General features: G+C 37.5%; 1 protein-coding gene and 1 long non-coding RNA gene across 5 annotated transcripts; one reads left to right on the top strand and one right to left on the bottom strand.

The window, feature by feature from the left end:
* Positions 1–11,461: 11,461 nt before the first annotated feature.
* Positions 11,462–25,696, bottom strand: LOC117655066 (uncharacterized). Its single transcript, XR_009620374.2, has 2 exons — positions 25,504–25,696; positions 11,462–11,742 (listed from the first exon to the last, which is right to left on the bottom strand). It is a non-coding gene; the product is annotated as an uncharacterized LOC117655066 (long non-coding RNA).
* A 19,315-nt stretch (positions 25,697–45,011) lies between these two features.
* Positions 45,012–58,881, top strand: STEAP1 (STEAP family member 1). Of its 4 annotated transcripts, none has more exons than XM_060684489.2 (6): positions 45,072–45,315; positions 46,942–47,246; positions 49,865–49,972; positions 52,671–53,183; positions 56,446–56,610; positions 57,369–58,881. In XM_060684489.2, exons 2-6 carry the CDS (start codon positions 47,043–47,045, stop codon positions 57,618–57,620), a joined length of 1,242 nt encoding a protein of 413 aa, XP_060540472.2. In that variant the 5' UTR covers positions 45,072–45,315; positions 46,942–47,042; the 3' UTR covers positions 57,621–58,881. The 4 variants fall into 4 exon arrangements, with proteins under 4 accessions (XP_087748983.1, XP_034257764.2, XP_060540472.2 ...); XM_060684484.2 differs by having other exon boundaries at positions 45,095–45,165; XM_087892857.1 differs by lacking the exon at positions 46,942–47,246 and having other exon boundaries at positions 45,012–45,165.
* The last annotated feature ends 2,390 nt before the right edge of the window (positions 58,882–61,271 follow it).

The following is a 61,271-nucleotide window of genomic DNA, read 5'->3' on the forward strand; positions in this document are numbered from 1 at the left end:
ACAAGTCTGGGTTGGCTGTCACTCACCTGGCTTTGAAAAAATCTGTTCTGTTCCACTTTCCTCCTGCTCATTACTTGATCTGGTTGTCCCAGCTTCGTGGCAGCCGCCATCGCTGCCACCTCCCACCGCCGAGTCACAGAGAGTTCCCTACAACCTTTGAGAAGGTCCTCTTGGTCATCCTAGATGCCTCTCTTTCTTCCCCATCCCTACAGGACGGTTCTGGTCCAAAGACACATCGGCGGCGGTTCGTCAGCCGGGGTTTTCGTGGGGCTTGTCGGAGCCCGGTAATTCTCTGACTGTCTCACCTCAAGGTCAAACCGGAAGTCAAATATTATTATTATTTCTTTTTTTTTAAAATTAAAAAGTTTTACAGAAGGTTTACATATTTTACCCCCCTTCCCTACCACCCCCACCCCCTCCCCTCTCTTACCCCCACCACCCCTCCCCCCCACCTCTTCCTTTTCCCATCCGCCCACCTCCCCCCCCCTCTTCCCAGAACAAATTACAGGGTATAACATTCAACAATCATAATCCATCCTAATCTAAATAATTATAACATTCAGCATCTTTTATTCCTGCAATTCCCTAATTACCCTGCTAACTTAATTACCTAAAAACACCCCAAATATCTACATATTTATTCATAACCTATCTGCAACTTCTTATTCCGGTATTATTATTATTTCTTGTTTTTGCCCATTTTGTAACATTTTATTCAAGTAAAGTAGTTGGAGCACTTCATTTGGTGCACAATGCACACTCTTAGTACTACATTATTGGACTATTGCAACACCCTCAACATAAGAGACTTGGAACTTGAAACTGATACAAAATGGTTTGACCAAGATATCAGCAGGTTAAAAAACACTCTGTAGATCAGGGGTGTCAAACACAATCACATTGCAGGCCATATTGTCACATATCAGGATGTTGTTTGTCTTTGCGGAGCCGGGGTGGGTGTGGCCCACACTGGCCATATCCGGCCCGCAGGCTGCAGTTTCACAGGCCTGTTCTAGATGTTTCTTTTTTTTTTTTTTTAAATTTTTATTAATTTAAGAAACCACATAATACATTTATAAATGCAAGTAAAACAATTTACAACAAACATCATCTTTATAACATCTACCTATAATATCTGAATTGTTACAATATCAATATCCTATATTCTTCAATATCCAATATTTCTCTCACCTTATATAATGATATTATTTTATTGATATCTCGTGTCTCTTTCTTAAATTTCATTTGATTTAAAACTTTATTTTACTCTATTGATATCTTTTCTTTTATTCAATTTCTCTTTCTTTTTTCTTCTCTTCTTTTTTCACTTCCCTCTAACCATTTATACCATTTTTGCCAGACTAAATAATATTCAGATTCTTCTTTTCCTTGGATCTCCTTGGTAAGTTTATCCATCTCAGCGCATTCCATAATTTTGGATATTAATTTCTCTTGAGTCGGGACCTCTTCTTGTTTCCAATTTTGTGCGTATATAATTCTTGCTGCAGTCAAAATGTGTGTTATTAAATATATTATTTCTTTTTCATATTTGCTTGTAGGTATTCCTAATAAATAAGTTTCTGGCTTTAATGGCACCTTTTGAGTTATTATTTGTTCTAGTTGCATTTTTATATTGTTCCAGAATTTTTTAGCTTTGGAACATGACCACCATATATGATAATATGTCCCTTTATGCGCTTTACATTTCCAACAGAGTGGAGATGTGCCAGGAAACATTTTAGAAATTCGCGCCGGTGGTAGATGCCACCTATAGAACAATTTATAAGCATTTTCTTTGTATGGTACAGATAATGTTAATTTATTAATATTTTTCCACAAATTTTCCCACTTATTTAATTCTATTGCATATCCAAAATTCGTCGCCCATGTGATCATATTCTCTTTAACTACTTCCTCTGCTAGTTTATATTCCAATAGAAAATTATAAATTTTGGTTATTAATTTCTCATTGGGGCCTAATAAAATTTTATCCAACTGATTTGGTTCCATTTGAATTCCAGTTTTTTCCATATCAGATTTATATCTGGATTTTAATTGCAAATATGACCACCACTCTATTTCCACATTTTGCATTCTCAATTCTTCTCTTGTTTTTAGTTTTCCTTCTTCATTTAAGATGTCCTTATATGTTTTTAATTTATTTGTATCTATTGTATTTGGATAAATATGTGCTTCCATTATGGAAGTCCACCTAGGAATCCTATCATAGTGATATTTTCTGATTTCATTCCATATTTTAAGCAAATTATCTCTTACAATATGTTTGCGAAATTGTTCTTGTTTTGTAATTTTCTCTCCCCAAAGATATGCATGCCGACCTCTTGTTAAGTCAAAACCTTCCAATATTAATGTTCTTATGTTTTTGAGTTCGATCCAATCTTTTATCCATATTAACGCTGAGGCTTTGTAATAACTCTGCCAATCAGGGAGTCCCATTCCCCCTCTCTCTCTTTTGTCTTGTAGATGTTTTAATTTGATTCTTGCTTTTTTCCCCTGCCAAATAAATTTTAATATCATTCTGTCTAAATCTTTAAAATATGTTCTTCCTGGGTTTACTGGTATTACCCTAAATAAGTATAACACTCTTGGCAGAATATTCATTTTAATGGTAGCAATTTTGCCTAAAAGAGACAATTGGAGTTTTGCCCATTTTTCCAAATCCTTTTCTATTTGTTTAGCCAATTTAATATAATTGTCTTCCTTCAAAGTTGATATTTTGTTTGTAATCCATATTCCTAAGTATTTAACTTTCTTTGCTATTTGTATCCCTAATATATTTTCCAATTCTTCTTTTTGATACTTGTTAAGATTCTTTGTTATAATTTTAGTTTTTTGTTTATTAATTTTCAATCCCGCTACTTCTCCATATTGTTGTACTTTTATCATTAATTTTGGTCCAGATTGTATGGGTTTATCTAAAATGAATACTATATCATCTGCAAAGGCTTGCAGTTTATATTCTTGATTTTTTATTTTTAGTCCAGTTATTTCTGTATCTTTCCTGATTTCTTCTAGTAATATTTCCAATGTTAATATAAACAGTATAGGAGATAATGGGCATCCTTGTCTCACTCCTTTCTTTATATCAAATTGTTCAGTTGTATCGCCATTAATTTGTATTTTTGCTGTTTGGGTGTTGTATATCTTTTTAATCATTTTTATAAATCTTTCTCCAAATTTCATTTTTTCTAATTGTGCTAATAGAAATGTCCAGTTGAGATTATCAAACGCTTTTTGCGCATCTAGGAAAATTAGAGCTAACTGGTTTTCCGATCTTTGCTCATAGAATTCCAGAGTGTCAATAATTGTTCTTGTATTGTTATGAATTTGTCTTCCAGGAATAAAACCATTTTGATCAGGATGTATATAGTATTTGACTAGGTTTTTCAATCTCTGTGTTATAATTGATGTGAATAGTTTATAATCTACATTGAGAAGAGAAATTGGTCTATAATTTTTAATTTCCGTGGGATCCGAATCTTGTTTTGGTATTAATGTGATTATTGTTTCATTCCATGACTTCGGAATTTCAGCTTCCATTAATGCATCATTGAAAACTTGTATTAATATATCATCTAATGGTTGTTGGAATGTCTTATAAAACTCTGCCGGTATACCGTCTGTTCCCGGTGTCTTGTTATTTTTTTGTTTCTTTCTCGCTTCTATTAATTCTAACATTGAGATTGGTCTGTTCAATAATTCTATATGTTCTTCTTCTAATTCTTGAATCTTTATTTTATTTAAATATTCTATGATATTTTCTTCTCTAATCTCTTCCTTTGCGTATAAATTTTTGAAAAATTCCTTTGCAATTCGTTTTTTGTCTTCAATATTCTGGTATAAACAACCATCTACATCTTTTAACTGTATTATAATATTCCTCTGTTTTTCTATTTTCAATTTATATGCTAACCACCGTCCAGTTTTGTTTGCATGTTCAAATTGGTTTTGTTTAGCGATTTTTATTTTTCTTGCTATTTCTGTTGTTGTGATCAAATTTAATTTATGCCTTGTTAAATTTATTTTCTCCTTAATTTCTTGATTATATGGCTGTTTCTGTAGATCTAATTCATATTGATGTAATATTGTCTGTAAATTTTGTTTTATTTGTTGTTTGTTTTTATTTTTTTGTGCAGTATAGGCAATTGTTAAGCCTCTGATATATGCCTTGGTTGTGTCCCATAGATTTTGTAGACTGGTGTGCTCTTTCACATTAATTTGTAGAAATATTTTCAATTCTTTTTGGATCATATCCACATATTGTTTGTCATTTATAATATCTCTATCCATCATCCATCTTTTACGCTTTTGGTGTCCCTTCCATGTTATTTCAATGGGGCTAGATGTTCTAGATGTTTCTTGTGTACTTGCTATATTGGCTGCACCAATTCAGAAAACAGGTTATCAGAAACTCTAGATGGCATGACTCTGGATAAATTACACTTTTAGTACTATAGTAAAAACTTCACATTGAAATGGGCAGTTAATACCAGTCAATGGGGTGGGGGAAAATTTTGGTAATGTGCCTTATAAGTTATGAATTTTGTGCTTTTTTATGATACTAAAAGATGGCTTTTCTTTTATTATTATTTTATAGTTTTATAGTTTTATACGTTTCCCTGGCTATTGTGGGATGGTGGTGTAGAATCAATCCATTCAATGTGCATCTGCTTTTTTTCTGATAGTTTAGCTGATCCCTAAAAAAGATAAATCCAATTTCCTACTGTAGAAGGAGTAGCAGAATTAAAAGAGGGATCAGCCTAGAAAATACCCACATAGCACAAGTAAAATAATTCCAATCTTCCTTGTATTCCATGGGCCTTTATCTAAATCCAAGCAGGTACTAACCATCAGTTGAAAAGATTCCTGTATACAGGCATCATTACAATAAATCAATTTAGGTGGATCATCTGATCTTTTATGTCTGACACCAAGATAGACCAATGCAACTTTACAAAGACATGGGGAAAAACAATCAAGATGGTGGGTATTAAAGGTAAAGGTTCCCCTCGCACATATGTGCTAGTCGTTTCTGACTCTAGGGGCGGTGCTCATCTCCGTTTCAAAGCTGAAGAGCCAGCACTGTCTGAAGACATCTCCATGGTCATGTGGCTGGCATGACTAAACGCCAAAGGTGCATGGAACGCTGTTACCTTCCCACCAAAGGTGGTCCCTATTTTTCTACTTGCCTTTTTTAGTGTGCTTTCAAACTGCTAGGTTGACAGAAGCAACAAGCTCAGCATCTTAGCCACTGAGCCACCGCATCCCTTGGTGGGTATTGGTACATGCTAAAAAGGAGACAGTACTTTGATCATCCAGTTGCCATCCTGACTTTTTGTGATGAACCCCTGCAAATGCTTCTGTATCTTTTATATCCCCAACAGCCTATGCCTTTGTTCCTGTGATAGGCTTCACTGAGTTATTTGGGGAGCTTAGTCAATTTAGTGTGTGATTAAACTCAAAAAATGCTAATTAACCTAGAGAACAATCTTTGAGGTATTTAGCCTTACAGAAAGTTAGTAACAATACTAATGGAATTTCTCCCATCATTTATATATATGTTATAATTATAATATAATTATTCTTCTAATGTAATTTACAATGTAAATTATAATAATCATGATATAAAGCTAACATAATTATAATATAAGGTAATTATAATTAAAGATGACATCTTTTCTGTATAGAGCTGAAATGTATTCTAGCCAGGACATTAAAAAAAACTGAGGCAAACAACTAAAATTGTTCACTACATATATAATTTTTAAAAATATTAGTAATAATTAAATGTCCATTCTGCATTTCCTCAGGTTATAAAGTTCCAGCATTGTGTAAATTTTCCTACCATGATCACTTAAAGTAGAAATAATAAAATTGAAGCATAAATATTACATTTCAGGTGATAATAGCATTTCAAAAATATGAATAAAGATCTACTTAATGAGATTAGCTCCATATTCTGCAGTGGTGGGATTCAGCCAGTTCGCACCACTTCAGGAGAACCGGTTGTTAACCTGCTGAGCAGTTTGGCAAACTGGTTGTTGGAAGAAATCAGTAGGACAGAAAACCGGTTGTTAAATTACTTGAATCCCATCACTGATATTATGTATAATTTCTTTAAATGCTAGGAATTTTTTATTTAAAAAAAAATCTATTAGCATTTAAAGAACTCTATTATCAATTATTATAGCCCTGGCTCCTTAAAGGATTCCAAGTTTATTATTATTTATAAAAGAAGATATTGGCAAAATTCTTTTAATGCAAAACTTTCTTAAAATATGAATGTTTCATCTGATTATCTCAAGGATAGTGAGAAGAGTGGACTAATTTTTAGAGATATTATAAAGATGGTAGATGAAACTTTATAAATTCATTAATAATGATTAGTATAAATTGTTTAATAATGATGATTTATCATTTTGAGATACATGTTCTGGAGGATTTATAATCTGTCATATATTATTCATGATGCTATAAAAATAAAAATATTATATTTTTCCATCAAGATGTTTTGTATCATATCAAAATATTAGCAGATTGCAAGAAACTATAAGCATTTTATAATTCGGGTAATTACTAAAACATTGACTCATCATGTACTAGCTATATTACAAAATAGATGTTTCCACTTGTTACTAATTCCTGAATTTTTCCATATTTTTAAGAGCCTCATATTTTTTTATGTTGATAATGTTTTTTGTCTATGAAGATTCTCAGTCATTCAGGTTATAGTTGTTCCAAAGGTGCTTTTTCAAAAGGCAACTGGACTTGACTTTGTTTTTTTCCTTGAAGACATTTTGCTTCTCATCCAAGAAGCTTCTTCAGTTCTGAATGAAGGGAGGTGGGAATGGAAGGATTTATATTCCTTGCAGTCATCTGGTCATTAGAAGTCTCTCTGAGAGTCAGTGAAATTTAGGAATGAGAGGCACTAGGCTTAGGAAGGTTCTTCTAATTCTATCCCAGAAGATAGTTTTAGAAGCAAAAGTGAGCAGAAGTGGGACAACTTTGTCTCTTCTTTGTTTTATAGCCAACCTTTTCTCTTTGTCTTAGTCTTTATCCAGAAGTTTATTCAAGGGCAGAAATAGGGTTCACTTTGATTCCCTATTTTTCTCCTTGTCCCATTTTCTCTGCCTGGGCTCCTCATTCTTTTCTGAAATTAGGTCAAATACTACAAGTTTCACACCTCTGATCTAAGGTATAGAAACATGGAAACTATCTTATAGCAAGTTAGGAAATTAATTCAAGACTACCTAGTCCAATTGCTTCTGCCAATCTTCCCATTCCATGATATTTCATCCTTTCAAGTAGAGGTGCCAAGGATTGAACACAAATCTTCTGCATGCAAGCAAAGTACATACTTTAATATTGAACAATTTTTGTGTGTAATGTAGCTGATGGGAGAAAATTAATAGAACAGAAGCAAAATATTATATCCTACAGAAGATCTCTCTGAAGGCAAACTATTATTTCTCTCTTATAATAAATTGTATGATTCATTGCCTATTTTTCTTCTTCATCTTCTACAAGGAATATTCTGGAAAGCTACCAGGTTTATATTCAAGGTGGACAATCAAACCCCACTGACACATGTGCCCTTTTTGTTTCATAGCAATGAAGGCTACATTAAAAATTAAAATAAAACGTCTTTCAGTTCTTAATACTTCCTTCTTAATTCTTGGTAATTCCAGTTTAATGCCAAACCTCCTGACTTTAGGTACTTGAGTAGTACCTAAGCATCCATTTTTTCTTTCTCTAACTATCTTAATTGAGGAAGAAAAGGTCATTTGGTTCATTTCTGTTCTATTATCTCTTCTGCACAATCTGTGCCTGTACAGGGCTTTTGACTGCCATTTCTCATGCTGAAAAGCTTCATTATGTGTGCACAGCTCCACTTAATTTCTTCTCTTATCCATTTGGGACTTTAAAATAATCTTGTGTTCTTCCTGCACCCATAAAATGTTGTACGCCTCGTCCCATTTGTCTCCCTCAATAGAATCCCATTCTTGCCCTCCTGAGAACTAGCTTGAGATCCAGAACATTTGCACAGAAAAAGTGCAATTATTTAAAGGAAGGAGAAAAAAATAATAGCAGAACTTGTGCTACTAATAGGAGCATAGAGACAAAGTTCAGTGTATTGTATCTAATGTTAATGCATTCCTAAGGGGACTCCGTAGTGACAAAGAAAAGTTTTCTTGCACTTTGTAAATGAGGTAAAAGATAAATAAGAATTGCTTACAAGCACAGAGACTAAAGCAGACCCTATTTGTGCATTCTGGCTGTTCAATCTGACCTTTAATATTTTGCCATCTACTGTCAGTGGGGAAATGGCTATTGGAACTGTGATTTAAAGAATGTTTTTTTTCTCACAATAACTGCTTTGATCTTGAAGTTTTATTTATAAAGGCATTAAAAAACCCCTTATGTTGTACATTTAGGCTAGATATAGCTGAAAACATGCTTTGATAAACCATGTTGCTTTATGCATGATTTTAATTAAGGTCAAAACATGGGTGGATCAGAATCTCAGCATATTGGAGCACTGATCAGGAGCCCTAGAACTGCCTCCCCGATGTTCTTCTGCCCCATGTAGCATCCATCACTCCTTCCTCTCCCAGCAGCTATATTGCTATAGCTTTAATTTCCTGAGTGAGCAGGCTTACATAATGATGTCTCTGTAATTGGCTTAGAATTCAGAGAAGTTTGCCTGCTTGACCCATTACAATTATTGTTAGATAGGTGGATTGAAGCAGGGGTGGATTCTAAATTTTTTTACTAGCGGTTCTGTGGGCGGGGCTTATTTTGTGGGCATGATTTGATGGTCATGTGACAATTCTTTAGAATTTAGCAGAGGTACTGGTCTACCAGGCTTTTAACTGTTTGCAGAGCTGTAACGGTCTACCCATTTGTTCTTGGAGAGTTCCGGTCTACCCATTGAAAGCATTTCGGTCTACCTATTTGTTTTTGGAATGCACCAGTCTACCCATTTGTTTTTCGAGCGCACTGGACCAGTGCACTCGACCACACTGCCTTTTAACACTGATCAGCTGTAGGACGGTCCTTTGAAGCCCCGCAGCAAGAGTTTAAACAGTTTTTTTCCTTCTAGCCGATCAGCTGGGACTCGGGAGGCAGCAAATAGATTGGGGGTGGGGCCAAATAAAAGGTAAGAATAATGCGGGATGGGCAGCTCCCAAACAAAGAGAACCGGTTCGGTGACATCATATCGTCACCGCTACCGGCTCGACCGAAACGGGAGAAACCCACCACTGGATTGAAGAGACTGGAGATAGGCTTCAGACAACAGCTCTTTATTCAGCAACTATTTACAATCTAGCAGCTAGCCTCTCAGACAGCCGGCCCTTTTATAGGGAGCTGTCAGGGAACCCAGCCAATCACATTTAAGCATTCTTCCCGCTCAAACAACGGACCAGAGGGAAAACTATCCTGTCAATATCTAACAATTATGGTAAATTATTGCATGATGGTAACTTTTGGTGAAGCAACTTTAGAGTGGGGTTTAAGTATTTGCCTTTGACTGATCTTCCTGTTAAAAGCATGCTTTTCAATCCTCAAGCTGCCATTTGTCCTTATTTTTTAAAAAAAAATTTTTTAAAAAAAATAGGTGAATGGAAATCCCATTTCAGCAAGAAAACGGTGCCAGAGGAAAGTCACTACTCACAAAGAGATAATGACTACAATATATATACAATTTTAAACCTGAAATTAGAGTAATAGAACAGTTGTGATGAATTCATAGAATGTACTGAGTTTTACCAATAAACTGTATTGTAGCTTTATATACATTCACATTGTTTATAGAAAGAAAATGGCTTGTTCCTTCAGTCGGCTAAACCAAAAAACAATTAAATAACTTTTTAAATCCCATTTTAGCCTCCCACATTTTGTGAACATAGCTAAAGTGTCTCAGTTCTAATCCAAATCAGAAAGTTCTACTGCATTGTACTCATACTCATTGTTCTAAAATGTCTATTTATCTAGCTAGCTAGCTATCTCTATCCATTCATGCATTGTCCAGCATTTATTTGAGATTCTCATTTAATGAATGCTCCTTAATGCTCTAACCATTTTAAAACCTGTGAAGGTCTTGTAGTAATTATGAAACAAATCTCATAGTTTGACAATGAAGCAGAATTATACCTTTCAATAAAAACTACTCATATTGTTATCACATTAGAAAACACTAATGGACATAATCTGGGCAGAATTAAGCATCTTGAAATCCAATCATCTTTAGCCAGACCAAGGCCTACTCTATAGTATAGTAATTTTTGTTGGATTTTTCTCCAAAAGACATTTTAAATGAATTCATGTGTTCTTCTCACAGCTAGTGGCACTGTTAACCCATTCACTCATTAAACTCTGCTTTAAAATGTGCAGTGAGACATAGGAAGTTGGATGAAGGCATTCTATTATTGGGAAAAATTAACCACAGCTTGCCTATAGGATTAATCTCACAGTTGCATTGCAATGATGGTTTCGGTATTGCCCTAAATATTAGACTGGTTTTACAGAGGTGGTATTCAGCAGGTTCTGACCAGTTCTGGAGAATCGGTAGCGAAAAGTTTGAGTAATTCGGAGAACTGGTAAATTCCACCTCTGACTGCCCCCACACCTATCTATTATTTGCCTCCCAAGTCTCAGCTGATCAGGAGGAAATGGAGATTTTGCAGTAACCTTCCCCTGGAGTGAGGTGGGAATGGAGATTTCACAGTATCCTTCCCCTGCCACGTCCACCAAGCCATGCCATTTCTCACCCACCAAGCCACACCCACAGAATCAGTAGTAAAAAAAATTGAATCCTGCCACAGAGAAAAGGAGAGTCCAAGTCTTGTTGCTTTTATAGAAAAAATAAATTCCTGAGAGCTGAAGTCCACATATCTTAAAATTGTCAAGATTTAGAAATGCTGATTTATAATCAACATTAAGCAACCTTTTCATTACCAATGGGCTACTGTATCAAATGGGGTAAAAGTTTTCTATGAATTTTGGAAGGAGAATTTGTAGACAGTTAGGACCATTTTAATACATTGTTAAATCTATTTTAGGGATAACACTACAGTTGTGCTTTTCTTTCCCAAAAACAGTGGGAAGCTGTACTTCTTATTTGGAACAATCATAATAGGGAAAGTCTTAAAAAGCCTTAGATTCTGATCTAGATAGTCCAGCAGGGATGCAGCTAATATGCCTAACTAATTTACTATTTCTCCATTAAGAATGTACAGTCATTAATCTGAACAGATAAGACAACACTTAATCTATCATTCATGTTGCCAAAACAGCAGTGACACATACATTTGCTATCTTAAATGCAGCTTTTATTGTCTGGGTTACTGCCAGATCACAGGTGTGTATATTTATGAGGTGTTGCAAAGCCATTTGCAAAAAGGTTTAACATTATAGAAGAGGAAGCGAAGCCTGAAACTCTGCTATCAAGAAGAATTTATTGTTAAGTTTACAGTATTGTTTTGACTAGTTCCTTCCAATAGTTATTCTGATAGTTAGCAGTTTTGTCCAGTCTTCCCCATTGTATTGCATGCTTACACATTCTATCGTTCATTGCTCCTTTACTATTTATCACATATTCCATGTTCCACCTTCAGTTGCCTAATGACCTGAGTTTCATTCTTGTCTTTCATTTCAAGGTTCACAGCATGATTTCTCCATTCAGTTGGTTACTTTGTAAGACTTTTATGAGATGCCAACCTATGAAGTAAGAAGAAAAACATATATATATTTTCCCTAACCAGAAGCATTAATGATGCAACCAACCTATGGAAAAGGGACATGGCAGTTACAAAGACATAAGGATTCTATTATTTAGAATCAATGATTCTTGGGTCAAACCCGCGGCCCGCAGCCCAGATTTGTCACATGCTGGCCACACCCATGCCCAGTTTAGCGATGGGGGGAAAAGTCCTGATATGTCACATGATGCCACTGTGACGACGCAAGTTTGACACCCCTGAGTATACACCACTGGATCAGCATTTCCCACTACAGTTTTGCAGAATGTAAGGACAAAATATTTGATGAATGGCAACATGCAGCAGATATAATTTTCAACATACAATATTCTCATCAATATAAACTTAAAAGCAATAGTTCGTCGTACCTTAAAAGAACTAAAAGCTCTAGGAAGAAATTTAGCTGCTCAAATGAAACAAAGATAAGTAACCTGTAGCTCTCCAGAAGCTGATGGATTTTAATTTTCATCCCTGAACATCTACAATGTCAGTTAGGGGTGACAGTAACTTGAAACCAACAATATTCAGAGAGATTATCTTCTCTGTGACACAAAGTAGTGCACTGGAAATGTGGAATGAAAAATAAAACCTGGTCCTGTAATGGAACCTGTGGATGATTTGGAGAAGAGACGTTGCCTAGGAGACAATCAGACAAGAGTGTCAGGAACCTTTAGGGCAGGGGTGAAATTTACTTATCTCCCCTACCAGTTCAGAAGTGCACGTGCCCCGCATGCGTACAGACCCTCTGCGCATGCACAAACCCTTCTGTACATGCACAGAGGGTAAAAAACAGGTTACTTCCTGGTTAAAACCAGGAAGTAACAATGACTGGGCAGGTGGGCGGAGCCTCATGCTGCCGTTGCTACCGGTTCTCTGAACCACCCGCCGCCATTGCTACCGGTTCAGACGAACTGGTCCAAACCTGTAGCATTTCACCCCTGCTTCAGTGACTTAATGGTCAGAAAGAAATTTAGGAATGACCTGTCCTAACAAATCAAGCAATTAGAAGTGGCGGCAGGAAATTTATACTTTCAGACTTGCAAGATTCTCTTAATGTAGCCTTAAAATAAAGTAAAATTAATTTATCTAGTTGTGTTTCCTCTGTGGTTTATCAGGAAGGGAAAGAAAGAGAAACAACTCCTAACATATATTTTCCAGTAAATAGCCTATTCTAAAGTATGCTGATTCAGAAATATCTCCCATTATTTCCGTGAGATGAAGGTGTGGGGAAATTTTCCCTAGGAAGTATATTTTGAGTTGCTACCCAAGAATACAATGTTAAATTATATTTATGCCTTAGAGTTAATGGCACCACACGAGATTCACTAACTAAAATGCGAGGTGCCCTCAATGTTAATTAAAACATTATATGGACATAATTATGAAGACTGAACAGCAGATTATCTTTCTTCATCCCTGTCATACTAGACAGGAAGCCTATGGAGTGTAAATCGCATTTTTCAGTCTGATTACTATGCCATTTCAAGGTGGATTCAATTAATGGAGATCACTCTGGAAAAATATTATTTATGGATATCTCAGGGACTATCCATGAAGCATATCAGATTTTAAAGATTTTCTTAACCTCTCCCTTTTTTTGTTAAACTTGCTTCTCTCATTTTGATAGCAATAACCTATCTAGAGATGTGCTGCCTGCTATAGATCACAATCTTCTTACTAGCACAAAGATATGCAGCAAATAAAATAAACTTTTTATAGCAATTTCAGAATCATTTTTAATTATCCCAAGCCTTTTTTAAAAATGTTTTTACACTTCTGAACAATTCCATTATGTTATGTTTCTTATTTATCTGTTTTCTTATAGAATTGGTATACTGAAAATATTTATGCCCCAAGTTGTAATTTTTCAGGAGAGGGAGGGAGAGACAATTTTGCTAGTTTAAAAAGAACAATAACAATACATACTGATCATCATTTTAGTAGTTTAACAACAATTTTTAATCTAATTAAAAATCCTATTATATTTCCAGATATCCTATGAAATTTATTGCTTATAAAACACATACAGTCCCACCAGATACTGTAAAGTAGAGGTTTGACATCCTAGATACGAATTTATCTGATTTTTTTAGGGCTGCTGACTAAATTTTATGATGCAATTTTTCAATTGATAAATTATTAATATTTCCAATAAGTAATTAGCAAATTAGCTGCCAAAACTAAAAGTATAATTAGTTTGTTATTATTTAACTTTACATTGTTTCCATCAAATATATGCAATATCTCCAAATTTTGTTGTAAATTTAATTTACAACCACTAGAAAAGTTGGTGTTCAGGTAGCCCTTGACTTACAATCACAATTGATCCAAAATTTTGATTGCAAAGCAAAACAGTTGTTAAATAAGTTTTGTCTCAACAACTTGCTATAATTGTTAACTGAATCATTTGTCAGGCTTTGAAACCTGACAAAAGCTTTTGCATTGGGCCTTCAGGCCTACCACATTTACTGTTGTGGGAAATTGGGAAGGGGGATTGTATGGAGCATGGGTGATATGTAGTCATAATAACATTCCTTTCTCAGAGAGTCAAGGACAGCTTGCCCTGCACCTGGAGGGGTGTGACTGGGAGGCATCTCCAGTTGGGAAGGTGCTTTGATTGGACCATGCCTTCTTCCCTCCCCCCCTCTCTTCCACCCTGCCTCCTCTCTCCCCTCCCTTTGGAGTATGAATAAAGTACTCCCTTCCATCCCTCTCCTCCTCCTCATCTTCAGAATCATGATGAGGAATCATGATTGATCATCAGGAATCAGATTGCAGAATTCCATGCTTTAGGGCACCTCTTTATCCATACTCCAAAGGGGAGGGGAGAGAGGAGGTGGGGGGAAGAGAGAGAGATGAGGGAAGAGAGGGAGACATTTTGGCAGCCTCTTGAATGTCTCTCTCCTTTTGCTGGATTTCTATTAACTCTAAAGAATTCCTTACTTCCACCCACTCTAGCCAATTTGTTGGGTGCTAACTGTCCCAGGCATCAAAAAAACCAGAACGAACTGTCCTACTGCATATCGGCTGCTACGAAGCGCATGGGATGGAGTGGCCGTGGTCCATTGCACATGGCGAATTGGTGGAGGCATGTCAGCCAAGGAGAATAGCCAGTGGAGAATCACAGGAGGGAGAAACGCTGGCGGAGAATTAGGGCAGCCAAATGTACGAGACAAACAGTCCAGGGGTGAAATGCTCCCAGTTCAGACCGGATCACCCGATCTGGTAGCGATTGAGACAGGTGGTTTGGAGAACCGGTAGCAAAAATCCCTGCCCTCTCCCCATTGCCCAGCTGAGCCGCGCAATCATCAGAGGCTTTTTATTTTTAAAGCATTTTTTCTATAACCTCTTTGGCCGAAAAAATGCTTTTAAAAGTTTAAAAAAAGCCTCTGATGAGCGCACAGCTCAGCTGGGATCATCAGAGGCTTTTAAAAGCATTTTTTCTACAACCTCTTCAGCCGAAGAGGTTATAGAAAAAATGTTTTTAAAAGGAAAAAAAGCTTCTGCCGATCAGGCAAGTCAGCTGGGATCGTCAGAGACTTTAAAAAAGAGAGAGAGAGAGCCTCTGCCGATCAGGCAAGTCAGCTGGGATCATCAGAGGCTTTAAAAGCATTTTTTTTACAACCTCTTCAGCCGAAGAGGTTGTAGAAAAATGGTTTTAAAAGTTAAAAAAAAAAAAAGTTGGCCATACCCACTCAGTCATATTACCCACTACCACCAAGCACACCCACAGAACCGGTAGTAACAAATTTTACATTTCACCACTGGAACAATCCCATTCCATAATTGAAACAACCATTACTATGTCAATCTCAGGACACCATCAGCAATCAGGACGAAGAAATTGATGACTAAGATATCCAGAAGGAAGCAACTAAGATAAATCACCGACAAATTCTTTATCAAACATTTAAGAATTAAAACTGGAATGGAAGAAGTCCATGACACTAATAAGAAAGGACATCAGCTATGTCTGAACAAATTAATAAGTACTATGTTTTAAGTATAAACATTTTATATAATTCAGACAACAAACCAAACATATAATTCTAGCACACAAAATACATCTAACTTAGAAAAAGTTCAAAACTATATTTTGGATATCAAGCTAGACTTGATGGATTTGCAAGAAATGGACATTGGAGAAGAAATCATCTAACAGCCAGAAAAAAATGCTGCAATTATTGATATAATTGTAGAGCCAGGAGAAGGTGAGGACAAAACATAATGTAGTGTTTTGTGTTTTAAAACTACTGGATAAAGATTCTGAACCGCTGCTGATGAATTCTAGGAATTGAAGTCTGCCCATCTTTAAGCTAGCAAGGTTGAGAAGCATAACTCTAGGGTTTTTATTCCAGACTCAAAAAGGTACAAAGACCAAGAAACATTATATATTAAAAGGTTCCCATAACTCTCATACAACAGACAAAATTATTCATAAGCCACATAGACTGAAAAAAATAAGTTTGGAAAGAGATAAAGTGATGTTGTTTCAGGATCTCGGCCAAACTCCTTTAGAGAAAAGGAGAACATAAAAGCACCTCAATAGCAACTGACTAAATGAGAAATAAGCTATACAGTAGTGGCCAAAATTGTGGAAACCTTTTGGGAAAAGTGTATTTTTGAGGTTTGATGGCTAATAACACCACCTTATTTTGGAGTTTCAAGATAATCCTATTCCATTGCGGGAATGGCCTGGGAATAGCCAAGACCTTAACCCAACTGAAAATCTATGGAGCCGACTAAAGAAACTTGTTAGTCAGAAGTGAGCCAGCAATAAAACCCAGTTAATAGAAGCAATCATTCAATCTTGGTTTTACATTACAAGAGCTGCAGAACTAAAAGACTTGGTTCACTCCATGGGAAGATGTTGTAAGGCCATAATTCTTGCTAAAGGTTATCCAACTAAGTATTAACTGACATGGTGATAATTTTTTTATATCTCATTTTTTCTATGGTGATAATTTTTGTATCTTATTTTTTCTACCTGTTTCACTTTTCTTCTTTATACTGTAACTGCTATTCTATTAGCAAATCCTTCATAAAAGTTACTGCATTACATTCTTGATTAAATTATCTTTCCATTGATATATAATTTTATGATACTACTCCAAAAAAAGTGGTGTTATTAGTTAGTTTTAGAAAATACACTTTTCCCAAAAGATTTCCACAATTTTGGCCACTACTGTAAGTGGGGTTTCATTTCCAATTAATTATATTCAAGCCTCAAGGAAGGAAAATGATTTCTATTCTTCAAGAAATGAAGAGAGTTTTGGATGACCTTAAGAAAACCACTTGTGAAGTTAGTACAAAAGATGGTCTTAGAGTTTCTGAAGGACATCTTTAGCTGCAAAAAGAAGATAAGATGGAAAAGATAGCAAAAGCAATTAGGCCTATGAACTCTATGAATTATATCTTTTTTATTCAAAGTAGCCATAGACAAAATTGGGAGAAAAGGAGGGTGAATGTTAATAAATGAGAATGATGAAAAAAAATCCTGACATTTCTATATTGGATTAAAACTTCATGCTGAACTGGTTATGTAATAGCTCAGAAACATAAATCAGGTCTATGGACAAAATAAATCAACCATATGATAATGAAAAATTTAAAACCTTATTCACATAATTGTCAAATCCAAATCTGCAACTTTTTTAATGAAAATCCTTTAAATCTCATATTGTTTTAACTTTGTTTCTTCTCCAAAATAGACGAGAGATATACAGGTAATCCTCAACATAAAAAACATTTGTTTAGTAAGCATTCAAAGTTAGAACAGCACTGAAAAAAGTGACTTACAACTGTTGCAGCATGTCAACAGTCAAAATTGTCATTTGGCAACTGGTATGTATTTATGATGGTTGTAGCATCCCAGGGTCCAAAATGGGACTCGCTGCAGGACAACTTGCCACAGGATAATGAAACAAATACAAAAGTTAAATTAATTAATTTCGAAGGAACCTTGACCAATAATAATAAAAGAAAATTAATCCAGAAATACAAGAGTTACAGTAATTTCAATGAAAATGTGGTCACCAATAATAAAAGTAATTGAAGGAAGCTATTAATGCAGCATTGAACAGTTCCACAGCTAGTTTTCCTGTGGCAAGTTGTCACAGCAAGTTGTCCCATGGCAAATAAGCCATGATGAGTTGATTGCAGCAAGTTGGCTATGGTAAATTGGTTGTAGTGAGTTGACCACAGCAAGTTGTCATAGACATGGTTATGTTATTGCTAGTTATGACTTTTCCATCTATCTTCCAACAATAGGGGAGGCCTGATTTGTTTAAAAACTGTCTGTGATTAACTTACAACTCTGAAAAACAAGGTCATAAAATCAATTGTCACTCACTTACCAACTGCCTTATTTAACAGCAGAAATTCTGGTCCTAATTGTCACAAATCGATAATCATCTGTATGTCCTTTTCATTCTTATCTTGCAAATACAACAATGAAAGTTTGAAAGATAAACTATTTAGCAGCAGCTGAACCATGGACCACTTGCAATCTTATCTTTATTATCTAGAGGCCACTCTTCATAAAAGCAAACAGGCCTATTTTCCCTCTGGTTCTAGTAGCAGAAGACTAAAAAAAGATTGAAAAGTATGATTTACAGCAAGGGTCTCCAACCTCCAACAGACCAGTACTTGTCCATGGTCTGTTAGGAGTCAAGTCACACAACTGTCAGGCGAGCAAGAGAAGTTTCATCTACGTTGGGATCTAGGTTGCGCATGAAATCATCCCTGCCCCAGTCCATGAAAAAATTGTCTTCCATGAAACCAGTCTCTGGTGCCAAAAAAGTTGGGGACCACTGATTTACAGGATCATGGGGGAGGAGGGGAAAGGAAGAGAAAAAATTAGCAGCAAATAATTTTGGACTCAAGAAGCAGAATCAGCTACTTAAAGATGAATTTAGAACTGAAGATGGTAAATGAAAGGGCAGTTCTTTGAGGACGAATTTTTCCCTGCTGAGCTGAGCTTGGCTAGCTTTTTGCTTTCCCCAAAGACTTCTCACTGTTTTTGTTGAAACACTAGTATTTTAACACCATTTAACACTATGTTCAGTTTTGGGGGCAAATACATAAAGGTGCATGCTGAGAATTTAAAACTTCATTTTTCACCAAACACCTACTGTAAGCTGTGAGTGACTGCTTGTAATAAAAGTTGAAATAAAAAAGAGATTTCTATGTTGAAATACTACTGGTATAGTGTCCTTTTAATGTCAACTATAAGACACATAACCTCTCTCAATGATTCAGAGTTTTTTTCTCACTGTTATTTTATTTAATCTTTATATTAAATAAAGAAGGACTGTATTTTAATATAAAATGATCACTCAGTATGTAAAGCAAGCTCTTATATAAATAGTATTTTAATTTGAGAGAAATCAATGTTATTGTACATTCTAACCACTTCGCTGTTAAAGAGAAAGAATAATGAAAAATCTTCTCAAGGTGCAGAAATACTATAGATTACCTCATTCATCAATAAATTTGCAGGGTTAGTTAATTTTTGACCCATGAGGGAATTTCAAGCATTTCGTAGCTACATATTTGTGGACAATATTGTATATTAAAGTGTATTATTAAATTATATATGGAAAATTTCACAGCTTTCTGAGTATGAAAGTACTCTGAGTACTTTCAGAGTATGAAATTTTTTTCAGATGATCAATAGCCAAGATTGCTTGATTCAGATGGAAAGAACTGGCAACATCTGATTTAAAATCCTGGATTGAAGATATGAATTCATTTTCTAAACTGCTCTTTATTCATATTGTTGAAATTTTACCAAGGAATTAAGGTTTAATTTATGATTTAAAAGCTGTTCCTTTAATTCAAAACACTTTTTTAAAAAAATAGGATTTTTGTTTCTTTTTTCTTTATTAGTTCTTTCCATTATAGTTTATTTTTGCCTATTTATTATATATTGTTGTATATATCACCTTCTCACAATGATTTATAATCAAGCAAAAATACATGAATTCACAACAAAGAAAAGTCAGTACAAGCAGTTCTTGGAGCAAAAACATTCAAATGGCATTTCTTATATTTGTTAATATATTTTATTATTATTATAATTATAATTATTATTATTATTATATAGAATAGAATAGAATAGAATAGAATAGAATAGAATAGAATAGAATAGAATAGAATAGAATAGAATAGAATAGAATAGAATAGACTTCTTTATTGGTCAAGTGTGATTGGACACACAAGGAATTTGTCTTTGGTGCATATGCTCTCAGCATACATAAAAAGACAAGATACATTCATCAAGAATCATAAGGTGCAACACTTAATGATAGTCATAGGGTACAAATAAGCAATCAGGAAACAATCAATATCAATATGAATCATATGGATACAAGCAACAAAGTTACAATCACAGCCTGTTTTTGACTCATGCAGTATACAGGTCCTCAATGGAAGACAGGCTGGTAGTAATTGTTTTTTCTGCAGTTCTAATTATTCTCTGAAGTCTGTGTCTGTCTTGTTGGGTTGCAGAATCAAACCAGACAGTTATAGAGGTGCAGATGACAGACTCAACAATTCCTCTGTAGAACTGTAACAGCAGCTCCTTGGGCAGTTTGAGCTTTCTGAGTTGGCAAAGAAAGAACATTCTTTGTTGTGCTTTTTTGATGACGTTTTTGATGTTAGGTGTCCATTTTAGGTCTTGAGATATGATAGAACCTAGACATTTGAAGGTCTCTACTGCTGATACTGTGTTGTCTAGTATTGTAGGAGGTGGTAGTATGGGAGGGTTTCTCCTAAAGTCTACCACCATTTCTACTGTTTTGAGTGTGTTCAGTTCCAGATTGTTCTGGTCAATGAGGCTAGTTGTTCAACCTCCCGTTTGTATGCGGATTCATCGTTGTCTTGAATGAGACCAATCACTGTTGTATCATCTGCAAACTTCAGTAGTAAACTTTAACAGATGGATTGTTTGAGATGCAGTCATTGGTATATACAGAGAAGTGGAGAGAGCACACAGCACTGGGTTGGCTCCTGTGCTAATTGTACAGGTATCTGATGTGATTTTGCCTAGCTTCACCTGCTGCTTCCTGTCTGTTAGGAACCTTGTGATCCACTTACAAGTGTAGTCAAGTACCACTAGCTTATTTACTTTAGTTAGAAGAATGTCTGGTATGATGGTATTGAATGCTGAACTAAAGTCTACAAAGAGGACCTTTGCGTGGGTCTTTGGAGATCCAAGATGTTGTAGGATATAGTGCAAAACCATATTAACAGCATCATCTGTCAATCTATTTGCTCAGTATGCAAATTGCGGGGGGTCTAACAGTGGATCCGTGATGGTTATCAGGTGGGACATCACTAGCCTTTCAAAGGTTTTCATAACTACAGAAGTTAGAGCAACTGGTCTGTAGTCATTCAGTTCCTTGATGAAGGGCTTCTTCGGCACTGGGATGATAGTGGAGCGTTTGAAGCAAGAAGGGACATGGCATATCTCTAGTAATTTATCTGCATATCAGACATAAATACTGCATATCAGACATAAATATGGACAAATAAATACGTATAAATACGGTCATAAATACACACAAATCAGACACTGCATATCGGACAAAATTCAATCAAGAGAGTTCAGAAATATTTTACGAGAAGAGTCCTTCATTCCTCTAACCGCAATAAAATACCTTATGCCACTAGACTCAAAATTTTGGGCTTAGACAACTTAGAATTACACCAACTTCAGTCTGACCTAAGCATAGTACATAAAATTATCTGCCACAATGTCCTTCCTGTCAATGACTACTTCAGCTTCAACCACAACAATACACAAGCAAATATTAGATACAAACTCAAGGTAAACCGTTCCAAATTCGACTGCAGAAAATGTGACTTCAGTAACAGAGTAGTCAATGCCTGGAATGCACTACCTGACTTTGTAGTTTCTTCCCCAAACCCCCAAAACTTTAACCTTAAACTGTCTACTGTTGACCTCACTCCATTCCTAAGAGGTCTGTAAGGGGCGTGCATAAGTGCATGAGCGTGCCTACCATTCCTGTCCTAATATTCCTTTTTACTTACTCTTTTCATGTATTCAAATTATGTTTATACTTCTACCTGTTATCTTATATATGCTGACAAATAAACTTATGATATGATATTGAAGATTCAGGTGAAGATGGGGGCCAATTGGTCAACACAGACTTTTAAGCAAGAAGGTGTTACCTTGTCTGGGCCTGGTGCTTTTCCTGGCTTTTGTCTGTGAAATAGATCTTGCACTTCCTTTTCTGTGATCACCAGGGGTTGTGAACCCAATGGGATGGGGTCAGTTGTAGGAGGTTTGGCTGTTGTTGGTGTGTCTGAGATGGGGTCAGTTGCAGTTTTTGTTTATACATTAATTAAATATATTATAAATTAAATTGTAAGCAGAAATAAGTTAGCCGGGTGTCTGAGTAATGATGATTTAATAGCTGACCAGCTGCTGTAATGTTGTAAAATTGTAACGCTGTAATGATGATGCAATGGTAGCAATGAGTCAGCAAGGTTATTTGACTCTTTACCACTTTAAGAGACTGTATTATAAGAGAGACCTTGTTGAGGCGTCTCTCTCTCTCCGTGTGTGCTTCCATGCCTATAGTTGATGATTGACTGCCTGACTTTGCCTAGTACATGTATGTATATATTCCTTGTAGATAAACCACTATTGGAAAGTCAAATCCGTTTACTGTATTTTGCTTCTGGGTTGTCTCAAAATAGTTACACTGTGTGCACACTGACACAGGGCAACTGTTAGAAGCATATATTAGGGCTGGAAATATTTAATTTTGATAGGGAAATATTAGCAAAGATCATGTACATCTTTGCAATGAGACTCGGTTCTGGAGATCAGCCAATTGTGATCTCAAAATAGGAGTCAGAATGAGAGCAAGCAGGCTGCAGTTGAATTCAACCATATCAAATGGTTGCTTTTAGAACATGCTTGGGCCACAATCTCAGGAAAGGACTTGCTGTTTCGCATCCTGTCTAACAAATTAAAAAAATAATCATAAAATTCAGAAAGGGCTATAAAGTTGTCAATCAGTGGCTAGCACAGGGGTGGGTTCTAAATTTTTTTACTACCGGTTCTGTGGGCGTGGCTTATTTTATGGGTGTGGCTTGGAGGTCATGTGACTTGGAGGTCATGTGACTAGGTGGGCGTGGCTAGATGGTCAGTCATTTCTGGAAGGTCCTCGCACTTACAACCAGTCCTTGCACTTACGACCCAACTCATTTGTTTGCTTTTAACACTGATCAGCTGTAAGACGGCCCTTTGAAGCCCCGCGGCAAGAGTTTAAACAGTTTTTTTCCCTCTAGTCTAGTCCATCAGCTGGGACTCAGGAGGCAGCAATAGATTGGGGGTGGGACCAAATAAAAGGTAAGAATAACGTGGGGGGTGGGAGGGCGGGGGGGAGAACCGGTTCGGTGACATCATATCATCACCACTACCGGCTTGGCCGAACCGGACCGAACCGGGAGGAACCCACCACTGGGTTAGCAGTATATGAGAGACATACCTGCCACACCTTCTCCACTATGAAAAAATCATATTACATGTTTAAATGTTTTTAAACTTCCAAAAAAGCATAAATAATCTGATGTAAATTTCATGAAAACCTCTTCTACTTTTTTCATTCCTTTTTTGAATTATGATGAACTTCTTGCTTTTCTCCATTCATAAGTATCCATTCAAGGAGGTGGTGGGTTTCAAAAAATTTTACTACTGGTTCTGTGGGTGTGGCTTGGTGGGCGTGGCATGGCTTGGTGGGTGTGGTTTGGTTTGGTGGGCATGGCAGGGGAAGGATACTGTAAAATCTCCATTCCCTCCCCAATCCAAGGGAAGGTTACTGCAAAATCCCCATTTCTTCTCGATCATCTAGGACTCGAGAGGCAGAGAATAAATGGGGGCGGGGCCAGTCAGAATTTTTACTACCGGTTCTCCGAACTACTCAAAATTTCTGCTACTGGTTATCCAGAACTGGTTAGAACCTGCTGAAACCCACCTCTGATTCAAGGTAATGTATTCTAGATTATCTGCACCTGTAGGGAATCATCATGTTCTCACCTGAATAGGAACACTGGGGTACTTTTAAACTTATTATGTTTTTGAAGCCCAGGTAGCAAACTTTCTACTATCACTTTAACATCATACAATAATATTTTTCCTAATTAAAATCTCACTGCATTGGTTCATGTTTGTCTTAGCTGCCATAAATTTGAAATAAATGAAGTATATCAGCAAAATGTGCTTGGCTACTCACCTTCTTATGTCTTGAGGTCATTTTATAACTGTCTTGATTTTTGCAGTCCTGATCTGGTGAATCACTCATTGGGCCAGTCCCAGTTTAAGAGAAACTCTCAATTTGCAAAAATGGAAATGATAACTAAAAAGTTTTGAAGTACTTGTTAAAAACCAAAAAGGTTTTATGGTCTAAACACTAAATCCTCACTTCTTATGAAAATTGTCTGAAGAGAGCCATCCCATCTTTTACAAGGTAGCCCAGCAGTTGTCTCTCTCTGAATGGTTTGGTGATGGCAGCAGAGATGCAAGTTTTTTTTTCTACAGTATTTTCATCCTATGGAAATTTCCAATCTATGGAAATACCTTCCTCCAAAGTTACAATCTGCCTCCTCCTCCTCCTTAATCATCAGGAAGCAAGTGACAACCATCCTCTTTTGTTAAGTCGTTTGAAGAATAGTGTGAATGAACTGTGCCCTCTTTTTTTCCTGAGTGTTAAGTTATATTTGAAAAGTTTAGGTGTCCAAGTGGCTCTATAATCTATGCTGGTGTAGAAAGTTAGCACCTACCCTTCTCCTAGAAAAATGAAATATTCTAGGAAATATTTAAAAGGCAGAATATTATATTTCCCTGGATGAGAAATGGAGAAACATGGTTTTTAAGACAGGAAGCAGACTTACTCTTAATAGCCCCCACCCTCCTCAATAACCCACAGCAGATGTCAGCACTTAAGAGATAAAGGGCTAGGTCTATTCATAAGCAAATACCCTCACCCAAGATCCAACAAAGAGAGGATTAGCCCTCAGCCATAATATGAATTGCCCAAAGCCCCTTCATTACATCACCCAGCACAGTTTGACCAAGCTTGACTCAGAAAACCCACAAGGTTAGCTATGACCCCTACAGCAGCCAATAGCTTGCCACATGAACAGGAAGCTAAAATTCAAAGCCCAAGAGAGGATATAAATCCATCTCTCTCTCCCTCTCCCTCTCTCTCTCTCTCTCTCTCTCTCTCTCTCTCTCTCTCTCTCTCTCTAGATTTGAAGTTTAAGATTTAGGGTGATTACATAATAATAATATTAAATGTTAGAATAAGATGTTAGATTGAATGATAAAAATTGGGTTTAGATTTGTTCTTTTTTTCTTTTTTCTTTTTCCTTTAAGATGTTAACTGATGAAATTTGAAATTTAGACTTATTTTATACCGGATCAAACCCTTGCTCTAAAAAGATACTGTTTTATGTTTTATGTTTAAAAATAAATTTCAAAAATTTCAAAAAAAAAACCTTCTCATCTCTTCTCTCTGCTTTCCTTAAGAATGGCTGCTAGTTACATTTCTGTTCTCCCCAATATCTTTTTTTCCTAAATAAATTCTGACTATGGAATTAATAAAGTACCCATGCCCATGATATACAACTCTGCAGATGTTCAATATTTTGAATGCACATAATAAAGCTGATTCAGAACTACCTTCAGATAGCTAGCTATGAAGCTTTGACAGTACAGTGACTGCAACCACCAATCACTCTGAATGTAAGCCTGACAATTAATAACCAGAATTTTGGTCCCTAACTATTCTAGAACTGCCAGAATGATTAATGCTGCATTCATCATAAAGAAAGCCATTGGAGACTGCAAGTGTATATGAATGTCAATTAGAAAAAGACAGCAGTTATTCATTTAATATACCTGCAGCTTTTCAATCTTCCTTCACCCCATAGCTGCCCCACCAAGAAGGTTTAAACATATTGGCTGTACCACTTAAAATGATTTCCAGAGGTTTTATCAAACAAACAGTTCCTCTGCAAATTTATTACACAGAGAACACAGACACCTGCCTAAGAGCAAAAAGATTATTGCTATTATAAGCAATACTGAGCAAGATAGATTTATTCATTTATTTTTATTTTTGTATAAATAAATTTTTAAATGACTATAAATATAATATAAATATAAAAATTATAAATAGACTAATAAGGACATTCCCAAGATTCCATTCTAAATCATTGCAAGGTATCGAGAATGTGATGTGGAATTCTTCTAAAATAAATCCTAAGTAGGGAGATCTGAGAGTTCTAATTCAGACTTGTATTTCATGTTCATATTGCTTTTATCTTTATTCTAGTTCAGAAATTCAGCCCTACTCATTTCTTTTCAGAAGACAGAAAACAAAAAAATAACTTGCTCTTCTAAATCTTTCTTTCAACAATGTGACAAAAGGTATAATTTTTTTTCTACCTCAGATCTCTCTCAATGAACATCAAACCATGTTCATTTAGAATTAATGTACAATCAAGAATTCTGATAGAACAAAATGCAAAATTGAAAAAAATATTAATAAATGAAGTAGCCCATGCAATAAAATCAATGAGGATCAAAAACTCAGCTGAGTAACGTTATCTTTACTAGAGTTCTCAAGAAAATTGGGCAACCTTTATATTTTGGTGAATAGCATATTTTTATTACTATGATTTTGAGTTCCATTCATCAATGTCATTCTTCTACTTAAGGACTCTTCACATGAGAATGAATCAGACTCCGATGATTGAAGCAGCCCAGAAGAGCACAGTTTCTAATAAAATTGCACTAGGGACGGTATCAAATCTTTATTTTATCAAAGACCCCTATACTTGATTTAGAGAACGAGATTATAGTATCAATCAGCCTGTAGGAAGTTAGCACCCACCCCTTTCCTGGAAGAGTGAAATATTTTAGGAAATAGGAAAAAGGCAGAAATATGAGAAGCATATTTTACAGACAAAGCAGCTCCCACCTTCCTGCCCCCCACCCTTTGTCAATGGGCCATTAAGGCCTGGGCCAGTCTACTCTACATAACAAAGATCTACCTCCTTCAGGCAGAGCCATAGTAGGAATTGTCAAAGATATTGTGCCCTCTACACAATAGCAGCAGAAACTCACCACATGTGACCTGGGAAGCGCATGTAACCATCAGCCAGCAAGGCCCCCACCCCCTGGGAGTCTGACAACCAATCAGGATACTCTTTCGGGGCCCCAAGAAATGCAGAGCCAGAGAGAGCATAAAAACCCGAGGATTTACTGTATCTGCCCCTTTTCTGTTCAGGAACTCAAGCCATGTGATCCTGTCCACCATTAAACCATCTTTCCAAGCAGTCTCCATGTTTCCAGTGTCTGTTTTCCCCACTTGGAGCAGAACCCAGAAGGATGTTTCTTCCAACAATTGGCGACCCAGCGAGACTCCAAGCTAACCTAACCAATGGACCAGGCCCAGGTAAGCCTCCCTTGCTAGCAGCAGACCCATTGAGTCTGTGGGTATGTTTTCGTGGACCTTGGCCATTTGGAACTAGGTTTTAAAGGGGTTTTGAGTTTGAACTCAAAGGCTGCTTGGAAAGAAGGTGAGTACCTCTAAATTTTAATTTTGAAGCATGGAAAAGCATGGGAAATTTGTGTATGCCTGCATGTGTGTGAGTGAAGGCCCTTCTCCCAAGTACAGCTGGATCTTGCTTCCTCTGTGCATTTCCTAGCCGCAGAAAGACTAACAGTCTGGAGAGCATGGGGGTTTTGCCAGAGCACAGGACCTTCTGTTAGGGAAGGAGGAAGTGTGTGTGTGGGATTCCACCTGGAAAACAGTCTGATTTCACCTCTTTGAGTGACCTCTAGCCGCACCTCTGCCTACTGCTAGCTCCACCGAGCCATGACCGGTAGGATAGAGAAAGCAAGGGGGGGTTGCCAAATGTGGAACTTTGTGTTTAAAAGGAATGGAAGCCGAGTGAAAGCCAAGCGTGTGAAGGGGGGGTAATAAAGTTGTGAAAGGGAAACCCGGTTTTATCCAGCCCAGACACGGGGTGAGCGTGTGTGTGTGAGAGGAGGTGCCAGTACCACCTGCTGGGGTCAGCAGGTCCTCCCGGATCCCCTTTTTGGATCCGAAAAACTATGGCGATTCCCTAAGAGGAAGGGGCCCATACTTCGTAAGGGAATCGAAGTCCTTCCCAGAGCTTTTTCTCTGAAAACTGATGGCGTGCCACCCGGCTAAGTCGAAGTGATCCTTCCGGAGAAAAGGAAAGGGTCATGGGTAGCGATAGTTCGCGGGTGGCGGGGACCCCTGTGGAAGAAGTGCTCGCGGCCTGGGACGCCAGGCGGGTGCCCATATTGAGGGGCATGGATAAAAGGAAATTAGGAAAATTGTGTCAAAAATGGGCTTTGCTAAGAGACAACACCGGAAGACAAATTTGGCTAAATAAAGGTACTTAAAAGAAAAGGGAAATATATAAATAGGAATGTTGGGTTTTTGTTTGTTTGTTTTGTTTGTTTGTTTGTCTCTGTCTTCTATGCAACCACGTGGTATGTTTAAGATTTGTGCCTTCCCTAATTTAACTGAGATTTATGTGGGAATGATCAGTGTGTGTGAAATCTCAGAGTTCTGTTTTCTTCTCTTTGTCTTCCTTGTTTTATGTGTGTGTGTCTAAGTCTTTGTGCACCCTCGAGGTAATTGTAACTGTAAAATGTATCTGATCTCTAGAGACAAGAATTTTAAATTGTTAGAAAAGAAAAAAGTTGAAACAATGAAAAATGGGGGAGAGAGAGAAAAAAAGAAAGAAAGAGCCTTTGCCCTGTGTTTGTCTGGCCAACAAACACAGATTAAAGAGAGCATTTCATTTCATTTCTGTTTTTTTTTCTCCTCCTCTCTCTGTATCTTACAGTAACAACTCAAGTTTATGAGGAAACGTTTTAAGTTTGTTTACAAGAAAAAAAATCAGTCTTGCATTTACTGTATGTGTTTAAATGGGTTTACCTGTTCATCTCTTTCCTGAAGCATGTGAATCCAGTTTTTTTCTTATCTGTTGTGTCTCCATTTTGTTGAAACTGCATTATCTGTTTAGTAACTGCAATACTGTTGTGTTGTTTCTTTTCAAACTCTGCCTGCAAGCTATCTACACCCCCCCCCAATCTGTAATCCTGTTACAATGCCTTTCCTGGGAAGATTACCCACAAAAAGGGGGAGGGGACCCTGTTCTAATGTCTTTCAGCCCTGCACAAAGGACTCTGCAACCTGTGGAAGCAGAGCACATGGATCCAGATGCTGCCTCCAAAGGAGACCCTCCATCTGTTTGAACCAGGAATTGGGTTTGAATCCAGCCTCCACTGAAAGTCAGCACAGCAACCAGAGTGGAGCAGACCTTTCCAAGCCTGACTGACCAGCCTTACCACCAAGCATGCTACCCAGCAGACATGAAAGAAAAGACCCTGAGATGTACAAGTAAAGACCAAAAGATTCTTTTCAATTCCCAGAAGACAGCTGGAAAGACTATGGGGGAGGGTGGAAATTCATTGTAAGGTTTTCTTTCTTGTCTCATTTATATTGTAATCAGTTTATTGTAAGAATTGTATTTGAGAGTGATTGCCACAGCAAGTTATGTACACTCTAGATTTCTGTCTGGTGGAGAGGAGAAATATGTCCAAAATGTTTGTATTGTCTGTATTGTAAAAGTAGCTGCATACACATGCACACACAGAGAGACACACTTTATTCAGAATTAGACTGAAACCATTCCCTTCACTTACCTCCACACAAAGCTTCTCCTAGGTTGATTTTTGCTCTGTGGCACTAAAAGCCCAAGGAGTCTTATCTCCCTGCTAATTCGATGGGGAAGGAAGCAATACCCCTCAGGCAATTCCCTCACTTGAAGAGATAGCAGAAAAGTGATCTCCAAAACCCAAGCCCTGACTGTGACTCACAAATGATGCTGCCCAGTTGCCCAGTAAAGGAAGATATATTGCACTGGTGGTCTCATGAGTAGAAATCCCAGGGCTCATGTGTAACACCAAAAAAAAAAAAAAAAAGAATGGATATTGTACACTGGCTAACCTCAATTTGGACTCACAAATCCTGGATGCAATCAAAAGCTAGGGCAGGTTCAGTAATCAACCCTTGGAAATGGGCAGCCTGCAATTTAAAGGAAAATCATGGCTGTGAAAAATTTTGGGACATGTGCTTGCTTGAAACCTGACTGGAAGCTCAGAGAAAGTGATATCTGAAATCTGAAATTAATTGGCATGGAAAATTGGATACTGTAAAATTCTTACCAGAACTTTTCTCCTGGCTGCTAGACCTTCATGGTTGAAAGCTTTCAGGAGCCACTGAAGGAATCCTTTTCTGTTGCCTCTATCAATGTCTTTCCCCTTTGCATTAGAGCAATTAAAAGCACTCATCAAGCCTCCCTGACCTGATCAATTTTAATCTTTTGCCAAGAACTTGTTTCAAAACTCACGTTTTGGAAAAAAAAAGAGTAGGGATTGTAGGAAGTTAGCACCCACCCCTTTCCTGGAAGAGTGAAATATTTTAGGAAATAGGAAAAAGGCAGAAATATGAGAAGCATATTTTACAGACAAAGCAGCTCCCACCTTCCTGCCCCCCACCCTTTGTCAATGGGCCATTAAGGCCTGGGCCAGTCTACTCTATATAACAAAGATCTACCTCCTTCAGGCAGAGCCATAGTAGGAATTGTCAAAGATATTGTGCCCTCTACACAATAGCAGCAGAAACTCACCACATGTGACCTGGGAAGCGCATGTAACCATCAGCCAGCAAGGCCCCCACCCCCTGGGAGTCTGACAACCAATCAGGATACTCTTTCGGGGCCCCAAGAAATGCAGAGCCAGAGAGAGCATAAAAACCCGAGGATTTACTGTATCTGCCCCTTTTCTGTTCAGGAACTCAAGCCATGTGATCCTGTCCACCATTAAACCATCTTTCCAAGCAGTCTCCATATTTCCAGTGTCTGTTTTCCCCACTTGGAGCAGAACCCAGAAGGATGTTTCTTCCAACAAGCCCTAGAAAGCCCTGGTAAAGAATGCTCCTTCAGAGAGAAAGAAAAAGGCTTAAACAAATCTACTCAGCAAAATATGTACAGGTGAACTGAATCCTCTGAAGGGATATTAAGGTAGAACTTTAAAAAGTTTTCCACTGATATTGTTGTGCTAACATGGCATTTTAGTTCTCCATTTTAATTAATTCATTCATTCATTCATTCATTCGTTCATTCATTTATTCATTCATTCACTCATTCATTCATTCATTCATTCATTCACATATACATATACATACACACACATATACAATCTTATTATTCTGTATTCTGAAAACACAAAAAGAGATTATGGGTGCCCTGAAGACAAGCATATAAACAATAACAACAACAATAAACCATCATACAGGGTTTCAGCTTCCACCTGCCTCAAAGCCTTGGAATATGCTGTTCGGACATTTTCTAAACTTGACAATCAAATTTAGCTGGTTAAATTTTTATGAGCCCATTTCCAACATCCTGTGAACATTTTAGAGTTGATTAATTTTATGGGTAAGAAAGCAGACAAAAGCAGATCAAGAGGAGGAGGGCAGATTAGCTAAAAACTTTTTGAGGGAGAAGCATGCCATTAGTAAGTTGACTTGACTGGTGAAGCAGTTTACCTGAAATGTCGGTATTACTCCTTGGGCACCAACTGCAAAATGTTTTTTTTCTTCAGTATCCTTTTGATACCTCTTATAAAATTCTATTTACCATGAAATGACTGTGGTTAATCAGCCACGATTGCATATATTGTCCCTTAGCTATAATATTTCATTCCAAAACAAATGAAATACTTTGTTAAAAGACACACTTCTCTACTTTGTCTTCTTTCTGCTCTAATGTCCAATCTGGCAACTGACTCGTAAGGGAACAAGACTTTCATTTAGACTGGCATAGTTCTTTAATGGAAATAGGCTCTGTGTCTGCCTGCACTGCACACAATTCCCCTACAAACAGATGTTGATTTCAAGTATGGTATGCCTAATATCCCAATCCCTGTAGCTGTGCAGAAATAGTTCTTTCTATGTCTCTTGACTGCCATCATCTGGTCATTTGTTTTAAACTAAGTTTAGAAAAGTTTATCGGCTTGGTCATTCTAATATGAAATTACTGTAAAATGGTACAGCAGGGTGGAAAGCTAAATTTCAACTAAGTGCAAAAGCATGAAAGAGAAAACACATAGAAGTTTATTGATTTATTTTTAAATGGCCTGAATAAAATTGCTAGTATTTCAGTTTTTTAAAAAATGAAGTAGGTGTTATAAACAAACATAAGGAAAGGAGTTCCTTGTGTGAGTCGAGTAAATAGAAAGGACTTAAGTATCATGAATGGCTTGTTGTTTTTCAACACTGCAATCTTTTAATAATTCTGGTCTCTATTTCCTGACTAGTAGGAAGCCTGTGATACTGAGTGCATTTATTTGGCAACAAGCAATACTTGATGAAAAAAGTATGGTACATTTTTAATAATAATAATAATAATAACATTGACACACATAGTATGTAAACAGTGAGATGAACATCTCAATTTTAGCAAAACACCATAACAAGTAAGCTGTGTATCACTGACTTGACTGACTTAACTGTTCAGTATGCCAGCAGTTACAAGATAACTGGGCTATAAATCCTAGTTCATTGGGCCATTTATTATTATTATTATTTTAGTTTTCTTAGCAGTCACAAAGAAAGCTGGAAGGCTCCTTTTCACTTCAGAGCTTTTTTTATTGCTTTGCAAACAAAAAAATAATGGTGGGAATGTGTCAGCCTTTCCAGACCAGACAGGAAGCCATGTTAACAGAATCTTGCAAGTCTAAAAGTAAAATTATCCCACTGTCTCCTATTTTACAGCCTGAGAACTTGGGAATTATGCCCTCTCTTATTTGATTGTTCTCTAGGCCAGGGGTCTCCAACAGCTGGCTGAGGAACTCTGGGAGTTGAAGTCCACAAGTCTTAAAGTTGCCAAGGTTGGAGACCCCTGCTCTAGGCAATGTCTTTCCCCACTATCTTCCAAGACATTGCCACACACCATTATAAGTCAATAATACTAAAAACAGAATTAGGGGATTCTTCTTACGCCTTTCTATCCCCTTTCCCTCTACCTCTTGAGATCATAGCAAAATAAATAAATAAGTAGATATGCCGAGAATGGCCCCTTTTTTGCAAGACCTTTGAGAATTTCATTTCTTTCTGAGCCCAGGAAAACTGATGGCTCGTTTCTTTGGGCCAAGGTATTCTCATGATACACAATTCTCCCTAGATGACTTAGAAAAGCAAGTTGTGTAAATGGGACACAATCCCCGACCCAGTGGATCTGATATGCTAGTACCAAGGCAGCTGCTGATATTGGATATTGGATATCCAATGGCTTCTCTTTTTGCTGTTCTCTAGAGCGGTAGTCATCAATATCCAATTCCAGCTGTCCTGCTGAGAGATATTTGTATCTGAGCAAGCTCTGCAAGCTAATGAGAATACAATTCTCACATTCCATCTATGCATGGAGTTTAATCAGTAAATCACTGAACAGAGCAGCAGTTGAGAAATAATCAGGAACAGCTTCAAGGGCCTTGGAAGCCTGGACATTTCTGTCCTCAACATAAAGACACATCTTTTCCTCAGTTTGTATGGCTGCCATAGGATCCTGAAAAAGCAACCATAGGTAGGTGCTATGTCTGCACCACAGGCATTGAAGCACTTTTTTGAAATCAAATCTGAAGCATGTACAGTCCTAATCAATATTAGTAATGATAACTTTATGTGGCATATGAATAATAATAAAGCTTATCTCTTATTTAACGAAATCTACGAAGATAATATCTTATTATATACAAAACTAATTATCCATTAATCAGTCAATCATAAGTGTTGATAATCACAGAAACTCCATCTAGGTAAGCAAAAAATAAAGTTCATTTAATAAACTATCCTGCCCAAACCACAGCAGCTCCCACAACAACAAAAACATAAGCAAAACTCTCTTCTCTACACGAACAGGAGGTGATTATAAACTGCTTGGAAACTCCCACCCTCACCTGACTAAACATGCATATCCTTATTATAGCTGTTTTTATCTAATTATTTGCACACACACACACAAAACCGAACTAGGATCAATAACAGATAAAAGAGCCTGGAACCATCATTTCTCCTGTATTTGAAGAACTATTAAATATCTAGGATTACTGAACTGGTTTGCAAATAATCCAAACGATCACAAAATGGCAGTAAATAGGTAGAAATTTCTGTGAGTCGCAATTAGGTAGAGTATGAGTAAAATTTCTGAGGCTAGGATTAATTTAAGATTAGGGGAGTGGCCTGAGGTTTAAAAAATGGGTGGACCTGTATGATATATATAGGTAGAGCTGGAATTGAGAGATGTTTCTTCTTCTTTTTATGTGATATTGATTTACATTATACTTTTAATCATTGGCTACCACAAAAATGAAGGAAAGACTGCTTTCATGTTACACCACATTTGAAGCAGAAGGGAGTTGAGAATTCATAAGGAGCCCTCCGGAATCACGGGTTGCTTTTCTCCCTTGCCGACTTGAATGTTGTCAGAAGCATGGAATAAAGTTTTTAAATTATCTCTGCTATCATGCCATTTACAGAAATACTGGTTTACATTAAAGGAAGGTGGAATTTTCTTTTTATTTGCCAGTTTGTCAGTGATTTTAGACAGTACCAGTATTTTGGCATTCACTCCTATCTGTTCTACTTTGTTGTTTTGGGATAGCTAATGAATGGCTGGTTATATTTCTGCACTGCACAGTGTTTGGAAATCTATCAGTAGGTGGAATAATAAATAACAAATAGTGAATAATAAGTTTCAGAAATGTAATTCTAAACAATCATTAATTTCAAGGATCACCAAAACACAAAGAAATTATCAAACATTTTTACAAAATAATTCCAAAACAATGAATAAATTAGTAATTTTCCTGATCCTAGAAACTAACAGCCAATTAAGTGATTGGATCGTTTTAAGAGTTCACCTATTTTGATTATTTTAATTGTTTTCTTGCTGTAAAGTTATGAGTGCTTTAAAAAATCAACCAGTGTATGCAATGTAATTATTTGTCACTTACAATAAATGTGTCACTCCTATCATTAGGTAAGCAAATGAAATTTATATTAGAAGCAATTTGCAAGCTAGTGATGTGGAAGCCAAGTTTATCGTATTTTACCTCATGACATTTTGAAATTAGTTGTGCATTTTAATTTTCCACAGAAACCCAGTAGTGGATAAAAAAGAAGTAACTTGTAGAGGTCCTTTGGCAAAAACCTTGCCTTATAGTTGTGACTAAGTATGAAAAATAAGACTGTTTGACCACTAAATTAATATTTTGAGCAGGAACTCTCTGAACTCTTTCATATGTACTTGTTTACTTTCCCTGTCACAAATAATTCTGAGCGACTTAAGAAATAAAGTGCAAAATCTATATAAATTGAAATAAAGTAGCAGAACAAATATATGTGAAAAACATCGGTTAATGAAACATCAAGCTTTACCTAGAACATTCTTACTTGAATATTACTAAGGCTGCATAAAAAAGATATAGCGATAAATTCAAACAATTTGGGCCCAAACCCTACAAAAGTAATTACAAAAGTCAATAACAAAAGTATAGTCCAGTATAAAAGACAACCTACAAAGTTTCCTGATTAATAGTAAATTCAGGAGGTTCTAAGAGAAACATTTTCAAGATTCTAGCCCCAATCAAGAGATCTAGGTAATCAAAGCAAGCATGGGTTGCTAACACAAAAGATTCACACTCAAGTTGTTAAGGAAGGATGGACCAGCTAATAGACTGCTCCACTTGTTTAATCCCAGCAAGTTGTAGAAACAAATTTTCTCAGGCATCATATTCTATTCTCAAGTGAAGTGTCACTTTCCAAGTGTTTCCAAGGTGTTCCAAGTTATCTGGCAAGTTCACTCTATCCTCACTCAATATGCTAGTACACTGATAGTTAACCATTTTGCCGTCATGTTCCAAAAGCGGGGGGAGTGTGGAGGGGTCGCGCGTGCGCTTGCCCACACCCATAATTTAATGCTCCCTGTGCCCCACTATCCTGCGCATGCACACATGACACACACACACCCGCACCCCGTTTTGGGCCTAGCAGGCCTCCCTGAAGCCTCCGGAGGCCGGAAATGGCCCATTTCCCGACTTCCAGTGGCCCTGGCAGGCCTGGTTTTCATCCTCCCCAGGCTCCAGAAGCTTTCCTGGAGCCTAGGGAGGGCAAAAACAGCTTCCCCTGCCCCCCTGGAGGCCCTCTGGAGACCAAAAATGCCCTCCCAGAGCCTCCATGCAAGCCCTATACTTACCTGGCATCCAAAACCGGCTGCATGGAAACTCCTGGGAGGGGAGGGACAGCGGGGGAGGGGCCAGCTGAAAATCAGTTAAGGAGCTGAGCTAGGGCACCAGCTTGCATGCCCGCAGATATGGCTCTGGGTGCCATCTGTGACACGCATGCCACAGGTTCGCCATCATGGTGCTAGTATATTGAGTTCCAGTCTATTAAGTCAAAAGCATCAATTCTATTAAATCCCTAAACCAGGTTCCTCAGGTTCTTCCAGCCTCTTCCTCTTAAGCCACCTTAGAGGAAGAATCTAAGAAGACTGTGGTAAAAATATTAAATATAATAACATCTCAACCTACTCATTAAGAAGTTACTATAATAGATTTCTATTATAGACTTCTATTCTAATAAAAGATAAGGGAGGGAAAGAAAGAATTGCAGTGGATGTTTACAAGGAATTATATAAAAGAGAGGAGATTTTAGCAGGTATGAAGAAAAATTATATAAAGAATTCAGATTTACCTAAGATATCCAATTTAATGAAAGAAATTTTGGACGAGGAAATTACCCTAACGGAGATTGAAAAAGCAATAAAGAAACAGGAAAATTTAAAAACACCGGGCACAGATGGACTCCCGATGGAGTTATATAAAACATTGTTTGAGGTAATGGGAGAACATATGAAAGACTTATTTAACGAAGTTCTTGGAAAAGCAGAAATTCCCCACTCATGGAGGGAGGCTAATATCAGTTTAATACTAAAGAAGATCCTCCTCTGGTAGACATTAAAAACTATAGATCAATATCTCTTCTGAATTCAGATTATAAAATTTTTACAGCAATCTTAGCAAATAGATTAAAGAGTTTTCTAAATGAATTTATACATACCAATCAAAATGGGTTCTTGCCATCACGACAAATACAAGATAATTTGAGAGTCATGTTAAATGTACTTGATATTATGAAGATCACCCAGGTAAACAGCTTGCATTAGTTTTTATAGACGCCCAGAAGGCATTTGATAGGGTCAATTGGGAGTTTATATTATTACAGTTAGAATACATGGGCTTTGGACAAAGATTTATAAACGCAGTTAAAGCCATTTATTCCAAACAAACAGCTAGATTACTGATAAATGGGGACTTGACGGAAGAATTTTCTATTGGCAAAGGCACAAGACAGGGTTGTCCTCTATCCCCCTTACTTTTTATATTATCGTTAGAAACACTACTGTGTAAAATAAGAAACGAGGAAAAAATAAAAGGTCTTGAAATTGGACACCAGGTATATAAAACTCAGGCCTTTGCAGATGACATGGCTTTTATTTTGGAAGATCCCATAAAATCTGGTTTATCCCTGTTAGAGACAATTGAAGAATTTGGGGCGGTAGCAGGCCTATTAATTAACAAAAAGAAAACAAATATATTAACCAAGAATGTTTCAGAGGAAGATAAGAAGGGTTTACAGGAAGCGATTGGATTAAGAGTAGTCAATAAAATTAAATATTTGGGAATTTGGTTAACCGGCAGATGCTTGAGCATACAAGAGGACAATTATAATAAATTATTAACCCAAATAAGGAAAGACCTTGACAAGTGGGGTAAAATTCAACTATCACTTTTGGGACGGGTAACAACAATAAAATCTTACATTTTACCGAAGTTTAATTTTTTGTTTCAAACTGCCCCAGCGAATTTATCAAAAAAATTCTTTATGGATCTAAATCAAGTAATAACCAAATTTATTTGGCAGGGGAAAAAACCCCGGATTAAAAAAAAAAATGATGCAGGAGATAAAAGAAAGGGGAGGCCTGGGCTTACCATGCTGGGAGAACTACTATTCAGCCGCTCTGTTAGTCTGGGTAAAAGAATGGATCACCTTAGGCAATAGCCGTCTTCTCAAGATAGAAGGCCATGATTTACAACAGGGCTGGCATATGGGACTCTGGCGGGATAACACTCCACAAAGCAAATGGTTTACCCGGCATTCTATAAGGAATATCTTAATTCGAAATTGGAAGAAGATCAGTAAAAAATACTATATTAAAACACTGTGCTGGATATCACCTCTAGAAGCGTTGATATATCCAAAATTATATAACCCTGTGAAAAAATTAATGTACAAAGACTTGCTGACTGCACGAGGAGAGCTAAAGCCAAAACAGGAGTTGAATTCCCAGGGACTACAATTGGATTGGTGGACCTATCTACAGATTCAATCAAAATATAAAAAAGACAGAGATAGGAAAGGTATAAATGTTGACTTGTAGGAGTTAGACAAAATCTTGATGGGCCAGGAAAAAGGCATGATTTCTAAAAGCTATAAACTGTTGAAGAGGTTAGAGATTGGCGATGAGATAATAAAGGATACAATGATTGCCTGGGGGGAAAATTTTGGCTACTCAATTCATCTGGAAAAATGGCAAGAGATTTGGTGGGGGAATATGAAGCTAGTAGTTTCTACAGATATAAAGAAAATATTTACAAGATGCTATATAGATGGCATCTCTCCCCCGATAAGATTGGCCAAAATGTTTACTGGACAGTCCACTGAATGCTGGAAGTGTGGGTTTGAACATGGCACTTATTATCACCAATGGTGGACATGCCCAGAAGCAGTAAAATTTTGGGTAAAAATAAAAAAGTGGCTCAACGAGATCTTAAACCAAGAGATTGAATGGCGACCAGAGACATGCTTGCTCGGCTCCAAACCGGAAAATATTTAAAAAGATTCATGGTACCTTGCGTTACATATTATCACAGCAGCGAGATTAACATATGCTCAATTCTGGAAAGATAAAAATACCCCATCAGAGGAAGCAATTATAAAGAAGATTTTGGATTGTGCGGAAGCAGATAAATTGACTAAAAAAACTGAAAGATAGAGACCAAACACAAATATGTTTATCTTGGGAAAAACTATATATTTGGCTATCAAAGAGGAAACTATAATCCCAAACTAGATTAGGAGTCGATTTATTGAAGAATTTATATGATACAAGTAAAGTGAGGTCGGATAGACCTAATTGATTTATAAATGTAAATTAGGTTGTTCTGCCTCCCCTGGAATGTAACATGGATATATTGTACCGAATATTAAGTTATTAAGGTACTACTTATAGACATGTATGTTATTTGTTTTGTTATTTTGTTTGTCATTTATCTGGTGTGTTGTCTTCTTTTTTAATGACAAATGTAAATAAAGATTATTTTTAAAAAAAAGAAGTTACTATAATAAATAATAATTGTCTCTGTCTGGATTGAGTTTTAGTTTACATTACATTTATATCCTGTTTTTCCTCCGAGATAATCAGGGCAGAGTATATTTTTTTCGATATTTTTGAAATAATCCGGCAAAATAGGTGAAGCTGATAAAGTGTCAGTTCATTGTCTTCTATGAGTTACATGGTTATATGAAGAGCAGCTCAGAGCCCCAGCTGAAATAGTAAAAATCTTGTCATACTTCTATTACAAATTCTAAAGAGCTGAACTGTTAGATTGCTGAATTTTCTTTGAATATTTTTTCCCTCTGTTTTGATTTCCCCTTTCCTGCTCTACTGGATGAAATACATATCCAGTTGAAGCTTCTGAGAGAGGTTCAAGGGCAGCCCCACGTAAAGCATATTGCAGTAATCAACTATGGGGTAACTAAAGAATGATTATCTAAAGATGTTCCTGATCTGGGAAAGAACCTGGGAATCAGATTAAGCAAAGGCCTTCTTGGTCATAGCTGCCACCTGATCATCGAACAAGAGCTGTCAGTACAAGAAGACCCCAAAATCGCACACCAAACTTGACTCGGGAAATACAAACCCATCCAAAATTAACAATAGAAAATCCCTGCTCTGGAGAGACCCAATATCCCTAGCCACTCAGTCTCAGTAGGATTAAATTGGAGTTCTTTTCATGCCATTCAGACCCTTCCTCCATTGTCTATATTGGTTTGGGAATGTTTGCAGTGTTCTTGTGTTAACTTTTGTTACATAGAGGTAGTCCTCAAATTACAACCATTTGTTTAGTGACCACTCGAAGTTACAATAGTATTGAAAACAAGTGACTTATGTCTGTTGCAGCATCCCCATGGTCACATGATCAAAATCTGGATGCTTGGCAACTGGTTCATATTTATGACAGTTGTAGTGCCCTTCTGCGACTTTCTGACAAGCAAAATCAATGGATTCATTTAACAATCAGATTACTAATTTAACAACTGCAATGATTTGCTTAACAACTGTAGTGCGAAAGGATGTAAAATCGGGCAAAATTCATTTAATATTCATTTCGCTTAGCCACAGAAATTTTGGGCTCATTTGTGGTCATAAGTTGAGGACTACCTATATTATTCTATTATTGCGCTTACTATAGGTTGAATGTAAAGTTGAGACCATGCCACTATTGCATAATGTGTGTATCAGCTGGTAAATTATAGAAAAGGTTGCCACTTCTATTGTACTGAGTTCCTATCTATATATTACATGCGTTTGATTGTATTCCACACATAAAGGTACCTGCCAACTTTATTTTATTGCTTTTGTTCAGTTGGTGAAGGAGCATAATGCAATTTAACTTTTTAAATATTAAATCTGAAAATCTGATCCATCACAGACATAAATATTCATAAATGAAATTATAGTTATTACAGGGGCAACATCTGTTCTAGGAATATGAAAGAAAAATAAATCCGTATGGTGGCTAATTCATGGCAATAGGTATATCAAAATGAATTATAAATGTAATTATCTCTAGGCATTTCAAATGGAGTAGTCAGCAGGTTCATACATATTCTAAATAAACCAGAATAGATTATTAGAGAACTTATCTGAATTAGGAGTTGTCAAGCACATGTACAGCAGTTATCCCAGCCTTTGCCTTCCAGACATGCTTAACTATACTTCTCATTGTTTCCTGCTATCCCAGAAATTGGACGATGAGATGTAGGAGTTGCAGTTCCATATATCTTGCAGAGAGGTTGGGTGCATTAACTATAAGAGGAAGCACAAAGATTAACAAACATTTTTGAAGGAGTGCTCGCTTGCTTTTAATGGCAGAGTAACACAGAGAGACCAGAAGGAAAGCTTTGTCTCTCATAGTCTCTGCATGTAGAAGGAGAGGCAGAGCTTGGAGTCATTATGTTTTCACAAGGAGCTCAACTCCAGCCCTTCTGGAATTCCATCAACTCTTATCAAGCACCAATTTAGTACTGACCTTTAGTTGGCTAGATTATTGTATGTAGGCACAAACAATAAATCAGTTTAACTGGAACTTAATTTGTGGTCCTGATTCTTTGGGTCTGACACTGCATATCTCATTGTCCAATAATGGTCTTGCTTCTATCACATCCCCAAGCTAGTCAGCCACTATTCTAATCAAGTCCCCTTTCTGGTGATTATCATATGACCTGATCACACTAACTGTATGAAAAATCATTATTTGGGAATCTCTGTCCTCTTCTTCCTAGATGACCCCTAGTTTCCCCTAAGTTCTTACACCAGAAAAATACTGGCAAGGCTACAGAAACATTGCTAGCCCTTCCTGCATTAGCCAGCCAGGCAGGGGTGAAATTCAGCAAGTTCTGACAGATTCTGGAGAACTGGTAGCGGAAATTTTGAGCAGTTTGGAGAACTGGCAAATACCACCTCTGGCTGGCCCCCGAGTGGGATGGGAATGGACATTTTGCAATATCCTTCCCCCATGAGTGGGGAGGGAATGGGGATTTCACAGTATCCTTCCCCTGCCACGCCCACCAAGCCACACCACACCACGCCTACCAAGCCACGCCCACAGAACCGGTAGTAAAAAAAATTAGATCCCACCACTGCAGCTGTCAATCAGCATTTGAGAACTGTGCAGCCAAGTCTTCACAATTAATTATATAATGGAGCAATTTGCTTCTTCATTTGTTCTTTATTTTTATCTTTATTTTCCTGGAGTATCAGCTAGGTAGCTACTAAGACGTATCAGTTTGCATATGATCCTCCAGATGTTGCTACAATTTTTTTGGCTAAGGAAAATTTTCCATTATGCAGCTGCAGTCAGCATGGGACAAGAAGGAATTTTCAACTCAAAGTGATATCAAAAATTATTCCAGGGATATCAGATACAGTGTCTACAACACAAGTGCATGGAAGTGTTGGTGTGCTGCACTCTGCTGTGTGTGTGATCTTTTTTTATGATACACTGCCAGCTGAGTACAAGGTATCAATACTGTACCTCCCTCTCTCTTCTCAACTGTTTTATAGCAAGGTTGATCCATGTCTGTTCATCTACTCAGTCAAGACCACAAACCTGATACTCATTATCCAAAATAGTTACAGGTAGTCTTTGTCTTACGACAACAATTGAGCCCAAAATTTCTGTTGTTAAGCTAGACGTTTGTTAAATGAATTTTGCCCATTTTACGATCTTTTTTGTCACACGTAAGTGAATCACTGCAGTTGTTACATTAGTAGCACAGTTGTTAAGTGAATCTGGCTTCCTCATTCACATTGGTTGTCAGAAGGTCGCAAAAGGTGATCACATGACCCTGGGACACTGCAACCATCATAAATATAAGTCAGTCTCTAAGCGTCTGAATTTTGATCACATGACCATGGGGATGCTGCAGTGATTGTAAGTCAGAGGTGCTATTCAGCAGGTTCTGACCAGTTCTGGAAAACCGGTAGTGGAAATTTTGAATAGTTCGAAGAACCGGTAAATACCACCTCTGACTGGCCCCACCCCCTTCTATTCTCTGCCTCCCGAGTCCCAGCTGATCGGAAGGAAATGGGGATTTTGCAGTAACCTTCTCCTGGAGTGATGCCACGCCTACCAAGCCATGCCCACAGAACCGGTAGTAAAAAAAATTTGAATCCCACCACTGTTGTGTGAAAAATAGTTATAACCAGTTCCGTTCAGTGCCATTGTAACTTCGAAGACTCACTAAACGAACTGTTCTAAGTCGAGGACTACCTGTACTTGCAAGAGTCTACACACCCTGAGCAGTCATACAAAGGCCATGTTAGCAAGCTGCCACGGTGAAGGAACTGCCAAATACAAACTATATCTCCCTTATAGAAACAAATATATTCATATTATAAATTTAATTATTAGGCAGATATCAGGCAACTCCACAAGTAGATGAAGATGAAATATCAATAAAATAAGCATGCATAAACATTTTAGAAAAAATATGCACTATGCATGTTATCTCTACTAGACTATGTGCTTTATCTATAATGGCACTTAACTCTAAATACTCTAAATAAGCAAACACCAAGTTCTCTTATTTTCCTACAAGGCTAACACAGTATTTTCTGTTGCCAAATTCAGCATCTATGAAAACAGATTTTTTGTCATTTCGAGCAGATGATGTTGGGGCCCTTGTAACACTTAGAAGCTGACATTGCATCATGATGATCCCGCCATGATGACCCCATGCTGCCCATTAGTAGTTGTACATGTGGTCAACAAAACAATGGCTGATATATTCTCACTCATACATTTTCTTTCCCAGATTGTCCAAGATAGCTCACAGATGTGTTTTCCAAATTACAACTGGTCATTGTTTGGAGAAGAAAGCAGCAGCGACAGGTTGAAAGACTGGTGGAGTCCCCAGGTCTGTAATTTCAGCCCAAGCCATGGAATAAGCCAGAATAAAATAGGAAGTCCAACACCAGAGGTTGGACAGCCATTTATCTGAAATGGTATAGGATTTTGTGCTTAAGCAGGCGGTTGCAGTAGATTTCCAAGGTCCCTTCCAATTCTGTTATGCTGTTCTGTTATTCCATTCAGCAAATGTCATTGGAAACCATCCAGAATTCTACAGAGGGAGACCTGCATGAATAAATGATGTTACAAATGATGGGCCTGTGCTTGCTACAATCACTGGACTGGTAGCATGATGAACCCCAAGGTTGTGTGATCAACAGTCCAATTGGAGAAAAGTTTCACCAGATGGTGTTCAGTTTTGGCCTTGCATATGTCCAGTGCAGGGTGGGTTCTACTTACCTTTACTACCGGTTCGCAACGGAGCCGCACGTTCTCTTCTGCGCTTGCGCAGAAGCGTTCTGATGATGTCAGGGTCGGTGGGTGGAGCCTCCCGCTGGTTTTACTACCAGTTCTATAGAACTGGTGCGAACCGGGGGGCAACCCACCACTGGTCCAGTGATGCTTCCAGGAATTAAAAGTACAATAGCCAGCCACATTCTCTGCTGTGGTACATATGGAATCCATTTAGGACCTGGAGTACATTTACAAGCGCTCTGTCAGGGAAGATTTAAAATCAAGCATTCTCCACCAATTCTGACATCAGTACAGGTTGCAACATGATGTTTGGTTGCATTTATTTGCCAGAGATTAAAGCGAGCAATCAATCCTCCAAGGATAAAAGGACTATCATTATTGGTTAAAGTAGCATTGATTAAATTCCTTACATATTATATAAATGGTTTGGGTTGCTAAACAATCTGAAACTTCATTAACGAGTCAATGAAGGGGACCACTTCCCTAAATAGATTTTTGTCTTCTAAACCCACCCGCCTACAGTATCCCCCATTGCTCTTATCAGCATTGAAGATTTTAGGGCTCATTTTTCTGGCATCTAGGGTGGCTTATCTTATATTTATTCAAAGCCGGTGGGCGGGGGGGGGGGGTGAAGGTGTGGTTTTGCAGATTGCAGAGTTGCATTGCTTTTTTGATCTGGCTGACGGGCAGGTTTGCTTATTACATCTGCATATTCTTCAAAGTTTGGCTTTCCCAGACGCTGTCTCTTTTCATTTGATTTAAGGACCTATTTTACGTATCGATCAGCCAAGTCCTGCAGGCAGAAGAAAGGCGGGGCAGGCCCCAAAACAAACAAAAAAAAAAAATCAAACCAGGGATGGGAAGGCGGAGCTGGAAGGGGAGGGACGAGGCGAGACGGCCGCATGCTGCGCGGTGTGGAGCTGAGCAGAGACACCGGGCTGGCTGAAACGCTGCGCCGGCTGAATCGTTCTGCCCGGATTCCCGAAGTCGGTGGGAGGAAAAGTCGTAAGTTCAGAGCGATCGGTCGCTGAATATTCCCGAGCATCAAAACAGAGCCAAATTCTGTCGGGCCGGCACCGGTGTGAGAGAGCAGCCCATCCACAGCTCCGGAAAGGCGATATACACGTCGCTCACCAAATATCAGCCGAGCCAGAGGTGGGTGGGCTCGGTTATTAGTTAGAGAATCTGTAAAAGACCCCCCACCCTTCCTCCCTAGTGCAAACCTGAACGCCCGAACAAAAGCAATATTGAGTTAAGAATACGTGACGGGCTTGCCGACGTCATAAATTCCCAAAGCCACAAGTTTCGTGGGAGAGTTTTAGGAGACAAAAACTTGGACTGACTTGTCCGGTCTGAGCGCCAGCTCTTGAAAAGGGAAGCAAATTCGGAATATACCCTGTGATGAGTCCGGCTGGCTCTAACGGGATTTTTGGAAACAGGAAGCCTACAGTTCTAAGGAACTGTAAGAAAACCAGAAATATTTCTGTCCTGTGGGATCTTCTAGAATCAATTTTATTACATTATGCAACGTTCAGAGCCCCACCAACTACTATTTTCACCACTGGGTATTCATATGGGACTTCTTTTCAGCTCGCTTCCCCCCTGCCTTTTTTTTTTTTCCTTTTCTTTTTTTTTAGTTAGTGATAAGGTTTGGTTAGAGTTGGCAACTCTTAGAAACGTCTGGAACCTGCTGGGTCATTTTGAGTCACAGAAGACAATAAGTTGAGAATGAATTGAGTGTTGGTGTAAATAGATTTGAATCTGTTAATTTTGCTGGCATAGAAGCAAAGCTCTCGGTTTATCGTTAGATCTCAGTACAGGAGCTGCCTGGCTCTCTGCCTTTTGCAGCATCAGCAGGAAAAGGGGAGGTGATAGGAAAAGAACTGAAAGTGGCAGATACAGTACTAGAGCAAAAAGGGAAAGGACAGAGAACAATTCCCTGCTACCATTTGTTGTACACAGCCACACTTTTTACACACTTTCATACTAATTTTAATATTTACACCTTAAAAAAATGACACCCCAGCTCTCCCCAGCTTTGCTTTGCTGTATTAAAAACAAAAAGGACACTTTTTTACTGTACCTTCTAGGACAGGGGGATTCAACCTTGGCAATATGGCTGATTGGGGAATTCTGGGAGTTGAAGTCTACAGGCCTTAAAAGGTGCCAAGGTTGGACTTCTTAGTACTCTATGACCTTAATTGTTTTCTTGCAGATGTTTTGTTACTCCACTAGGTAGCATCTTCGGTACTAGAAGGGAGTAATAGATTCAAAGATTCACAGCTCAACCCTGAGCTACATATATTCCCCTATATTGGCAACTACCCATTCTCATGCTCTCTGACAGGCAGTTAGTATGCCAAATTTCATGATTGCTTATTCAGAAGATCTGAGTGCCGTAAAACAGGTCTGTGCAAACTACTTGAAAGGCTGTTACAAGTAGTCCTTGACTTGCGACCACAATTGGGCCCAGTATTTCTGTTGCTAAGCAAAGCAGTTCTTAACTAAGTTCTGCCTCATTTTATGACCTTTTTGCCACAATTGTTAAGCAAATCACTGTAGTTTTAACAGAATCATGCGGTGGTTAAGCAAATCTGATCTCCTACATTGACTCTGCTTGTCAGGAGCAGCTGTGAAGGTTGCAAATGATGATCGCATGAAAGTGCAACTGTCATAAATACATGCCAGTTGCCAAGTGCCTGAATTTTGATCACGTGATCATGGGGATGCTGCAGCAGTTGTAAGTGTGAAAAACAGTTAAAACTCACTTTTTTTTTTCAGTGCTGTTGTAACTTTGAACAGTCATTAAGCGAATGATTGTAAGTCAAGGACTATCTGTATGTGCATGATGGTGGCCAAGGTTGTACCAAAGGCCCTTCTGAATGGTTCCCACTCAGTGGTGGGTTTCTACCGGTTTGCCTGGTTTGGACGAATCTGCAGCGGTGGGAGGCTCCACCCACCCGCCCAGACATCATCACGGATGCTCTGCACATGTGCAGAAGATTCTGCGCATGCTCAGAAATGCCGCATGCGAGCAAAGCAAGCAGGTGCATGCACGCGCTCACAGTTCCAAACCAGTAGCAAAGGTAAGTGAAACTCACTACTCCTCCCACTGCCCTAAAACAAAGTTACATTGAGATAACTCTGGATAGGATTTCAGTCTTGGGAATGGATACTCAGCAGTGAGACCTCATTAAGGTCTCATTAAGACTTTATTCTGCCTAAGTGTGTTTTGATAAACTTAGAACTATTGATTTAGGCATCAGTGTGAAAGTCACTCACCCAAACCTTTCTATATTTTAAAAAGGACTGCAGTTTTCTTTCTACAGATGTCTGGGTAACAGATGTAAAGTACTACGTAATCAGATCTAAGTGATAACCTATTTGAGTCCTCTATATAAAAATTAGTATATAGCAGAGGCTGAAATAAATACAAGTAGTCATCAACTTATGATCACAATTGAGCCCAAAATATATGTTTTAAGTGAGAAATTTGTTAAGTGGGTTTTGCTCCTTTTTACGACTTTTCTTGCCATATCTGTTAAGTGAATTTGTTAAATAAATAACATGGTGGTTAAGGGATTCTGGTTTCCACATTGACTTTGCTTGTCAGAAGGCGATTACATAAATGTGAGTCAATTGTCAAGCATTCAAATGTAAATCGTGACCATTGGGATGCAAAACATTTGTAAGTGTCAAAAACTGTCATAAGTCGCTTTTTTCAGTGATGTTGTAACTTTGAACGTTCACTAAATGAGCTGTTGTAAATCGAGGACTACCTGTACTAAGGAGTTTCTGGAACAGCAAACTTTAATATCTTCACTTTTTAGCATTTTTATCTAGTATTCAGTATTTGGAGATCCAGGGCCCGGAAGTTATGAGAAACAGATATCGTCAAGGAAATGTAATTAAAAAGCAGTTACCGTATTTTCCGGCGTATAAGACGACTTTTTAACACATGAAAATCTTCTCAAAAGTCGGGAGTTGTCTTATACGCCGGGTGTCGTTCTCCTGTAACCAGGCAGACCAGCCCGAAAGGCTCTGATGAGCCTTAAATGGCTCTGACTATACAAGCCCTGACGATCTGCTAATCAGGCAACTCAGTTGGGATCGCCAGAGCGATGGGGAAGGGAAAAACTTTTCTCTTTTCACATGGCTCTGACGATCCAAGCTCTGACGATCTGCTAATCAGGCAACTCAGCTGAGATTGCTAGAGCCATGGAGAAGGAAAAAACTTTTCTCCTTTCACATGGCTCTGACAATCCAAGCTCTGACGATCTGCTAATCAGGCAACTCAGTTGGGATCGCCAGAGCGATGGGGAAGGGAAAAACTTTTCTCTTTTCACATGGCTCTGACGATCCAAGCTCTGACGATCTGCTAATCAGGCAACTCAGCTGGGATTGCTAGAGCCATGGAGAAGGAAAAAACTTTTCTCCTTTCACATGGCTCTGACAATCCAAGCTCTGATGATCTGCCAATCAGGCAACTCAGTTGGGATCGCCAGAGCCATGGAGAAGGGAAAAAGTTTTTCCCCTCCAGCTTGCTTACCTTAGCTGCTTGCCTTGTTTCGCTTGCCTGAATCCATTCCATCAGCAAGCATCTCCCTGCCTGCAATCAAGCAGGCAGGGAGTTGTGGACTTCAACTCCCAGAATTCCTCAGCCAGCAAAACAAAGCTGGCTGAGGAATTCTGGGAGTTAAAGTCTACAAGTCTTAAAGTTGCCAAGGTGGAGACCCCTGTTCTATTGGGTAAGTTTTTTTCCTCTTTGGGATCTTTAAAAAAAATAGTTAATTGGGGTTTTTTTTAGTTGTTCTTTTTTAGACCTAGCCATTTAAAGTTTAGGAAGTTTTAAATTTAGCTTTCATATAAAAATAAAAATAAAATAAAATAATATTTGTGCAGCTTTCTGAGATTTAGTATGTTTTTGTAGTGTTTCACTCTAACTACACAAACACACAAAATCTCACAAAGCTGTATGTGGAATTTTGTGTGTGTGAAGTGTGAAAGTTGGGTTTTTGGGCTTTTTGTGGCTGTGTGAGGTTCCTGCTTGTTTCAGGGGCCATTTTGGGTCTAGCACAGCTGCTTTTACATTGTGGGTGAGCCAGTTGTGTTGTGTTGTCTTGGGTTGTGTGTGTGTAAAGTGTGAAAGTTGGTTTTTTTGGGCTTTTTGTGGCTGTGTGAGGTTCCTGCTTGTTGCAGGGGCCATTTTGGGTCTAGCACAGCAGCTTTTACATTGTGGGTGAGCCAATTGATGTTTTTTAATTTTTATTTGGTGTGTGTTGGAAGAGGGGTAGTCTTATACAGCGAGTATAGCCCAAACCCTATATTTTAGCAGGAAAATTCAGGGGTCGTCTTATACACCCAGTCGTTTTATACGCCGGAAAATACGGTAATAGTTGAGGTCTCGTCTCACAATAGACAGAATTGTAACTCCTTTAATTATATGTCTTTTGCCATGCAATGTCAGCCTAGATATCAGGAAGGCCACAGTATTGATATTTCTGTAAAAAGTCTGAATAATGCCGTGAAGTCATTGTTGGCTTGAGCCAAACAAACCAGGTTTCTTTTATAGAACATAGGGGCTTCTAACATTAGACATCATAAGGTTTTATAATATGAATAATCTATGGCGTGCAATAATCATATTTTTTTTGGGGGGGGGGAATGCAAATAAGTAACAAAAAACTCCTGAAATTGTTTTCAGACATCCAGTAACTATATACAGAACCTCAATCATTGGTCGAAGAATATGGATCAAGATGAAAATCAGAAAAGGAACTCTGAAATTACACAGGAGGTTTTTGGCAAAGCGGTAATTTTTATATTTTTAAGTTATCTATTCTAAATTGTCCTTGGATGGTACTTTGGTGCTCCATCCACAATTTTTTCTGGGGTATGGTACAGCACTTAATTATTAATACTTGGTGAATAATGGTAAATAAGCAAGACCTTTTGAGTCCAAATGGAGTCATAGTAGAAACGGAGATATCTACATCAAGTTTCTAAAATTACAGGAAAACAGAATCAGAAGAAACCTTAAAAGGGCTATGAAGTTAGTTCACTACAATACTAAAAACGTATTCCTAGACATGGGATCAGGATGTGGTCAGAAGAACCTATTGCTTAATTGTGAATGTTAATTTTTGTATCTGGTTCTGGATCTGACAAGCATGAAACATATATTCCTCATTTGTAGAATGACTCAGGGCTCAGGACTATCTTCTCTCCTACTGAATATCTATATGAAACAACTGGGGAGATCATCCATTGGTTTGGAGCCCAATTCCATCAATATGTAGCTGATAGCTAACATACATCTTAACCCTGGATGGACCAAGTGATGCTGTCAGTGCCTTGTCCCAATGTTTGGAAGCTGTGGGTCCAGATGATGAGCAACAGATTCAGGTTCAAATGTGCCAAGACTGAGTGGCTTTGTATTTTGACTCCCCCCCCTCCCCCTTATCTAGGGACTTTCTTTAAACGTGGATGGGGTTATACTTCTCCACCTTAGACTGGTGCACAATTTGATGTTCTTCTGGGACTCACAGTTCCTTGTCAAAGGGCAGATGCTAGCTGTGTTCAAGACAGTCTTTTCATACTTCCATCTAGCATCCAAGTGATAGACATTCCTGGAATCATAGGGGCCCCACATGGTCATGCATGCCCTGGTCCCTGTGCAGTTGGACTATTGCAGTGAATACCATATGGGACTCTTACTTGAAGACTACACAAAAGCTGCAGCTGATGCAGAATGCAGTAGTATGGGCAGTGGGCATCCCTCAATTTGCCCATATGGCACAACTGCGGAACAAGTTGCATTGATTTCCAGTGAGCTTTCAGATGCAATTCAATGTGCTGGCTATAATCTATAAAGCCTTTAATGGTATAAGACAGGATCATTTCTTCCATTGTTTCTGTCCATCCAGTAAAACCAGACAATGCTGGTACATTTCAGTTTTCTTTAGTCAAAACAGTGCCACCTGACAGGATCTAGGAAGCATGCTTTCTCTGTTGAATAATATCCCTCCAGAGATCTGATGGTGTTCCAGAAGTCTTTAAATATATGCCTATTTTGCCTGTCCTTGGGGTAGGATGACTTAGAATCTTTTATTAGTTTGGGGTGGGGGAGGGTATTAATGATGTCTATATTGTGGTATGTCTGAATGTATGTGATCTTTTTTCCTTTTTTTATTGGTTCACTATTCTTTAAAATGTGCAAGTTGTTCAGAGACATTCTGGAATTATTTCACAGGGTATAATGCTCCCCACAAAAGACTTCTGGTGCAGTGATTTACCTTGTTCAAAAGGTTCTTGTTTGTTTTTCAACACATTGGGTTTTTTATTTATATTCCTGTGATAATGTAGGAAATGTGCTTTGGATTTTCTGGCAAAGCTATGCATTAAAACCTACTAGCTGAATTAATATTAGCATAAAATGCATCCTTGAATGAAATATTTATTAAGATATTGTAAGACTGTAAAAGAATTGACTTTCCCATTCAGTGCGGGAAGTTATATGGAATTGAGAAACAACTATTAATATAAATAATTGTTTATATTATTATTATTATATTAATTAGCATTAATTTATTATTATTATATTAATTAGCATTAAAGTTGTCTTGTCAAATTGGCCTGTGAGAAGAGATGATATTTAGTCGCTATAATTTTTAGGTTAATATATTACAATAAAGAAAAAAGTACACCACATTTATTCTGCATTTTTTGGAGCCTAAAAATTCAACCACATACATATCTGTCTTTTAAGAAAAACATTGCTCTTCTATCTTAATCAAAATATTATTTTATCTAGCCAACAACACTTTCTGGTTTTGCAATTCTGTTCTTCTGTGTTAGTTACACATACAAATGCATGATTTAAATATTAAAATCAAAGCTTAAACTCTGTTATGTTCTGGGGTCTGATTGGAGGGAATAAAGTCCCGATATTTCACTTTTTAAAAAATAATAATAATTTTAGCTATATTGTTAGGTTAACAAAACTTTAGTGAGTGAAGAATATTAATTTCAAATAGTAGAAAATATTTTCCAATATAGGATTCCATTTCAAAATGATTTTGTAAGCTACAGGAAAAAACATTAGCTGCATTTCCATAGAAATCTAGACTCATCTTAAAAGCTTTACATTACTAAACCAACTTCAAAGATCACAAAACAATGCAATTTTAAGATCTTCAGAACTCTTCATTGGCTAAAATGTTTTCCCTCTAGTTCAAAAATTCACAAAATATTGTGAGAAAACATTATATAGAAGTACCAGCTTCCCGAAAATAATTTTGGTGCCTAAAATTACACATGACTAAGCTAATGAAATACAACCTCAGATTATACAAATTCCTGTAACCTTAAATCTGAGGCTTAGAGAAATTTCAGATGGAAGGAATCTTACGTTGGAACTAAGGTACAAAGAAAAACAATGCACGGATCTACTATTACGAGTTAATACTAATTCACTCTATAGGCTTATGTGTACCGTGTGTTCTTTTCAGATAATGGATTTACAAGGTCCTGGCATTCCTGAAGAAATTATGTTCTCTCACAGGCATCAAAGAACCCACAAAGATGAGTTTGAGTCTCCTCCCAATAAGTACTGCGAATATGATATTTTTCCTAAATGGCATTTACCAGTGAAAACAGCATTAATACTCTCTTTGTTTATATTTACTTATACCTTCCTAAGGGACATCATCCATCCTTTTGTCACTGCTCAAGAAAACGTATTTTATAAAATTCCAATCTTGGTCATAAACAAAGTCTTACCGGTGGTATCAATTACTCTTCTGGCCTTGGTTTATTTACCTGGGATATTAGCTGCAGGTTTCCAATTCCATTATGGAACTAAGTATAAACGTTTTCCACAATGGTTAGACAGATGGATGTTATCAAGAAAACAGTTTGGCCTTCTTAGCTTCTTTTTTGGTTCCATGCATGCCTGTTACAGTTTGTGCTATCCACTGAGGAGATCCTACAGATACAAACTCTTAAACTGGGCGTATCAGCAGGTATGTATTCTTACAGTATCACTACATATACAAACGCACTCACGTGCATTTCTGGTGATCTAGTCTGTAATTTATTTATTTATTTAATTTATATACCGCCCTTCTCCCAAAGGGACTCAGGGCGGTGTACAGCCAGCATAAAACACACAAATATAAAATTTAAAAACAATTTTAAAAATATTAGTTTGGCCCATGTCTAATTAAAATAAAACTACCTGATTTAGACATTTAAAAATTAAGAATTGACAATTAAAAAATTTTAAAAATTAGGCCAGCCTGGCTTGTTGAAATAAAAGCGTCTTGAAGGCCTGGCGGAAGGTGTGTAAGTCAGGAATCCTCCGCATCTCGGGGGGCAATTCATTCCAGAGGGCAGGAGCCCCCACAGAGAAGGCTCTCCCCCTGGGGTCGCCAGCCGACATTGCTTGGCCGACGGAATCCGGAGGAGCCCCTCTGTAGGAGCAAATTGGCTGGTGGGAGGCTATTGGTAGCAGCAGGCAGTCTTGTAAATACCCAGGTCCTAAGCCATGGAGCGCTCTGAAGGTAGTAACCAATACCTTGAATCGCACTCGGAGGACCACCAGGAGCCAGCGCAGCTCGCACAGGAGAGATATTACATGGGAGCGCCATGACGCTCCCATAACCACCCGTGCGGCCGCATTCTGGACCAGTTTTTTTTTTTTTTTTTAATTTGATTTATATGCCGCCCTTCTCCGGAGACTCAGGGCGGCTTACAATGCGCTAAGCAATAGCCTTCATCCTTTTGTATATTTATACAAAGTCAGCTTATTGCCCCCACAAACTGGGTCCTCATTTAACCTACCTTAGAAAGGATGGAAGGCTGAGTCGACCTTGAGCCTGGTAAGATTCGAACCTGCAGAAATTGCAGGCAGCTGTGTTAATAACAGGGTGCATTAAACCACTGTATTACTCACTTCCTGCCTGGACTACTGTAATGCTCTTGAGTTGGAGCCTCCGGGTGTTCTTCAAGGGGAGCCCCATGTAGAGAGCATTACAGTAGTCCAGGCAGGAAGTGACGAGGGCATGAGTGACTGTGCATAGGGAGTCCCGATCCAGAAAGGGACGCAATTGGCGGATCAGGTAAACCTGATAAAAAGGCCCCCCTGGCCACGGCTGTCACATGTTCTTCTAAGGACAGCCGGGCATCCAGGAGGACACCTAAGTTGCGAGCCCTCTCTGTGGGGGGCAACGACTCGCCCCCAATAGTCAGAGATGGCACCAACTAACTATATCGGGATGCCAAGCCACTCAGTCTTGGACGGGTTGAGCTTGAGCCTGTTTCTCCCCATCCAGATCCGCACGGCCTCCAGGCACCGGGACATCACGTCAAGGGTATCATTGGGGTGTAAGGGGTAATGTTGAAAAAATGGATTCAGTGAAGAAAAGAAAGGGTTCTAATTTTGTACATGCTGTAGGCTCCATTCCATTGGATTACTCTTATGTATATAGATACACACAATGCTATTTTACCTATTCTCAACAACTTATTTATTTATTTTATTTATTTAATTAAACTTATATATTGCCCTTCTGCCCAGGGGGACTCAGGGCAGTGGACAGCCAGAAATTAAAACACATATAGTACAAAAGTTAAGAAAAACTAAAATAGATTAAATCAGCGGCATTACCAATTTGAAATCCCAAATCTACAAATTCAAAAAATTCCCAATTTAAAACCCAAAAACCAATAAAATTAAAAGATTAAAAATCCCCATTAAAACCATTTAAACTAGGCCGGCTTGTTGGAATAAATAAGTCTTCAGGGCCTTGTGGAAAGTGCAGAGGTCCAGGATCAGTCGTATTTCAGGAGGTAGCTCATTCCACAGGGCGGGTGCCCCCACAAAGAAGGCTCTCCCCCTGGGGAGAGAACTTGAGAATTGTTGTTGAATTGAGATTGGGAATTGGGCTTTTTACCCAATGAAGGCAATTTAGTAGAATCTGTCAAGAACAGTAGCTGATATATTTTTTTTGCACACTGAAAATCATTGACACAAAACATTGCTAGAAATTTTAAATGGTTTTGCAGAAAGTTTTGTCAAAGTGTAGACATGAAGAAAAAAATTATGTAATTTGCATCCTATCACCCATGCTAAATATTAACTTTGTGATAATTTGTAATTTGTACACATCAATTACAGGTAGCCCTAAATGAACTTACAACAGTTCATTTAGTGACCATTCAAAGTTACGACGACACTGGAAAAAGTGACTTATGAACATTTTCCAGACAACCTTTGTAGCAGCCCCACAATCACGTGATCAAAATTCAGATGCTTGGCAATTAGTTCATTCTTACGACCATTGCTATGTCCCAAGGTCATGTGATTGATTACCTTTTGTAATCTTTCAACAAATAAAATCAATGGGGAAGCCAGATTCACTTAATAACCGTGTTACTAACTTATCAACTTTTATGATTCGCTTAACAACTGTGACAAGAAAGGTCATAGAATGGGGCAAAGCTCACTTAAAAAATGTCTCACTTAACAGAAATTTTGGGCTCAATTGTGGTCTTAAGGACTACCTGTATAATAGGATTTTTTGTAAAACATTTGGACTCATGGACTGCTCTAGCAGGTTAACAGTGGTTGCCAAGAGACCTTCCCTTGATTAGTCACTTAAAATATTATTCCTTAGTGCACTACCTGTCACAATATGCCAAAGGTTGTATTTAGCTTGAGAAGGAATTCTGTTTGTCAGCAAATAAAGGGAGTCATGCTGGGAAAAGCAAGTTAACAAGGAATTGGAACTAATCTTCTTAGGGAGTTAAAACTTTGCTGGAGTAAGTAAATATTCAGCCTAATTGACTTTGCTTTGGTGTAGGCTGATGCAATTTCTGTTTGTCATTGGTATAAACAACACAATAGTTTAAATATGGCCATACCCTAATTTGGTACACAAAGCTGAGAAAACACAGCAAAGTAGCAGCTGACTCCTATTTTGTTTATTTATTGTTAAATAATACAGAAGTGGGCTTGTTTACACATATACATTAATTTTTTTTTCTCCCTAATCCCACTGCAATTCCTGACCCATGTATATTTTTATAAGGGGAAACTTCAGTGTTGTCTAAGATGTAACCACAGCTTATATTTCAATCACAGAAATGACAATAGGTTGTCATTCCTAGAGGGTTATCTATACAGTTCCCCAAAATGTATAAAACTAGAATTGAATGTTAAGTACATGTAGGCTGTCAAGGTGCCCTTCTGGTATTTTTCTAACTCTAATATTATTTCCACAGGTACAGAAAAAAAAGGAAAATGCTTGGATTGAACATGATGTCTGGAGAATGGAGATTTATGTATCTCTAGGAATTCTGGCACTTGCTTTGCTGGCTCTGTTGGCAGTAACATCAATTCCATCTGTCAACTATTCATTGACTTGGAGAGAGTTTCATTATATTCAGGTATATGGACGGACCGATGGATCATTACAAAGGATCGTTTAGTAGCAGGGCATGAACTTGGGTGTTACAAGCCAGATGTTCAATCTCTGCTATTCCCAGTTGAAATGATGAAAGAATGATGGGATGCATGGAAGAGAGCGATATCTGTAAACTTAGTCATATTTTCCCTACTCACTTGATCTCAACTCTGCTTGTTGATATATAATTCATGGAACAGTTATGAGAAAGGCTCATTGGTTGAAAAATATTTCCTTTTACTTTAGAATGGAGGTATTGCACTCTTTACGTTCAGAAAACAAAATATTTATTTATTAGAATTCTACACCACTGTTGCATATATTTCATATATTTTACATAATATGTCTTAAGAAGTCTAGAGATAAAGACCCTGATTTTGTAACTATATATTAATATTTTATTGACTAATGTTTTGGAACTAATAGATATCAAGAACAACAAAAAGTATTCTTCAATTTCTTGTAGAATTTTAATACACTTAAGATTATCAACTTTTGAACCAACTCTTTCAGCTTTCATTTTGACACAGTTTGATCCCTGCAGTCAGAAGCAAATGAACATTTATTTCCATGCCTGCTGGTTTGCGATATCAAGTTGCTGTTAATCCCCATGAATAGACTAAGCTGTTCTTTTTACCCTTGTCAACTGATACTCCTAAATATATGTATCTAACAGGTACTGCGAATTATACTTAAATCTTAATTAACTCTAATTAAAATATTTCTTCTTTTTTTCCATAGAGCAAGATGGGATATTTAGCGTTGCTGCTTTGTACTATTCATGCACTAGTATTTGCATGGGATAAATGGATTGATCTACACCAGTACTTATGGTATACTCCACCCACGTTTATAATAGCAGTTATTCTTCCAATTATAGTTCTGACTTGTAAAGTTATCCTGCTGTTCCCATGCTTTAGGAAGAGACTACAAAAGATCAGGTCTGGTTGTGCTGCTGTGACAAATGAGACACAGATCACTTCCAAACTGTAGATTCACTGAGCTTTTTCAAATCCTAAACAAAACAATTGGTACATATAGTTACAGTTCTGTTAGTTCAGGTACATGAAGTACATCTCACTAGACTGGTTGAGGTTTACTTCTGAGATAGTATCTAGGATCAAACTACACAATGGAAAAATCCACTTACTTTTTTTATATTTCAGTTTTTACTGATAAAATCCTGAGATTGTGCCCGATTGAATTATACGAATTCTATATATGAATTCATAAAAAATTCCAAATTTTCAATTTCTTATTCAGAAACTTCTTCAGGAATATTGTGGACCCATAATATTTTTGTACTTGAAGTATGCATTGTATTGCAACCTAAAACATGCAGAACAATACGTAGGCTAAAAATTATAACATGAACAATGGGCTATCCTTGCCTCAATGTTACAGTGACTGAAATTCAATAGGATAGACACAGTACGTTCTTTTGCCCACAAATATCATCTTCCATTCTCCCTTCCTCAGTCTCTCTCACTTCACATACGAAATCCCATTTTAAAAAATCAAAAGATTTGTATATTAATCTGAGTGTATGTACAGATCAACTAATGCAGACAACCTATATAAAATACTTCTTAAAACATAAAATGCTTGTACGAGATGTCACTACATTGGACTAGGGAATATAGCATATGAATTCAGTTGTCAGATAATAGGTGCATAGTCTGAGTAAAAGCAGAACTAGAAAAGGGATGACTTTATCCACCAGCATTTGATCTTCTAACTTATTATTCTATACCTGGAGATTCCAAGACAACGTGCAGTACTTGAAAAAGAGGTGCATGAATGTTAAAAGTCTCATTTTTTAAAGCAACTTTAGGTTTGGTATGTTTGGCACATTCAGTTTATATAACTCTTTGTCAGTTGTGAGCATTACTAGTTATGCTACAGTAGTTTGCTAATGCAAGAGCCAAATAACTGCAGAAAATGCAGTTTTGGTCCTAACAATATAATTAACTTATGACTGAAAGAAGTTTGGGCATGGATCGATCTGGGACTTTCCAATTTTTATGTGTTTTGGGAGAAATGATTTCCATCTGTGCAAAGTTGAGGTCTAATTAATAGGAAAGATTATTCTGAAATCTGGAGAATATTCTCATTTTCTTTTCATTGAACTTTTGTTCTTAAAATTATATTGAGAATTGAATAATGTAAATATAAATTTATGTAAAAGTAGTTATTAGTATACTTTTTGTAAGAATGTATGCAATATAATAAAACTTTCTTACATTTTTTTCAACTTTCATATTCCAGTGGTTTTATGCTAAGTAGAAGTTAAGTGATTGTTCTACAGTAGTCTTTTAAGAAAAGATATGGTGTAGGTAGTTTGTATCCAGAGGGAAATAAACAGTAGGAAACAATTTTCTCCCTGAAAATCTCATCATGTGAATCTTAACACAGGACTGCTGAATAAAAATAATGTATAAGGTACCATAATTTTTCATGGCAACAGTACCAATAAAACAGCAGTGGAGTTAAATTAACCATGAAACAAGTTATCATCCACAATACACATCCAGTAAAGGAGATCTGTAGGCAGAAACAATTGTGTGGTTCTGATTTCTTCACTGATGGGAAGTGAATAAGCAATGCAAGTATATCTTTTATATACATTTTATATCTGATGGGATCTCCATTTATATTGTCATTGTATGTATAAACACAGTATAGCTATACAACAAAATTCACATAACACCCAGAAACCAAGCCCAACACACACGACAATCCCTAGACACACTCCCACCCACCAAAAACTCCTCAGCCTAAACCACCCAAGCATCCACACAGCAGACCAAGAAATGCTTCCGCCCTTCTCCGGAGACTCAGGGCGGCTTACAGTGCGTTAAGCAATAGCCTTCATACTTTTGTATATTTTATACAAAGTCAGCTTATTTCCCCCACAAACTGGGTCCTCAATTTACCTACCTTAGAAAGGATGGAAGGCTGAGTCAACCTTGAGCCTCACAAGATTCGAACTTACTTTAATTGCAGATAGCTGGTGTTAAATTACAGTGCCTTCTCTGCAGAGCTATCCAGGCTCCTTCCTGGATAGCTCTGCAGTTCTACAGTTAGTAGTTACATTAGTTCTACAATGAACTAATCCTATAATTAGTTCATTGTAGAGTGCAATTATAGCTCTGGGATAAAAACTATTCAGAAGACTATACTACTGGATGTGGATGGAGTGAGCTCTACTTTGACCAAACAAGTAGAAAATATATTATCAAGTCTTGCTAATTACAAGATGTACATACAACTTTCCCTCTTGGCATAATCAACAACAAATGGATCATTTACTATGACTAACTACAATATAAAATCTAGCATCTGCAATGGCACCACTGGAGAGGAATATAGTTGCTTTCTCTCCAGGAAAATTTTCTCAACTTTAAATTTGAATTTGTCCATTTTGTTTATTTTGGTGAGATTTATTCCTTAACAAGTATGGATAGCGCATTTCTGGTTTAACTTTCAAAATACGAACAGGGTCGAGTGTCAAAACAAGCTGCAAATATGTCCTATTGCATTAGTAATACTAATAGTTTTAGAAGAGGCCTTCTGGAAAAAATTTGCAGTGACCGAGTCTGGGCTACTAAAATCCAATTGATCATAAAATGGCAACAAACTGTAACTTTTGTGTAGACTTACAAAAATCCTTATGGATTGAGCATACCATTTTCATAGATGCATGAGTTGTTATAATAAGCCACACACATGGATATCTACAAAAATATCTAATATTGCATATCATCCTTTCCAAATGTCATTGCTATTTACCACACAATATTTATTTTCTGTATTGAATTAGGGAAAAGATAAATATAAAACGAGTAATGAACAGTAGTTCACAAAATCAACAAACTATAAGAACTCTGCAACCTATACCCAGTTTTTTGGTAGCAAAAAAACTGGATAAAATAAACCTGAGTAACAACATATAGGATTGCTTATCAAAGCACAATAAAATGCATAACTATTGAAAACTTCATCAGTATGTATAATGAGACTTCTAAGTGAGGTAACATTTGTAGAATCAGTTTTTAAGGCACCATCAAATTTTCCTTCTGTTTGGTGGATTTGTTTTGTAATTTGTTTTGCATTAAACTAGACTAGTAGCAGTTTAGTTAATTATAGCAGAACATTCCTTACATATATAGTCAGTAACAAGCTATTTCATTTAGTGAGATTTATTCTCATCAAATAACCAAATACAGAATTTTATTTACTTTCTGCCAAAATATTAAATAAAAATTACTGAGGTAAATGAGATAACAAATATGACATCAAAAGAGGGTATTAAAGACCTAGGTTAAAGGCTAAAAGATCAAATGCCTATGAGAGATAACAGTAGGAGGAGGTCAAAGTTAACCCAGTTTACCTTTCTTTTGTGTGTTAATCAATGATGCTATGAAGTTGTCTTCCACAACTTTCAAAAGTATTGGCATCACCTTGCCTGCCTCTGATGCTGATGCTCATTATTATTATTATGGTTGGTTACACTGCCAGATATTTGGACTGAATTTAGCATTCTTATCCACCTATTGAATGCTTCCTAAAAACCTGGGATAGGCAGAATTGATGAGGTTAAATCACAGGATGTAAGTTGTTCCAGGTAAAAGCTGTCTTTTG

Source organism: Pantherophis guttatus, chromosome 4 (genome assembly GCF_059756535.1).
Source record: "Pantherophis guttatus breed Tessera chromosome 4, ASM5975653v1, whole genome shotgun sequence".
Taxonomy (NCBI): Eukaryota; Metazoa; Chordata; class Lepidosauria; order Squamata; family Colubridae; genus Pantherophis; species Pantherophis guttatus.

Coding starts and splice junctions, on each gene's coding strand:
- STEAP1 (XM_060684489.2), top strand. CDS start 47,043: ATGGTTCCCACTCAGTGGTGGGTTTCTACCGGTTTGCCTGGTTTGGAC. Junction 49,973..52,670: donor AGGAGGTTTTTGGCAAAGCG/GTAATTTTTATA, acceptor TGTTCTTTTCAG/ATAATGGATTTACAAGGTCC. Junction 53,184..56,445: donor TAAACTGGGCGTATCAGCAG/GTATGTATTCTT, acceptor TTATTTCCACAG/GTACAGAAAAAAAAGGAAAA.